The sequence below is a fragment of the Phocoena sinus genome, chromosome 11 (assembly GCF_008692025.1).
Source record: "Phocoena sinus isolate mPhoSin1 chromosome 11, mPhoSin1.pri, whole genome shotgun sequence".
Lineage (NCBI taxonomy): Eukaryota > Metazoa > Chordata > Mammalia > Artiodactyla > Phocoenidae > Phocoena > Phocoena sinus.
The window spans coordinates 63,861,019-63,930,166 of NC_045773.1; the positions used below are offsets into that span (position 1 = coordinate 63,861,019).

At 54.2% G+C, this 69,148-nt stretch overlaps 2 protein-coding genes and 1 non-coding gene across 7 annotated transcripts; 1 reads left to right on the forward strand and 2 right to left on the reverse strand.

Moving 5' to 3' along the window:
• Positions 1-15,440: 15,440 nt before the first annotated feature.
• On the reverse strand, positions 15,441-33,924 carry LEMD2 (LEM domain nuclear envelope protein 2). 4 transcript variants are annotated; one of them, XM_032648406.1, is made up of 9 exons: positions 32,972-33,129; positions 30,476-30,516; positions 27,178-27,253; positions 23,993-24,069; positions 23,013-23,092; positions 21,201-21,346; positions 20,118-20,219; positions 19,938-20,040; positions 15,441-16,780 (listed from the first exon to the last, which is right to left on the reverse strand). In XM_032648406.1, exons 4-9 carry the CDS (start codon positions 24,014-24,016, stop codon positions 16,630-16,632), a joined length of 606 nt encoding a protein of 201 aa, XP_032504297.1. In that variant the 5' UTR covers positions 24,017-24,069; positions 27,178-27,253; positions 30,476-30,516; positions 32,972-33,129; the 3' UTR covers positions 15,441-16,629. The 4 variants fall into 4 exon arrangements, with proteins under 4 accessions (XP_032504297.1, XP_032504293.1, XP_032504294.1 ...); XM_032648402.1 differs by having other exon boundaries at positions 15,446-16,780; positions 32,215-33,180; XM_032648403.1 differs by having other exon boundaries at positions 16,642-16,780; positions 19,938-20,057; positions 32,215-33,635.
• A 5,518-nt stretch (positions 33,925-39,442) lies between these two features.
• MLN (motilin) lies at positions 39,443-45,756 on the reverse strand. Of its 2 annotated transcripts, none has more exons than XM_032649522.1 (4): positions 45,640-45,756; positions 43,551-43,667; positions 40,394-40,502; positions 39,443-39,608 (listed from the first exon to the last, which is right to left on the reverse strand). In XM_032649522.1, the coding sequence occupies exons 1-4, from the start codon at positions 45,754-45,756 to the stop codon at positions 39,601-39,603; spliced, it is 351 nt and encodes a 116-aa protein (XP_032505413.1). In that variant the 3' UTR covers positions 39,443-39,600. The 2 variants fall into 2 exon arrangements, with proteins under 2 accessions (XP_032505413.1, XP_032505411.1); XM_032649520.1 differs by lacking the exon at positions 39,443-39,608 and adding an exon at positions 40,074-40,087.
• Positions 44,699-44,771, forward strand: TRNAE-CUC. Its single transcript has one exon. It is a non-coding gene; the product is annotated as a tRNA-Glu (tRNA).
• Positions 45,757-69,148: the final 23,392 nt, after the last annotated feature.

A 69,148-nucleotide genomic window follows, 5' to 3' on the forward strand; every position in this document is an offset into this window, starting at 1 on the left:
CAGGCAGCCCCACAATCACACACCCGTGGTGCAGGAACTCACTCCCTGTCGGTAGGGGGATGCCTGGGGTGATCCCCCCACTTCCCCAGCCAAGCCCAGAGCCAGGTCTGGACTGGGGAAGTGGAAGGAGAGAGGTGTCATCCGGTGCCCACATGGGGACACAGGGAGGGGACTTGGCACAGGGCTGGTTACGTACCCCGCTCACATCTGGCTGGGGCTCAGTGAGGACGCCTTCCCCAGACAGAGCTCGGGGGGCAGATTCTTGTGGGCTGTTAATCCGAGCAAGAGACAATGGGTGGCACTGAGAACCCAGTTACATGTCAGGACTGCAGCATCTACCTCCTTGGCCCCTTAACTTTTATGAGGCCTCCCCGGTGGCTGATATCAAAGGCCGTCAGAGGGAGGACCCTGCCCTGCCCTGCCCTGCCCTGAAGCCCGGAGACTTTGCCACCGTTTCTAGGGCGGAGGACTGCCCTCCTGGAGGGCACAGGCTGCCACGTGCTTTCTGGGCATGAGGGGAGGGGCATGGGGGGACGGCCTTCCCCAGAGCAGCTCCCCAGGAGGTGAACCCACTATTCGTGCCTTTAGTTTTCACAACTTTGTTGGTTCCGCTGGTCAGAGCAATGCTTTATAGAAAGAAATGAACTCTCAGAACATCTGAGCTGGTGGGACCCTCAGAGGCCACCGGCTAACCTTTTCATTTTACAGGAGAGGAGAGAAAAAGGGAGGCTGCAGAGAGATGAAAGGACTTGCCTAGAGTCACACAGCGGCCAGTGGAGGATCCAGACTTGAACCCTCGGCCCATGCTGCATGCGATGGGGGGCTGGTGAAGAGTGTGGACTGAGATGTGGACACACCTTGGTTCGGAGTTCCAGCTCTGCCATTTCCCGGTGATGTGATCTTGGACAAGCATCTTAACCTCACCCAGCCTCAGTTTTCTCATCTGTGAAGTGGGGATAATTGTCTTAGGGTTATTGTGACATTGCAATGACGTAGTACAAGTAAAAAAATGTTTAGCACAGTGTTTGACAAAAGGCCCCCTCCAAAATGTTGACTATTATTATTATTATAAATGCCAGCAAGTCCTCGTGTGAACTGGGCCTCAGTTGGGGAGGGGAACCACAGTGGCCACACTTTCCAACCCTGAATTCAGACTCAGGCCCTGACATGGTTATATGGGGACAGTGGCCCAGAATAGTTGAATCTTAGGCTGTCCCCCCAATGCAGGACCCATGGGTACCACAGAGGCACATATGAGGTTCTGTGGGAGTGTAAGGAGGGAGAGATTAGTCGGCTTGCCATTGGGGGGTGCACTTCAAGGCATCCAAGCTGGACCTTGAAGGGTGCATAGGAGTCCCCAGGCAGAGAAGGGAATGAAGGAAACAGCAAGGGGACGCACATGCACGGAGGCTCAGAGGCCTAGAAGCACATGGCGTTCCCAGAAGCCTTCAGAGTGGCTGGAGTAGGGGCGGGGGCAGTGAAGAGAGGACCTTTCGTCTCTCCCCACTTTGAGGGGTGCTGCATTTTGACTGTGAAGCTAGGACCATAGTTCCTGGCAAGGGCAACCCTTCATAGCTCACACGAACTTTTTCTGTCATTTCGCAGATAAGGAGCCAGAGGCCCGCTGAGGGGAGTGGTCTACTGGGGACCCGCAGCTGGGTGGGTAGAGCCAGGTGGGAGCCCAGATCCACCCGCTCTCAGGCCAGGGATTGACTAGCAGACGTGGGCGGTGGGAGCTGGGGAGGATTTACTTGGAAAACTGGGATGCACAGGGCGATGGTGCGGGGCTTGCGGGGCCTGTAAGAGTGATGGGCAGGGGTGACAGCTGGGAGGCGACTGACACACATTATTTATGGCTGTTTCTCCGCGAGTCCTTCAGGGCCGCAAAGGTAATTGAATAAGTGAGCACGTGCAAACGCGGGCGATCATTTAATTGTGGCAGAAAATGAAGTTGGTTGCAGCTGGGGGCTGCCAGCCCATTGCCACCGGCCCTGGTTTCTGCTGAGCTGGGCAAGAGGGGCTGGAGCAGCCATCCATCCTTGGCCCGCCCCCATCTGTCCCTGGGCAGCCGACCCCATGCCAGCAGGGCCCAGGGAGGCTGGTGGTCAGGGAGTTTGTTCTTTGGGCAGCCGCTCCCCAGGCCTGCTTCTCTGCCCCAGGAAGGCCCTGGAGGCTGCTACAGACAGTGAGGGGCCTGGGAGGACCCAGGAGGGCAGGTTGAATGCCTGAGGCCTGGTGGCAAGAACAGGGATTCAAATCATGATATTTTTACAGCAATGTCAGCAGACATGTGAAAGGCCCTTGCTAAGTGCCTGGCACTGTTCAAACCACTAATTTTTATCAACTCCGGTTAATCCTCCCATCACCCTATGAGGGAAGTGATATTGTTATGCCCAGATTGCACAGGTAAGGAAACTGAAGCTCTGGCTCCTGACTCCTGGCCCTGGATTGAGAAGCTCTGAGATTCTGGCGGGCCCGATGGGGGTCTACAGCAGTGATCAGGTGAGATGTAGCAGGGGCCTGGCCACGAGGTTCCCACAGGGCCCCATAAGCTTTCCCTCCCTCACCTCTTGCCCTATTTCAGCCTGGCTGGCCACCCACTGGGCAAGACCAGGGCGGAAGACTGGATCCCAGGTTCTGAGGCAGGAGGAGGCCCTTGTAGTCCTGGGCCAGCTCATTCCTAAAGCTCTGGCCGTCTGGGCTTTGTTCCTCTGATGTCATTTCCAGCTCTTCTGAGGAAGCAGAGAAAATTAGGCCTGAAATGTGAGAAGCCAGTTCACCTTCCCCAGTGGCGGTGGCAGCGGGGCAGCCACAGTGGCCCCAGGGCGATGCCACGAAGGCCCAGCCCAGGTGACTGGGGGGCCAGAGCAGGGCTGGGGGCTGGGCTAGACCAGGCAGGTCCCTGCGCTTCCTGCGTTTTATCTGATGACCCTACCTGCTTCTGGCCCCAGTCTTCCCCTCCATTCCCCTCCACTCCTACGCTGGCACTGGCCCTCACGTCTCACGTGGAGGGCATCCCCATCCTCTCTGTGCACCCGGCCTTCTTGGGGCACAGCCATCCTCATGCCTCCACCCAGGCTGCGGAAGGGCAGAGCAGAGCAGTGGGGCAGGGCTGATTGTTCACCTTGCACTGGACCTCCCCGCCACCCTGCCTGTGCCTGGAGCTTGGCTGCCCAGATAGACTTGACCAGCCACTCCCTCCAGCCTCCTCTCATGCCTTCTCTGTCCTCCCTGCTGGTGCAGGTGGTGTGCTCGACGTGGCAGCCGAATTCCCATAGCCTGTTGGCTGCATGGCCACCTGCAGAATCCATCCCGTTCTGAGTTCTGCTGCAGGGATTTGTCTATCTGCTTTCCCCTCCCTCCAACCTGCATCCTCCACCCCATGGGGCTGTGAGGTTTTTGAGAGTAGAGGGTCGTGTCTCTCTGCCTTTCATTCATTCGTTTATCCAGGTGGCACCTGCTACATACCAGACATTGTGCTGGGTCTCAGGGGGTTTACAAAAATGAATCAAAGATGTCCTTGCAGTTGGTCCACACGGTGGAGTGAACACTAGGTCCACAATCCCTACTAAGTGATAGCAAAGGGGTCAAAAAGAAGGAGCCACAAGGACAGAGAGGATGAACCAGGAGAGGGCTGTAGGGGAGAGAATCAGTTTTGGGAGATGGAAAGAGACAAACGAGTGGTAACCAACTAATGTCCAGCTTTCTCCACTTTGGGGAAGGCCCGCAGTCAAGGGATTCAACAAGGAACAGGGCGGGGGGGCCTCTGAAACGAGGCAACTTATACACCTGATGCAGGAGGATGGGCTGAAAGCTGAGGAGTGGCAAGACCACATCCCCACCCCAGCGTGGCTCCAGGGGCTGGTGATGTCCTACTTCTAGATCCAGGCTCTGGACCAGGCCCTGCCTGCAGGGTCAAGGCTCCCACAGACAGAACAAGGGAGAGGGAATACAAGGAGGCCCCATGACTCAAAGCCAAGTCAGAAGAAGCAATCATCATTTTCCCATGCGTTCCAGTGACTAGCTCTTGTCCCGCGCCACTCAACTGTGAAGGAAGGCAAGAAACACAGTCCAGCCAGGTAGCCCCTCTGGCACGTGGAAGGAGGGAAAGCATATCCTGGTGGCTGCCAGCAGTCGGCCACAAAGGGGTCAAAAAATCGAATTCCCATGCAGCCTGAGTCAGAAAGCTCTTAAAAGATGACGTCCACCAAAATGAGGAGAGAAACCAAGAAAGAGAGCAACCCAGCACCTGGCAAGCAGGGAATCTAATGTTGGAAGGTGGTGGAGGGGAGGCCCAGGACCTCAAGGTTCTGCAGGCCTGGAGAGCCTTGCAGGTCAGATTACCAAAGGGATGTGACCACCCTGAGAGGAGATGTTTCTTCTGTTTGTGTGTTTTGTTTTGTTTTGTTTTTTTCTGTGCTGCATGGCTTTGAGGATCTTAGTTCCCTGACCAGGAATTGAACCCAGGCCCCGGCAGTGAAAGCGCTGAGTCCTAACCACTGGACCGCCAGGGAGTTCCCCTGAGAGGAGCTTTAAAGTCTGGTCAGAGAGTCTGACATAGATTGATGACAGTTGCACAGAAATCTCAAGGAGCAAACAAACAGAAAGCCTCAAAAGGCAACTTATTAACTTCAGGAAACAAAAAGTTTCCCAGGAGAGAAAATGTAATCCTGAGGCACTATAGGACTCAGATTCAATCATATTTACATGTTGTGACAGGAATGTAAACAGGAGATGCTGATTTAATAAAAATGGTAATAGAGGTATGAGGCAAGAGGGGGAGGGGAAATGGCAATAGATTAGTTAAATCTTAATAGGAAGTAAAACTCTAATCTACAGTAAGAAATCAATAGAGGGACTTCCCTGGTGGCACAGTGGTTAAGAATCCGCCTGCCAATGCAGGGGACACGGGTTCGAGCCCTGGTCCGGGAAGATCCCACATGCCGCGGAGCAACTAAGCCCGTGCGCCACAACTACTGAGCCTGTGCTCTAGAGCCCATGAGCCACAACTACTGAAGCCCACGAGCCTAGAACCCATGCTCCACAACAAGAGAAGCCACTGAAATAAGAAGCCCGCGCACCACAATGAAGAGTAGCCGCCGCTCGCTGCAACCAGACAAAGCCCGCATGCAGCAACGAGGACCCAACGCAGCCAGAAGTAAAATAAATAAATAAATAAATAAAAAAGAAAAGTCACAAATTTGTAGTATCTGCACATTGTGTAGAAATGAGACAGAAGCAGAAGAAAATGGCCAACAAAGGTGAAAGTAAGCCTGGGGGCGGGGCAGGGGCAGCTTTCTTCATCAGCCATGAAATACTATTTGATTTTTACAATTATGTCCATGTGTTACTTTGATAAAAGTTAAATTTACTTAAAAAGGAGGGGAGGGTGTTTTGCCACAATAAAAAAAAAAGAAAAGGGAGGGAAAGGAAGAGGCCCCCCGGCATAACGACCTAATGCACCAAGGTGGACCCCCTTGCTCAGCTGAAGCCCGCAGGTGGATCTGGGCAGGTGGGCGGGGCTGTGGTTGCAGAGGGCAAGGATGAGGGAGGTCCCAGGCTGATGTCAACGTGAGAAGCTAATCCTAGCTAATGGGTTAATCGCTTCCGCCTCTCAGATGTCACAAGGGCCTTCAGCAGCTTCCTGCATATGCTCCAAAAATATTCACTGGCTGCAGTCAGTAACTCTAAATCAGAAAGCAACTCCTGGGGGATGCAGCTCAGGGCAGCTACCCTGGAGAGGTGTTGGGAGGGGACGGTAGAGACCATTCTATCCTTGCCTTCCCTGGAGGGTCATCTGGGCCCAGAGCCTTCTCTGTTCTGTATTCCGTGTCACGCACAGGAGCTGGAGGGTGAGATTTGGGGGTGGGAGCATGTCCGCACATGTTGTTTCTCATACACGCACAGGTGTGCACAAGAGCCCACGGATGTGCGGACGTGCGCACATGTGAATGGTGTCTGGTTGGAGGGCTGCGAGTCGGTTCTGTCTGTTCTCACTCCCTGAACCCAGGAGCAGTACTGGGAGGCTTAGCTTCCGTCCCCTGCAGGTGTCTTTAGAGCTGGCCCTCACCCAATGCTGTGTAGGCAGGGAAGTAAATCCTGAGAAACCCACTCCCCTGCTCTCTCCCTTGGCCTCCTCACATTTTTTCTTCTCCAGGATGCTATACGTTCTTTCTCTTCTTTCCTTTGACAAACCTACTCTTAGGTGAGGCTCTGATGGGTTTGCATTTTTTAAAAGGACAAAGTGTTAAGCTAAAGGAATGAATTTTTAATGGTGGAATTTTAGGTCTTTTCCTCGTAGGAGAGGTTTTATTTGTTTTGGCTTTGGTTTGGTTTTGCCGGGGAAGCTTCCCTGTGTCCCTGGAGCCACCCTGAAGCCCCAGGCTCCCTCTTGGATGCTGCTGGACAGGTCATTCTCCCCACGAGTTACCAGAGCATTCCCTGGGGTGGGGGTCATTAGCTTCCTCTGGCTCCAAATGGGCCCCCAGCCGGGGAGGGTCTGCTCTCTGATCCTCTGCTCCACCTTCAGCCTGCCCCTTTCCCTCCTGCTCTGCCCTGGTACACCCTCCCCAGAGGGAGGTGAGGGGGGCTCTGGGGGCCAGGAGTGACCTGCACGCCCTCCCGAGGGGCAGGGGCTGGGCAGAGGACACCCCAGCCACCTCTGAGTCTGGCTGACGGCTGTGACACCTGGGCCTGGCTTCCCTACCTCAGTCTGGGGCGGCAGCTGCCTTCTCTAAGCGGGGAGCCCTCAGCAGAGCCAGTGAACGAAGGAATCCCTCACACACCCTCAGCCCCCAGCAGCCCACCCGGGGGCTCTGTGCACCAGAGCGGGCTGCAGGGCATGTACTGGGCTCCCCCTCCCTGCCCACTCTCGGAGCAGCCTAATCGCGGGCTGGAGGTCAGGAAGGGAGATGTGCCATCTTTGGGTACGTGGCTGAGTCCCTGCTCCTCCCTGGACCTGGTCCCCTCATCCTCATTCTCCTGGCCCTGGGAGGCCCCCAGTGGAGCTGAGGGAGGGCTCAACACAGGGCGGGCATGATGGATCCTGGCAGCCCCCACTGTGGAGATCAGAACAGATGGCCTAGTCAGCTACCCGAGTGACCCTTCTGGTGGCTGTACCCAGAGCTTCGTCTCCTGGGGTGCCAGCATCACTGTTCTGGTCTCCCCAGTCTGCCCAGAGCCCCCTAAGGTCCACTGTGTGTTCAGCCACGGGGCTCCTTATGGGAAACCTTAGAGCCCTCCTTTTCCCATCACCCCTGCCCAGACCACTGGGTGTCAGGACTCTGACCTGACCTGCCGGACAAGCCTCAGCCTGGGCCAGAAGCAAGGCCGCCCGGCTCGGGTATCACCGCTGTCCCCACAGCTAGTGGGGAGGTTGGTGGTGACCTCCCTTATTCCTGCTGTGCTGCTGACCCCTGCTTGCCATCCTCACACACCTGGGAGGCCTCCCCTCCCTGCACAGGCAACAAGCGCAGAGTTTGAATACTTCCTGGGACGGGGGGCTCATCACCCCAGGCAGCAGCCTGCTCCAGGCAGAGATGCTTCTGCTTCTTGGACAAGTTCTTTGTAATGAGCTGAAGTCTGAATACTGGTTAATTCCATCTGTTTATACATTTTCATCTTCCTCATCATTATCGATACTGTCTATGCACCAGGCACATTGCAAAATGTCATTTAATCCTTTCAACACCTGTGAAGTTGGTGTCTATGTCATCCCATTATATAGATGGGAAACCTGAGGTCCAGAGGAAGTGTGTCACCTAAGTATGTCACACAGCCAGGAAGTCACAGAACCTGGGCTTCCAATCCAGAGCCCAGACCCTTGCCAGCTAGGGACGTGCCCATCCCACCCCCACTGTCCGCTTGGCCCCTCTCTCCAGCTGTTCTTACTTCTCTGCCAGGCGCTGCTACCCCACATAAACTCACACCTTCTCCCCCAGACCCTGCAGCTGGATTAACAGCTCTTCCACGAAGCCCTCCCGAGACAGACAAAGGGTATGGAGGGAGCCCTCTTCCCCAGGTATCTTCTAACAGTGAGAGGAGGAGAGGTGTCACATTCAGGAGGATTCCCATGGATCAGAAACCTTGGTTAAGGGCTTCCCTGGTGGCGCAGTGGTTGAGAGTCCGCCTGCCGATGCAGGGGACGCGGGTTCATGCCCCGGTCCAGGAGGATACCACATGCCACGGAGCGGCTGGGCCCGTGAGCCATGGCCGCTGAGCCTGCGCGTCCGGAGCCTGTGCTCTGCAACGGGAGAGGCCACAACAGTGAGAGGCCCGCGTACCGCAAAAAAGAAAACCCACCTTGGTTAAGCTTTAACCAAGAGCTTCCCTAGTGTCATGCCATCTCATGTAGGGCAAGACCTTCAAGCTCATCTAGTTCCATCCATCTATTCCATGCTAGCACCTCTGTTGAATGCCCATGCAGCCTCTGCTTACATACCTCCGGTGATGGGGGGGCTTATTACCTATCAAGGTAGCCCAAGGCTCAAAATAGCAAGGGCCTTCCTTCTCCTACAGAGCCGAGGTTTGTCTCCTTGAGGCTTCTGCTCACAAGGCCCAGCCCTGCCCCTCAGGGGTCATCAGAACTAGCCTAACCCTTCCCTTATGATGTTTGGAGCAAGGGACCATCTTCCTGCTGAATCTTCTCCCAGTCACAGCCAAGAGAGGGGGCCAGTAAGAGACCCCTCAGAGAAACTGGGAGGTGCTGGCCAGACAGGAGAAAGACATGTCACTCCCAATCCTCAGCTGAGCTGCCAAAACTCTGAGCCTGGCCCTGTCAGCTTTGGGGTGCAGGATGGAGAGAGTTCTTGGAAGAAGTGACCTGAGTCTGCCCCCACCCCTACTTTGCACTTTGACTTTGAGAAGTCCCAGGCCTGTCTCTTGCTGAGACGAGTTTGAAGGGAGAGGCTGCCTGGGGAGGCCCTGGCCATAGGAAGGAGAGACGGGCATGGGGACCTGATTACCAGGTGGATAGCATGGAGGGCAGTTGGGCTTGAGCTGGCTGAAAGGTACCTGCCCAACGGGACGGCCTGACCACACGGAGCTTCAGACTCAGGTGCTCTGACTCACGGTCCCCGCTAATCTCCTCAATCCTGGGTGCTATACCTTTATTGATGCAGCCACAGACCGACCTCCCCATTGCTTCCCATAGAACTGACCATGATCCCTAAGCCCCCAGTCCCCTGCTGGAGCTCAGCCCCGGCCCCTTCCCCACCCCCAGGTCTGTGGCCCTGAGTGCAGGCATTTCATTTCCTTCCTCCTGTGAGCCACTATTCCTCCCCCATTCCTTCATGCATGGAGGCAGGGCACAAATACATAAATAAAACAAAATAAACATGCTTGTCCCGGTTAAGTTTCATCTCGTTAGATCCACCCCATCGCTCCGGCCTGTCAGCTTCCCTTTAGATCCCAGCTCTGTCATCTGACCTACTTGCCATCGTCCCCCACAGCTGTGTGGCATCTGCAAATTTGATAAAGTACATGGAGCGTGTTTGTCTCAGATGAAGCCTCCTCCCCGCATTGGGTGGCTGGAGCACAGCCGTGCATACATGCCTGTCCACACACACACACACACACACACACACACACACGCACACACACACTTCCCTCTGTCTGGGTCCTGTCAGCCCTGTCCAGCCACCTTCAAGATCCTGGTGGGGACACTGGGCGCCTGTGCACTCATTGTGCACGTGTCCCTGTGGGGGATGGGCCACTCTGGGGACATCCGCACCTTCTCACTCCACTGGCCACTGTTTAAACAGCCTCTGAGCTGGCCACGCCCTATCAGCCTCTTCCACCAAGCTTGGGGCAAGGCTGGCCAGCTAGCCTGGGTCTCGGCTCTCCGGGGCGGCTGCGTGGTCCTCCCTCCCCTGCTAATCAGATAGCACATCCTTCTCCAGGTTGTGGCTGTCAGTGTAGAGCCAGCCCGACTGCCTGGGGTGAGGACTCCTTCTCCCATGTGCCTGCTGTGCACGTCTTTCTGATCCTTCTCTTCAGGGGACCCCAGACCTTGTCTTTGGAGTAATTGCATAGCTGGGGTAGGCAGCTTGGAAAGATCCAGATCCTCACTACAGAGCCTGCCAGACACTGCTTTAGCCGAACGAAAATAATCCCAGGGCCTAAACTGATCTTCCAGAATCTTCTAGTCCATTCCCAGCCTCCAGGCTGTAGAGGACTCAGGCAGGTTCCTCCTCCTCCCCTACTGCAATACCAGCCGTTCGTTCTTCCCTCTGGGCAGGTGGCAAAAGTTAGTCGCCTGTATCTGTCAGCTGATGTTAGTAACAAACACCCCCAGATTCTGGGTGGCTTATGCCAACATACGGTGATTTCTCACACTACGGCACTGTGGGTCCGCTGGGGATTCCGGTCCAAGACGTCGTTGCTCCAGGACCCAGGCTGCAGAGGCAGCCCCAGCTGCGGCACCACCGCCGAGGAAATGAGGCAGATCGGTACCAGCTCTCGAAGCCTCTGCCTCCTAAGGCCATTGCCACTTCCATTTCATTGGCTAAAGCAAGTCACATGGCCATGCCCAATTTTCAAGAGAGTAGGGGAGTGTGATCTTTTCTTGTGGCAGGAATTTTGGCAAATGGCTTCAGTGACACCTCTGCATACTAGCCGTTCCTGTCCCTCAGTCACTGGAGTTCCCACCGTACCACTTGGACGCCAGTTCTCTGAGCCCAGCATGGAGTGCTCTTACACCTCCCTCTCTATGGTCTGTGTGCCCAGGATTTGGCCCATGTCTCTCACGTTTCTGCTCTACAGTGCGTGTATTTTCTCTCCTCTTCCGGTCTCAGTGTCCCACCCCTTCCTTTGAGAGGCCCTCCTCCCATCTCCTACCTTCAGCACAGGATGTGCCCTGGCCCAGGGGAGGCCCAGGTTCAGTTCTGAGCAGCCTCTGGTTCCATCCCCAGTGACTGGCTGGGAGGCGGGGCCCGCACTCATGTCTGTCTGAGCCCTTCCCATCTCTCCTTCCTTTCGATGTCCTCAGAGCAGTAGTAGCCAGGTGGAGGAGACCTCTGAGAACATGTGGCCACACCCAGGCCCTGATGCTCCCCCTGCACCTGGATGGAGCTGCTCTGAGACCCGCCCACCCCTGCCTCTCAGGGGACTGGCTTACCTGAACCAATGCTTGCACCTTGTGTTGAAGTTTGTCTGTGTTTCTGTCACTTCTAACTGTAACACACACTCCTGGAGATCTTGTCCATACCTGTATCTGTTCTATCACAAGCAACAAACCACCCGAAACTTAGTGATTTTGTGTGATAAAATTTCATAGAAACACACACGAAGCGCATGTCAAACTGGTGAGACCTAAATAAGGTCTGTGCCTAAGTTAATAGTATTGTATCAAGATCAGTTTCCTGGATTTGACAATGTACCACGGTTCTGTGGGGTCATTGGAGGAACTGGGTGAAGGGTACAGGAGAAATCTCTGTACTATTCAAGCATCTTTTCTTGAGTCAAAATATTTCAAATGAAGAAGTTACAATAATCATACAGACTTAGTAGCTTAAGACAACACCAGGCGTTTACCCCTGATCCACTGATGTGCCAGAAGCTTCTGGATTTGCCCCTGGGGTCTGGTCCAACCTCCTTACTTGGGATGCGGGGATGGAGGCTGGAGAGGGTCATGGGTTTAGGGGCAGAGCTGGACTCCCAACCCAGGGCTCACCCCACCTTACCCCAGGGAAGCCCCAACCTCACGCAGGGCCACTTTACCAGTCTGGCATCGCTGCTTGGGATTCTGCTTTGCACATGTTGGTGTTTGCAATCAGAAAGTTCAGCGGCCCTTCCAGTGTGCTTAAATTAGTCCCCATGAAAACCAAATCATTTCATTTGCAGAGAAGGGCTTAATTGCAAGGGGAATGAGGCAAAGGGAATTCTGTTGCCTGTTTTCATTGAAGAAAATTACTGTACTTTCCCCTGTCTCCTTACTAAACAGAAGCAGCTTAGAAATCGGGCTGTAATCACCAGTGATACCTCTGCTACCCTTTCTTCTCAGAGCCTGCTCAGTAATTCCCCTCTCCTGAGACCCTGCTCTGAGCTGTTCTTGCCTGTCTGCCTGGCTTGAGCAGCCGGTTCCAGCCCTGGTGCTGGGTAGCACCTCCCTGGTTTGGCTGGAGTCTCACCTCAGCCCTGCGATGTTGAGAGGATCGCCCGAGATGTCACAGGGGCCTCAGCCAGGGATTGGCCCACACTCTTGGCAGGAAGAAACATCTCATCACTTTCTTTCGAAAACACATGAAATCTGCTCCAAGCCCCCACTCACCAGGGCTGCAGAGAAGTCACATTTCGGACGAAGGGCATCCCCAGTCAATATCTTATACAAATCCTGGGGCTCGTCTGCTTTGCTGCCTGGCAAAAGGTAGGGGACCTGGACCATCTTCACCACAGCTCCTTCTGTCCTAGGTTGCTGTGGACTGGCAGGTCCTCGGGGCTCTGTTGGGTGTCCCCCAGGAGGAACTCCAGCAAACAGACCCCCTCCTGTCTGGGGAGGCTGGTTCCCTCTCTGTTTCTCTGCCCAAGAACCCCACCCTGGCTCTGATAGTCCAGCCCGATTCCCACTGTGGCCAGTGTTTCGCTTGGGGAGGGGCTATGGACCCTTCAGGGAGCCAGGTGACAGGCTGGTAACCTGCAGGGGGCAGGAGCATGAAGAATTAAAATATGTAGCACGTCTCGTGTTAAGAGAGAAATCCAGGAGGACTGGTCCCTAGAGGGTGTGCAGGGTGGGAGGGCAGCTACAACTCCCCATGGGGATGGTGGTCTGGAGGAGGGAGTGAGCCACGCGTAGATTGGGGGTGGGAGGGATCAGCAGGGTGGGTGGAACAGCTAGCACAGAGGCTCAGAGGCTGGAGTGGGCCTGGTCAGGGCGAGGGCGGCAAGGTGTGTGGCCGGAGTCGGGGGAGAGCGAGAGGGCAGGTCAGAGGAGCCTCCCAGAGCCTCTGTGAGGTCCTGGCTGTTTGTCTGGAATGAAATGGTTTTATTCTGTTCCGGCAAACCCACAGCAGCACAACAGATCTGAGAGCGGCTTCCTCTTCCTTTCTTTGGAGAAGGGAAGAGACCTGGGCTGTCTGGGTTCAAACCCCGGCTCCTTTACCTTCCTGACCTCGCCACGCCCTCAGTTCCCCCCCCCGCCCCCACAACCAGGGAGGGTAACAACAGCACCTGCGGCATGGGGCCATCCTGAGGCTTCAGTGTGCTACGGTGAGCACGCTATAATGCTATCCTGTGTTGAATAATTTTATCATGTCTTTTAAAAAATTTTTTTTCTTTTAAATTTTTTGGTTGTGCCACGCAGCACGTGAAATCCTAATTCCCTGACCAGGGATCGAACCTGCGCTCCCTGCATTGGAAGCACAAAGTTCCAACCATTGGACCGCCAGGGAAGTCCCTATCATGCCCTTCTTAGTAACTTCCCCTGCTACAGGGATAAGTTGACTGGCCCGAGGTCCCTGCCAATAAAGGGCAGAGTTGGTCCTGAGAATGCCGTGTCCCCACCCCCACTCCCCTGGAAACACGGCAGCACCAGGCAGCATCGTGCCCCCCGCTCACCCCTTTGCCTTTCTTTTCCTGGGCGCATCATGGGACCCGCTGTCCAGATTCTCTTCTTCTCTCTTGAGCTTTCTCTGGGGATGGGGGTGCAGAAGCTCGCCTGGCTGCCCAAGGAGGGCTGTTTTGGAGCAGTTGGGTCGACTTCCTGCATAACTGCTCCCCTGATCCCTCCTTTTGGGGGCGGCTGATAGGATAATGGATTTGAGTCCACACACCTGCCTCACCGAAAGGTTTTTTTTTTTTTTTTTTGAGGCTCAAAGTCAACGGTGTATTAATTAAGGGGGAACAGCTGCTACAGCAGTTCTTATGATAAGTCAGTGACAAATGGCCGTGTTTACCTTTTTCCCAAGCAGAGTCTCCGGAAGGTGGCCTGGAGCTCCTGGGTGGACGTCCACGGGCGAGATTTGTGGGGTATACCTCTCCCTCCCTCAGCCCTCAAGCTTCTTTATTGGTGCCCCCCGAGTCTGAGAGGGCCGTTTGTCACCGAGGAAGACAGGGCTGCAGCTTGCGGAGCCTTGTAAGGGACTGCGCGGAGCAGCAGAAACTTCTCAACAATGGCCCCCACCCAGTGATGCCCTCAGACCCCTTCCTCGGGCAAATCCCGCCACCCCACGCTGTTCCTTCTGAAATCAGAGTCGCTGAAAAGGGGGCTTGGCCCTTCAAAGCTGAGAAAGGGTGCAGAGTTGAGCCGAGACGCCTCGCTCGGGGCTTTTGTGCCAGGCGCTCTCTACCATAAAGGAAGAGGCTGGACATTGGGGGCCTTTTGTTATTTCTTTATTTTGATCTCCCTCCTGCTGTCCAAACAGCATCACAGAAATAGAGCCTTGCGTTAACTCCCTTCTCAGCTTAAAATGAAACACGGCAGCGCGAAAATCTTGTACTGAAAACCAGAAAAAGGAAAGATGGGCTCATTTTTTTCTGAGTTGTGTTTCTGGGTCCTTGACTATCAATTTACCCACCGAGTTTCCAGCTAATGGGAGGATAGCAGGATGGCGCTCACGTACCAGTAGGACCTGTGTAGACGGGCCGGCAGGGTGGTGGAGCAGCCTTCCTCCCAGGCTGAGAAAACGAAGGCCCCACCGCAAGGGGTGAGGACCCCCAATGCCAGCAGCTCACCCGCTGTGCCGCCAGGGTAGAGGCAGTGCTGGTGGAGAGCGGCAGGACCCCCAAAGCACTCCCAGCAAACCCCTGCCTCCACTGCAGGTGGGGGACCCCCACGTGTCCCCCGGACTGTGCTGTTCTCCCCAGTGACCGGCCCAGAGGAGACAAGTCTGCCATCTATGTCAACCTCCTGCCTCCCAGGAGACACCATCAGCTGCCAAGAGGCCTCGTCCAACCTCACCCGCCTCTTCCTTCCTCCCCCCTCCCAGGGCTGGTGCTGAGCACCTCCAGAAGCCTCTGGGGTCTCGAGGAAGGCAGAAATGGGGCAGGAGGAAAGAGGCTCTATTAGCCCCCACTCCTTGCCATCCACAGGAACCAGGCATATATCTTGCGAGTTCACCCTGCAGGGTAGGTCGTCACACCGTGTTATAAACGTGGAAACCAAGGCTCCGAGGTATGTGGTTTGCCCGAGAACCCGTCACAGAGAGGCTGCTCCCACCTTCTCTTCCAGCTGACCTCTCCCGGGCCAGCGCTTAATGACTCAGGATGTTGCCTCTCCTCACACATTGCTTTGAGGGGAGAGGAAGAGAACCACGGACGAGAAACACATCCATTTTTAATAAATAGTTTATTTATCCAACAGTTTCAGCCCTGACAGTGAAGCCTGTCGCAGTCTCTTCTTCTGGTTGGAGCCTGATTATGAGACTGTTGCGTTGCCACGGAGCCGGCGCTCGGACTCCGGCCCCGCCGATCACCCAGACATCAGTGGAAATGAGAGAGAATATTGCTCAAATGAGAGAGACTGGCGCTTTATTAAGGAAACAAAAAATACCAATAAGACCAGAGAGAGGTGCTTAATGCCTTTTGGAGGCAGCTGTTCCGTCTCCTCGGCTCACCCCCTCTCCCGCCGGTCGCGGACGAGAACTTGTGGAGATGCTGCTCTGATGGAGAAGCTCCCGGCCCTTAACTAATAAGGTCCCCGCGGAGGTTTCCGGAGGTCGCTCCGCCTGTTGGGGAGGCTCTGGCGGGCGGGCGAAGGTCCGCACAGCGGGGTCGCTCCCGGTGGCCAACAGAGGGAGGAGATGCGGCCGCACCAAGCATACTGAAACCACTGGCTGAAGTTCCCGCCAAAGTGCGCGGGGTGGGGAGGCGTGGTCGCCGTAAACGAGGCAATCTTCGCCCATAGGAAGTGCGAGGATCCCCAGGTCCTGGAGCGCGATCCAGTGATGCGCCGCGGCTGCAGGCCTGGACTGGGGAGGCCGCCTCCGGTGGGGCTGCCCAGATGGGGGCTGGCGGCGGCTCGACCCTCCTCTCCGCTCTGGGGGGCGCATTGTCGCCGACTCCAGGCTCCTCCTGGGGCAACCCTAGCTGCTCATTCCTCCCGACCTGAGGCCCCGTGTGCCCGGGGCCGCGTGTCTAGACAGTTCTACAATACTTGTTCTAATTTCTAGCACCTTACCCCTCCGGGATAAGAGGCCCAATCCAGCTAGAGGACAGGCTTTCTCCCCTCACCCTTGAGCTCCACGTAACACCCCCCGAAGGCACATGACCAAGCTGCTCCCCAACCCCTGCCGTCCCAGCCACCACCCCGACCCACCTCCCACGGGCGCAGGGCCCACCTCCCTGCCGCGTGCTCCACACACCCAGCTGCACACTTGCTCTGCAGGGGCTCATGGCTGCTGAGCTTTTATCTTTCCATGAAAAACCCTTCTCCCCTTTCTGCCAGCAAAATGGGGCAGAGAGGATCGGACCAACGCAGAGGGCAGCTGCCCACCTGGCCTTTCGAGGAAGCCCACGCTTTCCTTCTGAAAGCTCGTCTCTGAAGAGTCTCACAGAGACACCTTTGGAACCAGGGTCAGGAGGAGGGTGATAGTCAAGGCAAGTGTGAACTCAGCACCAGCAGGATGGTGGCCCTCTCACGCCCCTGGAGGGGACTGGCCGGGGACAGGCTGATTGGGAACAGGCCCCGCCCAGGGTTTATCGCTCTGAGTCAGAGAAGGAAGAGGGCTTAGTCCATCTCCACACCAGCATGTCTTCTCCGGCCACGCGGTGGGACTCTGTCTGGATCCGGGATTCGTTGGAGGCCAGGAACTCCACGGCCCGGTCCCAGACCCGCTTCATGCGTCTCCTGCAACGAGGGATGGGGGTGCAGGCTCAGCAGGCAGGCGGCGCCCTTGGCCGCTGTGCCCAGCGCTGCCGAGAGAAGCAGGCTGGTCTCTGGATGCCCTCTGTACAAAAGAGGGCACAAAGCTCCAAGATCCCACACAGAATTTATCTGCGGGAAGAAGAGCGGTCAGGTACTAACTGGACTCCTGCAGAGGAGAGAAATTTCTTGGGTCCCCGAGAAATGATTCCTCAACATTCTCTGCTCCAAAAGCGTTCAATTAAAGTGAGCTGAAAGGGGCTGGAGCACCCCCCCCCCCCAAGGTGTCCAAGTGCGAAGACTCTTGCTGGGACCCATTACTGCTACAGCCCAGCCGGGCGGCACCCCCCTCCAGTGCAGGCTGCATTTTAATGCCTCATGTGGGCTAATTAAAGAGTGGCCACTGGGCTGTGGAGTCCAGACTCCACAGCACTTCAGGGGATGGGGATGAACTAGGCATCCAACCGGGGAGGCCAAGACGCTGGAGCTGCTTTGGAACCTGAGCCACCAGGTAGGGCCCCTTCACAGACACCAGAGTTCCTGCTCTGCCAGATCCCTGGGGCCTTGCTCCCCCTCGGACAGCCCCCTATTTCCTCATTCCCCCTCCAAACTAGACAGCAAGATTCCAGGGCAGTGGGGGAGGGCTGCTTTGACACCTACACTTCGATGAGCCCCGGCTTCCTGTCTGACTGCAGACCACTCCCCAGCGCCCCACACGTGCAGAGCGAATATGGGTACGTGTGGAAGCAGGGGGTTCAGCTGGCAGTGCGCAAATGGAGGGAAACTCCCAGGGTGGCTCATGTGTCAGGAGGCAGAGTGGGGCGGTGGGGCTTTCTTCCCGGGGGGTGAGGTCCTGCTGCCAACCAAACCCCACGGCTGTTCAGCAGCCCCCACCTGGCTGGTCTGGCCCTGGCCACCCAGGTCCTGGGGGCTGAGCCCCTCACACCGGGTCCCTGAGGTGGGGGGCACTGGCACTGTGTGGGGGCCGCGGCCTCATCCCCAGCCCCCTTCCCAGGCTGCCCGTTACCAGGTGATTACAAGCCACCCCCGTGTGCCTCCCTGGACAAGCTCTTCCCATCTCCCCCAACCTCCCACAAGCGGGCCCTCATCCACAGGGCAGTATGCCCACGCAGGGCCCACAGGAGCCGATGTGTCCTTACGAGTCAAGAGCTTGGCTACACTGACCGGGAGGCTGAGCCTCCTGGCTTCACGCACAGGGGTCCAGACTCTGCGGGCAGCTGCCCGCCTGCAGTCCCTGCTGATGCACAGGAGCCGAGGTGTGGTGGCTCAAGCCCCCGATAAGCTGCAGTGCCACTTCCTGCTCTTATTAAAATGACTGTGCGTGCTGCCCTTTGATGAGGGCTCAAGTGCTCTGTGCTGCCTCGGTGAGGTGGGAGGCCACCTCTCTGACACCCTGCTCCCCTTTCCTTAAGACCTGCCACTACCTAGTGGCAACACATCTTCCTTATGCATCTTGTCTTCTTTCTCCCCAGAACCAATGCTCCAGCAGGGCAGGGATTTTTGCTTCTTCCTCTCCCTGTCTCCGCATGACCCAGTAGAGTGTGGCATGCAGTAGGTGCTCAATAAACATTTGTTGAGAAAATGAATGAATGATGGCCTCTCTTGAACACAGCCCCTCTGCAGGGCAGTGGGATTATCTGTGTTACAGCTCAAACAGGGCATTGCCCATGGTCACATGATGATGAACTCTGATGGGTCCAGGAATCAGGGGGGAGTCTGGATCTACCAGTGGCCTCCCCTGAGAGCTGGAGGGCTGTGTGGCAGACTCATGCTGGGGACCAACAGTTAGCACAAGCCCCACACCATGGTTGGTCTGCTCTACGCTTCCTGCCTGCCACTGTCCCGGGGGTGGGGTGGGCATGAGAGTTATTAAGCATTTTCACGTTTAAAAGGGGCCCTTAAATGCTCTACTCTTCCAGCTCCTCTTGGGTTGAGAACGGGGTGACCTCGACCACAGAGCCTGGCACTGGGAACACAGAAGTGGCACCAGCCCTGGGTCTCTGAGCAGGTTCTTAACCTCCCGGTGCCTCAGTGTCCTCATCTGTAAAGTGGTGTCCTCAATGTACTCCCTCCAAGGGCCATGCTGAGGGTGGAGCGAGTGAGCTGCACCTGTGCAGGGCTCAGAGCAGTGCCCAGCTCACAGTGAGCACCCAGCAAGGGTGAGTGCTTAGCACCATCCGGAGAGGATGGCATTTGGCCAGAGACTGTGGCAAAGTCTGAGGTGACCCCGCAGTGGGCCCTACTGGCTGCCTCCTGGGACTCTGTCCCCCAACTCTACCCTACTCCTGGTTTTGTCAGGGATCTACCCAGCAACCGCAGCCCATTTGGAAGGTGGTCCTGGAGTTGTGCATGACAACGGCCTGCCACCCCCTCCCATGAGCTGTGCACCCTGGAAGCTGACCCCATTCACTGCTGTGAAACCATGTTTCCAACTATGTGAGTGTACCTTTGTGCATGGGAACCAGACCATGATACCTTAGATAAGATGTGTTTCTGACTGTACACCATGGTTAAAAATGTTTGAAAAACAATCTCTTCCCCCTTGCCAGTGACTGATTCAAGAATAGACAAGTAACCAATTCTGGCCAGCGGAGCCTCAAAGAGGTGTGTCCCCGGTGGCTTCTGGGAATGTTTTCCCTTGCTCATGAGAGCAACAGGTAGCCCATCTCTCCCCTGGTGGTTGTTGCAAGGCAGGTGTTGCTCCGGCTAGCTGCTGGCCACCATCCTGTGACCACCAGGAACTCCAGCCAGCCAACAACATCCAGAGAGCAGGACCATGAGAATCACAGAGCAATGGAATCAGAGCCCTTAATGTTCTGTGCCTGGACTTCCATTCATGGAAACCCATCAGGTCCTTCCCTGCAAAGCCCCGTGGGGAGGGGAGGGGTCGGGTCCTAGGGTTGCTCCCCAAAGCACCCCAAAGCGCCATCTCTACAGAGGAGCGGGACCGTGCTTCTGTACCTCTTGTCTGCACTCTGCCTTAATAAGCTGATGGCAAGAGGTGTGGATGGCGCCCCACCTCTCGCGATCCTGGGGCTGAACTGCCCCCCTCCCCACATGACTGACTCGAGGCTCTGGGCCTCCTTCCGCGGCACTCAGTGGGGTCCGACCCGGGTCTCACCGGCTCTGTGGCGGGATCAGGGTGTCACGCACGTGTAGGATGCCCACGTATGGGTAGCGCTCCATGTCCTGCTCCCAATCCACGTAGTGGTCCTGGACCACATCTGCAGGACAGAGGGCACTATTTAGGGTGAGGACCCTCTAGCAGGAGCCAGCAGCCCTTTCACTGGGGGCCACGCACCTATAATCTTCTTCACCATCTCATACATGGCCTGCTCTTCCTCTTCCAACTTCCGCCACCGGTATTTCAGGAGGATCAGGAGCCCCCACAGAAAGGCCAAGCCTGGGAGGGAACACAGCACTGTTAATTGTGCACACCACCTTCTCCGGCCAGGCGCCCACTGGCTGTCTCACTAGGGCAGGTCACTGCGCTGGGGGCTGAGGAGGTTTGAGTACCTACTGTGTGTCAGACCCAGGGCTAGCAAGCAGGAAACGAAGGACTGGGAAAAGCAGAGGGAGGACAGGCTATTAAGTGATCATCTTCCTCCTGCCGGCTGTCTCCACAGAGGCCTCCCGAGCCGTCTGGATCTCGGCTCCTCCCAACCTCATTCTGGGCTTTCATCTCCTCCCTTGTGAACCAGAACACGGCGTTTCATACATATATACATGCCGGGCCCTTTGTATTCCAGACGCTGCTGCCGATAATGACGTCTGTGCCTGCCGGCGTGGCGGAGGGAGCCGCGTGCACGCCCAGACGGCCTGTGATTTGTAACCCAGCTCTCTCTGCAGAGCTGGTGGTTTCTGTGTCACGGCCTTTGGCCTTCAGAGACACCCCGAGGCCTCTGCTCAAAGGCAGCCCCTAGTGTCGGGAGACTCTGCTTTGCCGCTCAGCACCCTGGGCCTGCCTGCTTTCACTGGGCGTCTGTAGCTCCTGAGGAGGTGCTTACATTGTTCAGGGAGTAAAATTAGGCCAAGCTCCTGCTGGGTCTCCCCCTCGGAGTGACCTGCGGTCTGGGGTGCCGGAAAGGACAATGCCCACCTCCAGCCCAAGCCAGCACCCTCTCGGGGATGCTGATGGCTCCCGGCCCCAAATCCAGGATGTCTTCTAGTTATCTTCCTGCTCCAGCCACCCAGTCTCCAAAGGGAAAGACGACCCGGGGCAGAGGCTGACTGGTTCACCTCCTCAGTTTCGTTAGACAGACCTCAGGTTCACTAGACAGAAACGAACTCCGAGAGACCGCATCACCCATGCCCAGAGTGTGGCTGAGCTGGGCTCCCGGGAGGCGCAGTGGGAGGGGCAGGGTGACACAGTGATGGGACTTACACCAGAAGAAAATGAGCACATTGGTGACAGCCGTGAGCAGGGCGCGGCTCAGGCGGCAGCCGACACCCATGCGGGGGCGGGCGGACTCCAGGCAGACCACCTTGTCCACCGTGGTCACCAGCTCGGACGGGTCTTCCCCTTTCAACCTGAAACAGGGCACAGGGCTGTAGACACGTTCAACAGCTCTGAGGAGCCGCTGTATAAGCCTCACCATCAGCAGCAGGAGGAGGAAGGCGGGGCTTTGAGGTCTCCGCTTGCTTATAAAAAGGACTCGCTATCCTGGATGCACTCTTTCCAGAAATTTCCCACGTTAGCTACTTAGAAAGAATAAAACTTTAAAGACGGCAGCAGGCTTGAACCCCTGCCGCTGAAGTGACGCCTCCCTCTGTTCGGCAGAAGATTAAAGTGTAAACTGGATGCCCCCCTCCCAGCACAGAGAAATGGAAATGTTTACGGAATCACCGGCTTTGTGCAGCACGGCAAGAATGGAAACAGAGTCTGGGAGGGGGTGCCTTTCCTCGGTGATGAGGAGGCACATAAGCTGTTTACGTGCAGAGACCATGGGGTGCCGCGAGACTCAGGAGCATGAACACCGCCAGGCTCCTGGAGGCCAGACCCCAGCCCCAGAGAGGAGGCGTCAGGAGGCGCGGGGACGCTGCCGACACTCCGCCTTCTGCCGGCGAGGCAACAAGCTCCCGGCCTGGATTGCACAGCTGAATGGCTGGTGCCCAAACTGTCCGGATTTCTCATGACCCACTTTTTTTTTTTTTTTAAATTTAAGTATAGTTGATTTACAACGTTGTGTTAATTTCTGCTGTACAGCAAAGTCTCACGACCCACTTCTAACACTGGTCGTGGGCTGAGCCAGGCTCAGCTCCCCACAGGCCACCCTCCTCAATGTGAAAAGGCAGTGTCATCATTCCTCTGCGTTAGCAGCTTCAGTGCACGCTGCCAAGGATAAAATCCGTGTTTTCTGCCTTTCCAACACACAGGAAAATCGCTCAGCCACTCAGGGAAGCTTCATTTTTTTTTTTTAAGCCAAAGAATTTTAATCGTGCCATGCATCCAGTTATCAAGTTTTAGGCTGAGCTGCCCGAGGGGCTTCTGCTGGATGCACTGCTGATGGAATCAGTAATTTGCGTAGATTAGAGAGGAAGAGAACAAAACCCTAGAGTGTGCTTTAACATCAGCAGCTGTAACCTGAACAGAGACCCCGACAAACCCTGAAGGGTGGGAGGGGGCGATGAAGCCAGTGTCTCTCCAGCAGGGGACTCCCGTATCAGGCAGTGGCTGGTACCCACCCACCCCTGGGCCGAGCAGCCAGACAGGGCCTTTCAGGAGGGTGAAGGGCACGCTGTCTCTGCTAACCGTGCTCACCAGAGACAGAAACAGGTGGAACTGCCCAGCTGGAGTAAGACCCAGTCTTTCCTTTTGCAATTCCCATACTGAGTGAAACCAACATTCAGAATCATTTCATCTACAAATGAAAACTAGCACCAAGGAAAGGAAGTGCAAAAAAATGCCATCTCCAGCAAACCGTGCGGGGCCCGTGAAGGAAAGGGGCACAGACTGAGTTACCTGAAACAGGTTTAGCTGGACTGCCAGGCGATCACCCTGACACCTGGATTTTTGTGTCTCATTTTGAAACTGCTCCTTACACTGCATTCCTAATGCCTCTCCTTCCGCTGCCCAGCTTCAGGCCTGGCCCAAGATGACTTGGCTGGGAGACCTGCCCTCTACCTCCCGGCCTGAGACACCTTGATGGGCGATGACAGGGCCTCAGGTGCTTCCGGACGCCCCGCCCACACTCACCAGATGCCCACGTCCTTGTTACTGTTCAGTATCCAGGTCAGTGCGGCTTCAAACTTGGCGGAGGAGCTGCCGGTCACATTCTGTGGGAGGGGGCGGGAGATTAGTCCTCCATCTGCGCGGAGCAGTTGGAGCGATATTATTCTGCTGCTAGATTAAGGAAGCCCTCTCCATGTCCTCCGCCTGCCCCAAAGCCCTGTTCTGTTAAATGCCCAGCAAGCTGGCAGGAAGGAAGTCTGTAGCTGACGATACCAGGGAAGAGGCTATAACCAGAGCAGGTGATGTGGAAGCACACACAGGAAAACAATGCAGGTCTGAGACAGCAGAAGCATGTAATTTTCTCAAGGACTGAAGCACCAGGCCAGAGAGCTGGCAGCTCATCTGCAGTGAGATGAAAGAGTGTCGGGGTGGGGGCCCTGCAGCCAGTCCCGGCTGTGTGGCCTTCGGCAAGTCCCTCCCCTCTCTAGGCCCCAGGTTCCTCATCTGTGAAATGAAAATTGGACGAGGTGACCCCTTAGGTTTCTGCCAGTTCCAAAAATCTGTAATTCTGTCATCCTGAGGCCACACCGAAAATCAAATGGACTCAGAGCAACCCAGACGGTAATCCTGAGGGGAGAGAACGACAGGTTAAATGTCTTAAGGCTGCTGAGAAGGGGGGAAAAATGAGGCAAAGGAAGGGCAAGTCACAGGGCCACTTAAAGAAGGGGCAGCGGCAGCAGCCCACACCGCTGGTCAGGGAGCAGCAGGTCAGGAACGAGCTGCGGCAGGCCTGGCTCTGGTTCACCGCTCACCTTGGGCCCAGTCACCCCATCATTGCCTTAACTTAAGGTAGCCTAACACTCAACTGAGTTAAAACAATTTTTTTTTAAAAAAAGAGAAAGCAAACACAAAACAAAACAGGAAAAAAAAAAACGCAGGTCTTGAGGGATCAATACAAAAGCACCAGGACCTCCCGGGAACGGAGCGCACTGCAGCCTACTTACTGCTATATATTCCTGGGCTTCCATTACAGGAATGCATTTGCTTTTTAGCTTCTCTGGATTTCCACATTCAAAATTACCTAGGAGGGAAAAAACACACATTCAAATACAAAGAAGAGGTGAAGAAGATTTACCCTGAAACCAACTAAAAACTGCAGCAAAAAAATCAAGCCATCAGCTCTGATGTGGAACATGTGGCCCGGCGGCTCCAGCTTCTGTGGGGCATCTTCAGTCTGCAGCAAGATCAAAAGCCACTTAGCTTGGATCGATTCCAGATCATTAAAGCCTGACCTGCTAAGCAGTGCAGTGATTTGCATTAAATGACTAAAAAGCTGCCCAATAACAAGGTCTGTTTGCAACTGATCCCTAAAAGGATCAGACAGGCAGCTTCGGAAGGCACTGGGATGGCACTATAAATAAACGCAGCCTAGGAAAAAAGCAAGGCAGGGAGGCTGTTGCATTGCAAGGATTTTGACCCATGACACAGGCAGGTGACCTAGAATGCCAGGTTTTGAGGGGCCCTAGGGAGGGATGTCCAAAATGCTCCATGGAAGAAGGGGTGTCTATGTGCTGGGGCCCCGATATGGTGCTCCAAAGCTCTCTTCTGAGCACCCTGGGTGGCTGGCTCCCACCTAGGATGGAGCTGGGAGCCTCCCCCTTAGTCCTGCCCAGGCTCCCAGGCCTGGCCCAAGGCCCAGCCCCTCTGAAAAGCCCCCAGCCCTAGGAGCCTCTTGTTTAGCCAAATCGGCTGGACTTGGGGCCCTGCCACAGCCCTCGGCTCTTGGTTACCCACGGTGGCTCACCCACCAGGTGCTGCTTCACCACTAGACCCCTTGGAAGCAGGGACAGTGCAGGGCTGGGGCCGTACAAGATCCTTCACCCCCATACACGGCCTGACTGCCCTTGACCTGGCACAGCCTGGGGGCTGCGATGGCCAGTCTGTGTGTGTGCTGGGGAGGGAGTGGCTGAAGGTAATATTTAAAAAATCTTGAAATGAACTGAAGCCTGCCCCTCACCCCCTAACACAGCCAAATCCTCCTATTTCAAAGTTGATCTCGTCCTTCTGGGTCCCCTGAGAATCAGCTGGCTTCTCCCGTGCTCCTGCCCCACCCAGATCACCCTGCCCTGCTTAGGCCTTCCAGGACCACTGCCAAGGTCTCCTGGTTTCCTCCTCTCCCCTTTCTCATCCATGTTTGGTCAACAAAGCTTTAAAATGATTCTGCTTGAATTGCCACTGCTCCACTCAGACTGCTGGCACAGCTGCCTCCCTGGCACCTGGCTCTCCGTCCATCACCCCCTGCTCAGAAGCCTTCCCGGCCCTCACTGCCTTCAGAAGAGACTCCCAGTGGCCTGGCAACCATGGCCAGCCAGGGTGGGACTCAACTGGCCTTTCCAAACTCCATTCCCTCTGTTTCTCCTTCCTCGTGAAGCGGCTTCCATCTCTGACCCTATAATTTCCTGCCTCTCTGGCCCCACCTTTCCCCCACAAATACGTAACTAATTCCACCCGGGCTTCAAGGCCTGGCACAGATGCCACCTCCCCTGTGACGCTTTCCTGACTACTCTAGCTAAAAGGCATTGTGCCTCCCAGAAGTTCTGGCCTCTTGGTTCTCATCCAATGGTGTTTTATACCACTCAGTGGTCAGGGGGGTAGGTAGCCTATCTCTTCTACTAGACCACAGGCAGCCTGTGGGCAGGATTCTGGGCTGAATCGCCTTGTGTCCTGCAAAGGCCAGCCAGTGCCCTGTCCATAGCTGACCTCCAGCAGGAGGTAGGGGGAGGGAGTATGGCTGAGTACAGAGCCTGCACGGCCCTGCGGCCTGTCTCACTGAGACACATACCCTCAGGGCTGCCCCTGCCTGGCTTGTGGGAAGACAGTGGGTACTAGGCCCCTTGATGGCATGAGCCAGGACCACACAAGGAGGGTGGGATGGAGGAGAACTGTCTACTAGGATCCACGGTTTAAGAGCAGAGCTTCTCGACTTTATATCCTGGGGGACTTAGTAAAATTCAGACTTTGATTCAATAGGTTTGAGATGGGACTAAGATTCTGCATTTCCAGTAAGCTCTCAGGTGACACTGATGTTGCTGGACCTCGGACCACAATTGAGTCACAAAGGTTTCAAACACCCCCTCAGGCCAGAATTTATATGCCAAGCATCTGGGCCACAGATGACGGTGATGCTCTGAGCCCCAACTCCTACCTCTCCTCCGAGGAGCTCTCAGAAGCCTCCCTGACCACCCCAGTCTCCCAGCAGTCAGGAGGGAGGAGGTGGCAGAGCTGAGGCCCACAAGACTGGCCCTGAGGACTGAGGGCCCAGTACAAGTCCACTCAACCTTGACTTCCCGGCGACAGCCTTAGACAAGGGTTGGCCCTACAGGTGAGAGGCGCCCCTTGAACCTCCCACAGACTGACGTCTGGTTCTCGAGTCGAGTACACTTAACACAGGCACAAGCCCTGAGCCGTCACCCACGTCATCAGTGATGTGGAGAGCCTCCTGGATGCCAGGTGTCAGGCAGGACACAGCATAATGCAGGTGCCATCTCTGGCCTCAAGGAACATGTTTACCAAAGAAAACAGTGGGGGAGCCTTCTGGATGGAGGAGATTTCAGGGGGGGCATCTAGAGAACAGCACTTGGCTTTCATTTGGTTAAGAAAAGACAGACCCAAGATCATTCAGTCAGATGGGGAGACGGAGGCCCTGAGATGTCAGGGACTTGTCCGGTGTCCCACAGCCAGATGGGGACATGGGACACCAGGGCCCAGGAGGGCGGGCCGGGCCTGAAGGTGCTTGGCCCACCGCTCAGACCGCTCCACCTGCAGAGGCCTCTACACCGAGCTGGGCCGACCACCTGGTACAGGGAGGCCCTCCAGGTTGGGGGACCCAGACTCTGAGAATACCTGAGGCCTGGGCCCTTCCAGTGCAACACGGACCCCCAGAACATTAGGTGGGGGCCATCCCAGAGAAGGGGGCACATCTGCTAAAAGGCCTATGCACGTGCCAGGACCCTTGGGATCCTTCAGGAACCTATGCGTTTTGTCCAGATGCAAGGCTTAAACAAGATGCGTCTGTGGGGAGGCGGGGAAGGGGAGACTGGGCTTCTGAGCGTGTCTTCTGGGAGATGACACGGCATCTCAGCCCACAACCCACTCTTGGGGACTCTTGGGCCTCGGGAGACCTACTCACCCGCTTGGATGGCCAGGAAGTTGTACAGCTCGTGCAGCACCTCCAGCAAGGCCGCCTTCTGCTTGGCCTGACAGAACTGGAAGGGCACGGGACAAGCAGTCAGCAAGGAGGGGTGGGGGAGGGGGGCCTGTCTGTCTGATTTTACCTGTTCAGCTACACCGTCAAGGACTCAACAGCAAGGTACACCTCATACTTTAAAACAACGACAACAAATTCTGCAAAGGGGTGGGCCCAGGGATAGGGCCGATAAATACTGGGTTAACTGACTGAAAAGAACACCATAAAAGCAGAGGCAGATGGACAGCAGACACGGTAACTAAGGGTCCACCATCCTGGAGGCTCCTGGGCCTCTGCCCCGTGGTCCCTGTTGGAATAAAGGCCATTGGTGGGGCCGTGGAGCAGGGGCGGTGTGGTTGTGGGGAAATGCAGGAGCCCAGCCTCCTCAGAGGGAAGAGCCAACGCTGCACGATGCAGTCTGGTCTCCCCCGTGGGCCATTCCTGTCCGTTTCTGGAGAGCCAAGTGTCTACAATCTGCCTGTGCATTGTCTACTTTATGGATTATCTGATGCAAATGTTTAATCTTAGACTGCGTTTCCCTGGAAATGGAAAATTTCGAGCAATCTTGCAACTGTAGGGAGAAAATAAATGTCACCTGTCTGAGAAAATCAGAATATCTGCACATTTACTCCTTCAGCACCTGTAACAGTGGGGACACCGTTTTGCTAGACTTACTGGATGTGGAACATTTAAAAAAGACCGCTCTTCCTTGAGAGTGGACGACAGACCGGGTGCCATGCCGAGTGGTCTATATGTGAGGGAGCACTGCATCCTTGCTGCACTCCTCACTGTACCCCAATTTCTCAGGCGAGGGGTCCAGGGTTTAGAGACCTTAAGTGGGCCACCAAGAACCCACAGTTCATAGTAGATGGTGGAGCCACTTGGAGTGTGGCCAGTCGACTCCAAGCCCCCACCCCTCGAACTCCAGGCCCCTTCTGGGTTGTCACTGGGCAGAGCCTGCACTGGAAGTGGAAGGTCTGGGTTCTGGACCTGGCTCTGCAGCTACAGAAGGAACCAGGGTCGTCTTCCTTCTCGGGGCTCATTTGTTGCCCTGATCTAATTTGGTTTCTAACAGTCTCAGAGGCCAAGATTTGTCCCTTCACATGGCCTAAAGACCCTAAATGCCTTTACAAGGTATGAAATGATGCGACCAAGATTTATGCACATGGCTATAAATGTCCAGAAACAACTGACGTGCCTCCTAGTAGAGTTAGAAACCCCAACTACTTTTTAAATGCTATTTAACAATATGGGAAAAGTTGATAAATAAGTGTCAAATGTAACTAAATACACAGAGATCCCAATTCTACAGACACACATACACAGAGAGATAAGGTGAGAAGGAAATGCTCCCAAAACGTTAATGGTGATTATCTCTAGGTCTCAGAATCACGAGCGATTTTTGTCACATTTTTCAAATTTTCTAAATATCTATTATTGTCGCAACCAGGAAAAAAAAAAAAAAAGCAGTAGCAATTAATACTGTTCCAAACTCACAGACATTTAGGCAAAGCAGGGCTGATATCACCTAAAGGACAGAAGGTACCAGACAACGAGACAGCCTGATTAAGACAACACACCCACTCCCAGCCCATCCCCAGGGTTTCAGCAGGACAAAGGCAGAAAGAAAAACAGAGTCACAGTCAGCTGAGAAGGGAAAGAATACGTGTATCTGAAACCCAAATGCCCCTCTGGGTTCTGGGTGAGCTTGAGCCACACAAGGGATGAGACTCAGCAAGAAACTCACCCAAGCTGAGAAGCACCTCCCAACCCGCCTGTTCCTGTGTCCACCCACCATGAAGGCCAAGGGTACCCAATAACATCTCAGCTCAACAGAGCCCAACACTGCAACCGAAGGGAGCCTGTGATGTCGTGGCGCAGGCCCTGCCTGTCTGTGCTCGCTGAGCAAGTCTTTAGCGAGGACCTGGATGGTGCCCGACTGGCTCACTCAGGTGGGGCCGGCTGCGTCCAGCGCAGAGGAGCACCCCGGAGCTTATCTGTCATTCCGTCTTGGGCCTGATACACTCAGAGGTGTGAAGGACCAAGAGACAGAAACCAGGGAACCCGTTTCTAAATAAAAGACAAATGAAACTAACATCACCAGAGAAGTCTTACGGAAAAAGTATTTTTGGTCCCCGTTTTTGTTTTCAGCCTTCAAAATTCTAGTTTCCCCTTCTGGCCATTTTCTGGGCCACTTCCTTCAATCATCAACTGCAGTTTTTATGATAGAAGGCAGATTATAATTATTATGAGTCTGTTTTTACAAAACAATAGGGAAGCAAAGACATCTGGTGGATGAAAGCAATAAATACGTGTAATAAAAACACGCCCCAAATATGACACAGCAGAAGCCAAAGGGAAATAAAACCGGTTGTCTGCGTCAGGATGCCCCTTCGTTAACACAGGTAAGAGAGTCAACGCAGGGGCCTGGAAATGACCGTGGGTGGTTACTTTCCCAGCCCGCAAGCTGCCAGAGATGTGCACTCAGGGCTCAGGGAGGCCAGGCGTTGCACACTTAATAATTAGACTACTGAGTCATGCCCTCTGGCAGCACGAGGCCCCTCCTGGCAGGATTTATGACCTGAAAATGTACTGCCTCGTATCTTCCCCAGACTACCACCTGCACCAGAGCACCCCAGCTCCTCGGTAATGCTGCTTTCATGACTCGTAAATGGATGGGGCTGCTCACCTTCCCCAAATATTATTTGTAGGGAACATTAAAGCTTCATAAAACAAATCTATAGACTAAGAGGGCTAACTCCACTTCAGATGTGTTTAAAACAACTCCCTGATGACGTTTCAGATCAGAACAGCATTTTCAGAGCCACAGACGTCCAACTGGAGAATGTGGAACTGAGAACCTGGCCTCCTGATGCTTAAAAAGCTGCCAGCCCTTCCTCCTGAAGCGAGGGGAGCTTGTGAGGTCCCTCGACCACAACCTATTGCATCCCCCCAGATCGACTTAGGCAGAAGATTAAAGTCCTTAATGCTGCGATTGATGGGAGAGTTCCCGTGACAAGCCGGGGGTTGGATCTTGGAAGGTCAATTCTGTTTCAAGTACTCCTTCACTGCCACAATTGAGTCTGACACATACATCAGGGAACACTATATGACTCTGATACATTACAGGAAGCACTCCTGAAAGCGCTCCTATCATGATCTTTTTGTGGGCAAGTTTACCTCCTGATAGAGGCCAACATCCTTGGGAGGAAGAACAAAAGCTAGAGAAACTCAAACTCACCTCATCTGTTTTTGTCTCACAGTCCACTGGCAATAATTTCACTGAGACCAAGAAAAGAAACAGAGGAAATTAAAAGTGCGGGTTGTGGGAAAGGGTACAAAAAGGGATCACTCTCAAAATTCAGGGTAAGTAAAACATTACCAACATAAGGGGGGGGATTAGAAAGATGTCATCTAAATGAGGCATTTTAAAAATGCGGACAGTAAAAAACGTCAGGGGTTCTCGGTCTTGGATTAGGGACTAGTACAGCTGTGTTCTAATCCCAGGGGAAAACGATTAGCCACCGGATAGTAGATAACTATTCACTTAACCACTCTGAACCTGTTTCTTCATCGTAACATGGTGTCACTAAAGCCTTCCTTGCTTAACTCAGACTTAGTCTCAAACAAGACAACACATATGATGGTTTTATAAATTGTACACGTTATGTTAAACAGGGATTAATACTATCATGGGAGGGGAATTCCAGGTAAATCCCAGTATCTATCCAGGAGCTATTGTCTTAAAGCATCTCAGCAGTGAATACGACAGTATACCGTTTTTTGATGTCACCAATGTAAATAGTTATAGTTAGTACCAGTACAGTACCATGACACTCCCGGGACTGCTTAATTTCTCTAGCAGGTGGGTTAAACTGCTCTCATAGTCAAGAAATTATTTGGGTGTGTGCACGAGCCTGGGATCCTCGTGCCCACAGACTTGTTCATACACCCAAATATCCATACGCTGCAACAGCTAAGACATGATTTAGCCTTTCCCTGCATTTTGGCTGTTCCTGCTAGGCGTGGAAAGATGTGGCCTGGGCTAGAGGCTGGGAATAGTATTAATCACAATCATTCTTTGCAAAGAATATTAAAAGTCAGTGAACTAGAGTCATTTTATACTTAAATTTATAAAGAAATGGTCTTTGTGCTGTTTCCTATTAGCCTAGAGCCCAGAATTATGGAAGAAGCAAATTTTGCTTTTAGGAAACACGAACCCTTAACTATTCGTTAACATACTGTATCCTGCAGACTTCTTGTTGGCATGTCTTATCACGGAACTATCTGCGGACAGAAGCATGGCTGGGACCATCCTTGAGTCACGGGACCCTCTCTTTTAACACACTCCAAGAAGGTGCTGCAGTGATAAATGCCATCACTTACATCAGTTTAAACTCTTTAAAAGGCTCTTCCACACCTGTCTCAGAGGCAGGGCTAGTATAATCCTTTGACAAATGAGGGTCCTGTGGTCCAAAGAAGTGGAGTATGTGGCCTTTTTGGTGCTGCGAAGTTGGGACCCCAACCAGAGCCTATCTGTGAGCCGTGACACCTGGGGTGCCTTCAAACGGGCACTAATGTGTGAAAGAGCAAGAAATCAAAAGGGAAGAAAGAACTCAAAAGCAATGGGGGTGGAACTTTAGAGGAGTGTGTCAGAGGGCTTTCTTTGGAGAGGGAGAATAAAAGTGACCACAGAAAGACTGCTTCCAGCACGTGGTTGAAAGGGAGATTAGTAGGGAGGGCTAGGGCAGAAAATGAAAATAGGACAAAATGAAGGAATCCCAGCCCTCTCCTCCCATAACTGGAGGAAGAAAAGTCAAAGTCTGGAAGGAAGAAGACGGCCAGAGACATCTGACAAGGCCCGGGAGTGTTCAGCCTGGTGCTGAGAGGACCGGGGCGGAGGGGTGGGGTGGGGGGGCGGATTATCCGGGTGGACACACGCGCGCTCAAGGCCCTCCCCTGCGCCGGCCCGGGACGTACTGTTGTCCTCCGCCTCCTGCGGCGCCGAGGGCTTGCCCATCTTCACCCAGAGGATGCCCAGGAAGACGAGCAGCAGCCCCAGGCTGGCCCAGAGCAGGAGCCGGGAGAGGTAGCGCTCCAGCCGCCGCCCCACCTCGGGCCGGGCCCGCGCCGCGCCCGCCTGGCCCGCTCTCGTCGCCCGCAGGCCCGGGCGCGGGTCGGGACCGAGGAGGGCGGAGGACGGCCGCACCGGGGCCGGGGACGAGGCCCACCACCGACGGACTCCGTGGCCGGGGCCCGGCGCGGCCCTGTCGAGTGGCCGGCAGTCCTCGTCCTCCTCGGAGCTGCCCCGGACCGAGGCGCGGCGTCTGAGCGGCGCGGGGCGGGGTGGGTAGGCGAGGCCGCGGCCCCTGGACCAGGAAGCGGCGGAGGCCCCGATGTCGCCGTAAGCCCCAGAGGTCGCGTAGGCCGGGCCCGAGGCCGGCGGGGAGAGCCAGGGCTCCGACCGCGGGGAGGACGCGGCGGGCCGGGGGCGAAGCGGAGCCTCCTCGCGCAGCCGGGCCTCCTCGCGCAGCCGGGCCTCCTCCCGCAGCCGGGCCTCCTCCCGCAGCCGCTCCTCGCCCCTTGCCCGGGCCTCCTCCCGCAGCCGCTCCTCGCCCCTTGCCCGGGCCTCCTCCCGCAGCCGCTCCTCGCCCCTTGCCCGGGCCTCCTCCCGCAGCCGCTCCTCGCCCCTTGCCCGGGCCTCCTCCCGCAGCCGCTCCTCGCCGCGCTGCCGGACCTCGCCCCGCAGGCGGCGCAGCTTATTGCGGTAGACGTTCCGGGTGGTGTCGGTGATGGGTCCTGGCTGGAAGCCCAGGGCCTGCAGCTCCCGCCGCAGCTCCAGGTCCGAGAGGCCGGCCATGGCCAGGACGCCACCCCCGCCTGCCCCCGGCGCACACCGGACCCGGAACTGTTCCCGCCGACAGCCGCGGCGGAGCAGGCGGGGCCCGCGGCGGAGCAGGCGGGGCCCGCGCCATGTTGAGAAGGTCGTTCTTAATCGCCATGTTGAGAAGGTCTGAACCGCCGTATGGGCGGCCATGATGAGGAGGTCAGAATCAGCCTCCAAGCCTGCCATGTTGGGGAGGTCTGAGGGTTTTTGGCTTTTTGTTTTTGTTTTCCTTTTTTATTTCCCACCTTGCTCAGTCCTTCTCGTCTGTAAGAGCAAGTGGTGTTTACCTCTGAATCTTCCTCCCCTTGCACAGTCCCTGGCACGTGGGAGGCACTCGATAAAGTCATGTTGATTTAATGGATGAATTACTTAATGGTAAGAAAATATTGCCTGCCATATCAGTAAACTAGGGATCTAGCCACCACGTTACAGCCACCCCCAATGATGAGCCCCGAGGGAACTCAAGAAGGAAACAAGGGATGCCCGCCATCTAGCAGCCACTTCCCACAGTGCAGCTTGAGGAAACTGGTTGAGAAAACAGAGGATACTGGCCCCAGATAGCTGAGGTGCATGTGAAAGAATGGTTTAAGTGAGTTCTTCCCATAAGTGCATCTTATGTGCACATCTTAAGTGCATCTTCCCATACATAGAAAAGTGCTAAATTCCTTAACTTGAGTTATCTGGTTTTCTTTTATTGACAGTTATCTTTTGTTCCAACTACCTGGTGTTATTGCAAAAACTCCTATATATCCCGACTGCCCCTCTTCCCCTTCGGAACCGTTTTCTCATTTTCTCAGTGTTATCTGAGAGGCTGTCTCCCGGGCTTGAAGTCCTAAGAATGTCTGCTGAATAAAACATAACTCTCAACTTTTAAGTTGTGCGATTTAGTCGACAATGGTGAAAGACAGGCACTGCCGAGAGTGGGGAGATGGAATCCTTTGCCTCTCTCTGCACTTGGGGACCAATGCGTTCAGGGAAGGGCTTTGTTTGGGTTGTGGCGTAGACCCCAGGCATGCTCTGGGACCTGGTCTGAACTAAGGTCATGGTCGGCAGGCCTCTGTGTTTTCCTGGCTGTTCACTCACTGACATTGAGCCCCAAGGGGCTGCAGGCCCTGCCCTTGGCCAGGTGCTGGCAGGAAAGGAGCTCCCGCCAGAGGAGGACACTGCATCCCATCGTGGGGGCAGAAGAGGCAAATGCCCTTGGGCTCTTAGGGGCAGTTTGAGCCCGTGCGGGGAGGCCGTGTGGCCGGATGGTGGGATTTTCATAAGGAGAGATAGGTAGGAGAAGACCCCAAGATGTAATCTTGTGTCACCTGTGGATTTAGGTAGGGGGTTCTTGAATCCAGACTCCACCACTATTAGACGTGCGATCATATCCAATTAACATTTCTAGCCTGTTGGCCAGTAAACCTCATAGGATTGCTGTGAGGATTAGAAGAGGTAATTTGTATAAGGTGCTCAGGACACATGCTCCATAGTGTTTGCACTTAACCCATTTGTGTGCAGCATCAGTGCTGTGTCGAACCTCCCACCCGACAGAGAAACCCCTAAGGAAAGCATGGGGAGTGGTGACAAATGGAAGTAACACTGTGGTCTTCCTTCTGCCTCCCACTCCCTCTTTGTATTCCTTCCACATGGATCATCAACTGCCTTTCCCAGACACTTACTGCTGGTCTCATAAGTTCCATTCTCTTTCTAACCCTCCAATTCGGTTCTCGCCTTCCCCCAATCTCGCCTCCTCCCCTATGGTCCCGTTGCCCACCCCCACCTTGTCTCCCCACCCTGGGTCCCTGGACAAGGCACCTCTGCCAGCGTTTGCATTTGTGCCACTTGCTCTATCACGGAGCATTTATCACTGGCCACATTGCGGGGGAAATGACAACCTCCGCTTGGTCAGGCTTCCGAGTTAGCCTCGCCATCTCCCCCGACTTAGCTGCTCCCACGTGGTGCGATTTCTCTCACCAAGTGTTGTTTTCCTTTCCTCTGCCTGTGTTTGCACGGAATACCATGAATTTGATATAGTGATTGCCTAACACATATACCACATAATAGTATTTTCTTTCTTTCTGAAGCACTGTTTGCATGACAAATGAGTTGGTAACATTTGTGCTTCTCCTTGCAGCTGTGCAGTTCAATATATAAAGAATGAGCCTTTCAGCATCAATACTGGCCCCATGTATTCTAAGAGGGCTTGAAACTGATGCTTAAACAAAGTTAATGTTACAGAGTTTCGCAGAGTTACAGTCTATTTCCACACAGTGGATCTCGGGGCGATTTAAAAAAATACCCAAATGGGGCCACCCCTGGGGTGGTCCCCAGTGTGGGCTTTGTCAGCTTTCCTTGTGTTTGGGGTCCCGGCTGCTGCTACATACACCCAGGGCCAAATGACCCCCAGCCCTCCCCCAGCCCCACCCGAACCCTGTTGTCTTCCCTTCAGCCTCGAACCCATCATGTTTGCAGCAGTGCCCTCCCTCCCCCCATCCCCCAGCGCTCCATCTCTGCCTCGCTGGGTCTAGCAGGCCTTTGGGGTAATGTGCCACCACTTACAGCATATTTGACAATCATGCTTCCCTTCCCCATCCCTCCAAGAAGAAGCCTCACAATCTGTTTGGAAAATTCAGTCCGAAAAAACCTCATGAGGTACCTCCCTGGCCGTCAGGTGGTTAAGATTCCACGCTTCCACTGCAGGGGGCGCGGGTTTGATCCCTGATCAGGTAACTAAGATTCCTCATGCCGCGCCGCAGCCAAAAAATTTTAAAAATTAAAAATAAGAAAATTAGAAAAAAGGAAAATTTAAAAGAAGAAAAGAAGAAAACCTCATTAAGAAAAAGAATAAAGAATAAAACCTCATGAGTCAATCATTCCTCCCAGGTCTCGGGCCTCTACATTTTCCTCCTGAACTCCCCGATCCAGTCCACCCCTTCCCTGGATTGATAACCCTTCAGGGTCCTCCATCAATATTCTCCACCCTCAAAGCACTTTTACCAGCTTCAGTGAAGTCAGTTTGTTGCCCATCAGCTTTTATCCACGTGACTGTCCCCACACTTCTGACACTGACCCTTAGGTCTTCCCCTCCGAAGGGCTCCATTTTAGTGCTTCTTTGCCACCACTGCCCGTGTCGTGTTGGGAGCTGCCCACGAGGCCCCTTTGGGCCTTCTCAGGTCTGCCTTTCTGTGTCTCTTCTAGTTCTGCCGCTGGGCCTATCGAGTATGGGAACACACATTTCCAGGAAGAGGGCAATATTGCAAAGTCAACGGCTGTCCTGTGTGCCCTCCTTTCTCATCACTTTGTTGTGGTTTTTTTTTTTAAGGTGAGCACCTCAGGCTGCGGTTGGTCTTCCTGATTTCTTAAAGTCAAAAGAGGGAAAACAAGCTCCAATATCTAAATCTACTTCGTAACCACATCCACACATTTAGTAGAGATGAGGGGCCACTTGGAGGATGCTCTGGATTCCCAAGGGGCTGCCGTGCTGCCTGCTGTCCTGCCGACCTCTCTCTGTCTCGGCAGAGCCTTATGATAATAACAGCCATAAATCTTTTAGTGGGTTCCTTTCTCATTCTCTTCCTGCGAAAAGCCCTGCACACATTTATCAGGTCCTTTAAAGATGCTCCAGACCATGGACTTGCCCTTGATCCACCTTGTCCCCAGCCTCATGCATCCCTCTTGGCTATTCTGGGCTTCCTTCGAACCATAGCATGGGTGGCGTCACACCGTGATGGGGGCACTGGGAGAGTATGGTTGGAAAGGGGGACGATGTAGGGCAATTTTTGGCTCAGATTTGGACTGGAACGGCCCCAGCTCTGCCCAGCGTCTTGCTGCCTCATCTCAGTACCCTGACCTATCTCTCTAGGTCAATGAAGGGGCAAACAGAGTCACAGAAAAGTGTCAGAATGGGTTTAATGAGCAGCTATGTTACCTGCTTTTCATCAGCAGCTGAAAATTAAACAAAACTCTCACTCTTTTGGCTACTTTCACACCTTGAAATCTGTGGGTAAGAGATCCTTTAGAGGCATGGAATACATTCCCCAATGTCAATAATGAATTGTGTATGAAGAAAAATGTAATGCTTTCAGAACATTTTCTTTTGGGCTTTGTCCATGATTAGATTACACTAAATTATAGAGTACAGATATCAGGCAATTACTCTTTGCTTTTAAGTATTCAATTTCATGGCAAATCCACGTAGCTCAGTAATTTTAAAATCACACCAACGTGGTTACCAAGAAAATACCTCATCATCTCCATCTTGTGAAACTAGGCTCAGGTCGCCCTATAATTACCCGTGGTCCTAAGTGTAAAAGTACATTCCAGATGAAAACGGGTAATCTGTAACTCTCTGTAATTGCCAGGTATCTGGAAAGACTCGTAGATTTTGCTGGATAAATCTCAGCCAGATGTTGAGAAGCTGCATCCTCGCCCTACTGGTTCCTCTGGGCACTTTCCCTGTCTCTGATGCTGGCTGGGTCCTGGTCTAGGCATCCTCTAGCTTTAATCAAGAGTGTGTCTCTCTTTACTTCTGTTTTGTGAAAACATGGTCATTTTCTCCTTGGCTCAGTTCAGAACCTCCCCAAGCTATCCCTCGCCCCTGACCCAGTTTTAATTTCTTCCAGGGCTGTGCATGTCCTGTAAGTAGTCGAGTCCACTGTCCTGGAAATGGAGGCGCTTATTGGAGAAAAAGAATTATTTGAGCCGATGATGAGAAATCGAACCAGTGGCAGGAGGAGGAGGAAAACGAGAGAAGAAAGGGGCCAACATATCTAAACAGGCGGCCAGGGCGCTGTGCATAAAGAAGCAGGTGGTGGCTGGGTCCCCGTTGTGGCTCATTACTGGGAAGCACTTCAGAGGCCACCGGGTGAGGGTGGGGGACAAGTCGGCTGCAGCGCTGAGCTTTGAACCGGCCTGTTCTGCGGAACTGACAGCATCCTCACGCTTCCTAGGAGCTGTGCTTGCTGAAGCAATTCCCATTGAAAAAGATGCAGACCATCCGCGGTGAAATCTCCTAGGTGTCTCATTTCCCTCCATAGCACCCATTTCAACCCTCAGGAGCTTCAGGAAAATTCCCCAGAGGATGCTGGGACACCCCCACCCCCCGCCCCAGAAACGGGCGCCCCCTGCTGGGGGTGGGGGAAGGCGGTCTCACTGTAGGGGCAGATCTCAGCAGAGGGCGAGGAAAAGACGCGAAATCTGTGTTTTCCACAAGGAAAGAGACAGGGAACATTTTATGTTTTTGCTTCTTGGAGAGCGTTACTGATAACGGAGGAACTTGGTGGAACTCGGAAGGGCGAGGAGGAGTTCTGGATCCAGTTCCTCCAATCGTACGCTTTATAGATAGATTCCTGTGGCTTTTCCTCCCTTCACGTGCCCTGCTGCAGCCCTCTCTCCCCGTTTATTAGCGGGTGTCTGGGCAGCATCTCCCGGGATCCGGCAGCTGTGCTTGGGTTGATCAGTACGTGCACTGGAAACTGTGTGAACGTGCTGTGTGCAGGCTCTGGGTCCCATGTAAGCTTCCTCGCGGGGCATTCAGAGCACCCCAAGCGAGGGTCTTTTTTAAGGGCTGGAGTCATCTTGTTCTGACTGTTATCCACGGCTAAGCCCTTGAAGTGGCTGAGGCGGGTGGAGATATGGAATGGGCAGTGTTGTCTAATCGCTGGTAACCTATGGATGGAGCTTGGGTTCCTATATGGCCCCAGTTTATAAATAAATGAACATTCATTAGCGTAAAATTAAATTAGAATGAAATTTCCCATCCAGTTTTGTTTAGAAGGCAGAAATGAAATGGGTTGGCTGTGTAATTTTGCCATAGATGCTGGCGTATGTAGTCACAGGGTGATAATAATAATAGTAATGTGCTTTTTGCTGGTGCCTCCGTCCCCAGATCTCAAGGCAGATATTACCACCTTGCTTTTGCAAAGGCTCATTGAGGTTAAAGGGCTAGCTGGAAGTTACCCAGCAAGGGGTTGTGCGCAGAGGCCTTAAAACGCTCTGGTCCATTAGACCTCGAGTCAGTAAACAGAAAATGGACCAGGATTCAGGAGGCCTGAGTTACTGTGCTTGCTCTGCCACTGACTCAGAACATGGGCAAAAGATGCCGTCTCTCCGGGACTCAGCTTCCTTACCTAGAACGGAAGGGCCGGCGCAAATCTTCCGATTCCGTGGGTCTCAATTAATATTTGCACACAGAACTTACAAAAGGCACGTGCTTTGCTAATATATGCACCATTTATGGCCAAACTCTCTCTGAGCTTTATTATTTCCCTCTTTATGGCATGACCTGACTCTGACTTTTGGAAATTAAAATATTAAATAAAAGAGTCATTTCTGTATATTTCATGATTTATTTGCTGGAGGGGGATTTGCTTGGGAGAGGGTGTTTTCCTTCCAAGCCCAGCAGATGGGCCGTGCAGATGGGCTCCCGGGGCCTCTCTGGATGGGGGGTGGGGGGATCTGAGTTCCATCCAGCTTCTCCCCCAGGTGACCTGTCACTTGGCTGCTGGAGAAAAGCAAAGGAAATTTGCAGCTCAGAAGTGTCATCAGGTCCATCTGTGAAACCGCCTTCTAAACCTGCCTGCAGGTCTGAGGAAGGAGGGGAGGTCTGGCCAGACTCTCCCTCTAGCTTTCTCCATAGCCTGGGGCTAGTAATTTAACTTCTCAGTTCCTCCGCCCCAAACGTTTTCCCCTGGCCTTTCTCCTTTCCTCCTAGGGACTAGGAGAAGAAATTGGTGGCTGTTTGTCACATAGGACCTAGCTTTGCACAAGTAACTCAGGCCGACCTTGACCCGGGGAAGGCCAAATGGGGCTCAGGACTTTGATTTGCAGAATGGATGGGGGTGGGGGTGGGGTGGGGTGGGGGGGGTGGGGGGAGAAATGCAGGCTTTTGTGGCCAGACTAAACCTCAGTGACGTTTGGGGAGGGGAGGAACAGATCTGTGCAGGGGGAGGGGGAAGGGTTGCTGTCATTTGTGGTCCTCTGCCAGAAAGGCGTTAGGGAAAGGGGTCTGAGCCCTGGAGGCAGGGCCTGGAGATGCCCCTGGCTGGGGAATTGGGCCTCCCCAACCACCGGCAGCCATCCGAGGCCCGCCCCCTCGCCCCCTCCCCGTACCCCCACCAAATCTGTGATTAGGCTCCCCTCGGAGGTGGGGTGGGGTGTGGGAGATTGCAGTAGAAGGCAGCTTCAGGTTCTCAAGAGCAAAGCAGAAAAACAAATCACAGCCCCCAAACCCTACTTGGCTACACCGCAGGAATATGAACCCGGAGGCGCCCTGGCTCAGCTTACCGTTCTGGCTGGACAGCAGCACTTCACACATCAGACCTTTCAGGGTGGCCCGGTACTTTTCTAGCTGCCTGGAGTTCATCCTCATGCCAATTTCCACGGGAGCAGTCAGCTGTGAAATAAGGCAGAGTTAACAGAAGACAGAGTACGCCGTTGACCCCTGGGTGCCCTACAGGTGGTTGGAGGGACCGTTGGGGAGCCGTGCCACTCTTCCAGATCCTCTGCGGTCCTCTGGGAACTCTGGCCCCTCTCCCTAATTCTCACCTCGGGGCTGGATCCCGGAAGTTGCTGAGACCAGCAGGGAGGGAGGAGGATCAACCAGCCTCACCCCGGTGGGGGAAGCTGGGATCAGAGGAGGGAAGTCCCCTCCCCTTCTCCTGAATGATAATAGCTAACACGTGGGAGTGTACCAGGTGCCAGGTGTCACTCTAAATGCTTTCCGTAGGTTAAGCCTCTCAGATGTAGAGACACTACTGGGGATTAATGTCCCCATTTTGCAGATGAGGCAACTGAGGACAAAGAGGTCAGGTAACTTGCTCAAGGCCACACAGGTACTAAATAGCAGAGGGAGAAGTACACCCAGAGGGCCTGGCTCCAGGGTCCGTTCCTGGGACCTCCAGGCTACGCTTTCTCTAGCACCTTGGGGAAACATGTAAGACCCTGGAGGAGTTGTCTGGAGGCTCTCCACCAAGAGAGGTTGTTGGGGCAGAGCAAGGGGCTCCCTCAGAGCTTCCTGGTTCAATGGTCTTGCTGCACAAGCCAAGACCCCCTAACTCTCCAGAGACCCACGATGGAGGAGTCCCAGGCCAGCTCCCCCACCTCCCACCCGACACACCGGGGGTGGGAAGTGGACTCAGGAGGCCTGAAGGACAACCTTTGGGGTGGCTCTGCAGGCTGGCGGTTCCAGCCCTGCCTGTGCTGTTCCCTTGCTGTGGGAATGGTTTCCTTACTTTTAAAATGAAGAGGCTGGACTGGATGACCCAGAAAGGACCTCCTGGCCTGCATGTCATGGTTCTAAGGATAAGGAGAGGGGACAAGAGGTACCCACCCCAAGCCTCCTGAGATGTTACATCGGATATAGCCTGTACCGTGGGAACCTCAGGGTCAGTGCCATAAACTCTGTCTCAGGTGCATTTTGAGGGCAGTTCTGAGCAAGCTCCCCCTTTGCCCAAAGGCGGAGGACTCACTCCCGGCTCCCTCCTCTAGAGCCCAGGGAGCATTCGGGAAGGAAAAGAGTGCCCCCCCTTCTTCCACTGCAGTGACAGCACCGAGGTCACTCTCTGTGCCATATGTGTGACCTCACTGTCTGTGGACAGCCTGCTGTGGGGACCCAAGGGGGTGCAAAGATCACTGGCCAGTGTTCACTGGGAGACAGGAGGTGTGATGTCCAGCTCTGTTCTGCCTTGACCACTGCGTGACCTTGGCAAGGCCCCCACTCTCTCTAGATATCAGTCTGCCAGTCTGCCCCACCCCCTTCCAGACCCCTTTACAGGAAAGTGTTCCACACTCAGTCCTGGGACTTCTTCTTTCTCCATCCACCTGCCCCGCCCTGCCAAGGATCTCGCCTTGTCCTGGCCTGAAATTTTATATAATCGCTGATGACTCCCACATTTATGTCTCCAGCCCCAACCTTTCCTAAAGTCCAGACTTGCATATCTACCTGCCAGTGCAACATCTCCACCTGGGTGCCCAACAGGCATCTCACAGTTCACAGGTCCAGTCTGACCTCCTGATCTTCTTCCTGCCAACCCGAGCCAACCACAGGCTTCACCAGCTCAGTGAGTGGAAAATCCTTCCTTCTAGGTGTTTCAGCCAAAAACCTTGAAGTCAGTTTTTACTTTTCTCTTTTTTCACATCCTATATCCATTCTTTCAGCAAATCCTGTGGGCTTGTACCTCCAAAATATTTCCAGAATCTGACCACTTTGCTCTGCCTCCCCCATGACCACCCTGGGCTGAAGTGCTCTCTCTCTCTCTCTCTCTCTCTCCCCTTCCCCCTCTCCTCTCCCTTCCTCCCTCTCCCCCTCTCCTCTGGGCCCACTCCTGCCTCAGGGCCTTTGCACTGGCTGTCTCTTCTGCCTGGAAAGCTCTTCCCTCAGATATCCTTATGGTTCACTCCCTCCCTCTCTTCAGGTCTTTGCACAAACACCAATCTACTCATGACACCTGCTCTGATCATCCTATTTAAAATTACCACCCACCCCATCTCCTTTCCCTGTTTTCTTTTCCTCCACATCACCTATCCCCACATGACCTACTGTAAAGTTTGCTTATTTACCCTGCTTGCGTTCTGTTGCTGATGCTTCCAGTACCTTGTTTCTGTTCTCCCCGGGAGTACGAGCTCCATGAGGGCAGAGGATTTATCTGTTTTGTCACTCTGTCCCCAGTGCCCAGAAGCGTGCCTTGCACGTAACGGAGGCTTAGTAAGTGTTCTCCGTCTGAATAAATGAGTCCGTGAAATTAAAGAGTCCTACTAGACAAACTCAAGGCTCTCTCCAGCCCTGACAATCTGTGCATCCTCACTGGGCGCTCAAGGCCCTGGACGCTGGGTCCGGACGCAGTAGCTGTCTCCCGGCTCAAGTCTAGGGCAGGAAACGGCACCCCCGTCGTCTCTCCCTGAGGACCACAGCTGCCTTCTGACCGGCCTCCTGCCTCCACTCCTGCCGCCTCCGTTCTTTCTGAGTCGGAGCAGATGACCTCCCTGCTCTGAACCCCCAACAGCCTCCCAGGCGTCTTGCCTGGCCCACCAGGCCCTGCTGGCCTCTTGCCCTCCCTCAGCACCCGCTGGGCCTCGAGGGCCTCTGACCCGCCAGGGGCTTCCTGAGCCGGGCCTTTGCACTCCCTGCTCCTTCTTCTGGGATGTTCCTTCTCAGCTCTTTGCATGGGTGGCTCTTCCTGATGCTTCAGGTTTCACATCAAATGTCACCTCCTCTGAGAGGCCTTCCCTCCGCTCCCCCAGCCAAAGCAGTGCCCCCAGCCCCACCGTCACTCTCTACCTCCTTATTTGGTGCCTAAAATGGTTTATTGTCTCATCTTTCGTATCTGTTTCTCCCTCCTAGGATGGAACTTGTTGCCTCAGTGTCTGGTTCACAGAACATTCTGTGGTGGCCGGGGACCATCCCCCTACTGGGTTTCTCTGCATTGCCCCCCTGTCTGCTCGCCTTGGTAACTTCCTTCACTTCTTCCTCCGAGGGTTCCGCCGAGTCCAGAGGGCCCGCCTCCTCGGACCTCTGCTGTACACTCAGGGATTTCTTTTGTCCTTCGTACCGCTCCTTTTCCTAGGGGTCGAGCACAAAACTGTACAAAACTCACTCTCCATCAACCACCCATACGGCCCCTTGGAGTCTCTACCCAGAGTGCTAAGTGGCCTGAGCTCCCGCTCAGGCCAAAAGAACCCCTTTTCCCAGGCACGTCTCACAGGGTGTCTCAGACACCCAGCGGCTTGACAATGGCCCTCGATTTGCCCGGCAACAAGTCAACTCGAAGAGGAATCCATTCCTTTGTAGTTCAAACATTACACCCAGGTTGTTACTGTTAATTAAGTTAAAATGCTGAAAATAATGGCCGCCCTTCCTGTGTATTAAGTGTGAAAATGTGTTTTTCTTAGCAAAGAGCCTATAAAAAAGATGGTGAGGGCGCCGTGGGGTGGCCCCGAAACTGGAGTCCCTGGGAGGTGATTTATGAGGCAAGAAAGGGAGATGAATTATGGAGGAAGGAGTTTGCAGCTTCTTCATAAAAATGCCGGTGCCTGGCAATGATGAGGAGGAAAACCACAGAGCAGATTAACGCCAAGCGTCCTTAGGTTGCCATTTTGCCAGCTCGTGTAACACTGAGTTTGACTCTTTCTGTCCAGCCCCACATTTGCCGGGCATCCTGCTTGCTAGGTCCCTGAGCACTGAGATCAGATACACCCCCATTCCTTTGGTTTCTCTGAGGACACTCTGGGGGTTCAGCTCTGGGCCTGCCCTGGGACATGGTGATTCTGGAACAGCTGGTCATCTTTCCTGCAGAGGGAGCCAAGTGGTGGACGAAGGTAGGTTTAGGGGATCCTCTGTATCTCCTCCATCACTTTGCATGTCCACCCCTGAAGAAGGGGAGCTGGGTCCAGCCTGGCCTCTGTAAAGGATGCTGTTCACTGGGTGTGTGGAAACCTACCCCGGGACAAACTGCGTTGCTAGAGGCTCTGCCTCAGGGCCACGTGACCTCCCAGAGAACTGACTCAGTTGTGGATCCCCGTTGGAGCCTTGGTCTCAGACACATGGGACATGAACGTCCATTACTTCATCCCATTTAAAGAGAAACAGGGAAGTCCCTGGTGGTCCAGTGGTTAGGACTCTGCACTCTCACTGCTGAGGGCCCGGGTTTGATCCCCGGTTGGGGACCTAAAATCCCACAAGACGTGTAGCGCGGCCAAAAAGAGAAAGAGAGAAACAAAGGTGGCGAGACACTCAGAACCCCTTGATGTGTAAAGTAAAAGGCCCAGGGAGGCAGGTCCAGCAGCCCAGTTTTCCTTAGGCTCCGCTGCCTGAGTTCCATTAAGCCTGCCCTGTTTTCTTCTGGGCTCTAAAGAGAAGGAGGCTTTGGCCACCACTCCCCGGAAAGGCACCTTCTTTCCCGCTCGGACATTTGCGCCCACCTGTCCCCCATCCTTCTCTCTCGAGGCCCTCAGCTCAGGTTCCCCTCTTCCGCACCAGCCCACCATGTTTTCTCCTGCCCTGAACTCAGCGCATACCAGCAGCATTACTTACTGGACAATTAGTCACATCCTGCCTTGTGACATCTCCATTTTGTTTTCTGTTATTAGTGAATCTTTCGTATGTTTGTGTCTTGGCTCCCGCGAGCCAGCTGCCTGAAGACGGGAGGTTCTGAGATTTCCTTGCGTGTCTGGCCTCTCACCCGGGGTGGCCCTTTGTGCTGCAGAGATGCTCCACAAATATTTATTGGCTTGTTAATTGAAAACTTCCCCTGAAGGATGGGCAGGGGTGGGAAAAGATGTCGCCCGTGGGAGCCACTGATACCTTTGTGGCACTAGTGAAAGAGTGGAAGTGGCCGGGGGTACGGCTGGGGTCTGGGGTTATCTGGGGTCCTGGTTTTGCATATTCGCCTCAGTGTCCCTGGCATAGCTGATTAAACGTGGGTTTACCGAAGGGACACTTATGCCTCAGAGAAACTAATATGATTTCAGTGCTGAGCAGGGCTGTGGGTCAACTCGGCCACACTGGGGAGGCGGGCAGCCTGGGAATATCTTACCTGCATCCTCTGGACTTCGCCGTAGGTGAAGATGGGGATGTAGGCTTCCGTCTGGGAAGCCAGCATGGTGGCTGCATGCACCACCAGCAGAAAGGCCACGGCCTCGCGGGACAGCATCCTGGAGCTGGACGAAAACAGGGAGCTCCTGTCACCAATGTAGGGTACAGGGACAGGCTGCTGCGTTGGAGGCAGGAGCCCTCAGCTCTGGTCCATGGCCCACCTGGAGCTGTGTGATCCTGAGCAAGCCACTTACCCTGTCTGGACTTGGGTTTGGTGTGGGGCTGTACCAGAGGAACTCAGAGCCCCCTCTCTGCCCTAAGCACCCAGGAGAGGCTGCCCTGCCCACTACACACACCGGGGAAGAATCATTCCACTTCGCCCTTCCCTTTGTTACTGACGAGGTCTCCTGGGGTCAGCTGGGCTAATGAAGTAGGAGGGACCCCATGTTGCAGATTAAAAAACTCTTAGATTGTCAGCAGAACCAAGCCCCAAGATCCAGAGGACCCTGCCTGCTCCCTGAGCCGATACTAGGATGATAAAAGGGATGGACCCAGGCCCAGCTGATTCCAGCTCTGCCTGGGAGCACTGGGCCAAGACCCCAGGTCTAGAGAGGAAGGGCGGAGACCCTCTGCCCATGCGGAGGCAGAGCCAGATTGGAAGACTTCAGCTTGGAGCAGCATCTAAGAGCAGAGCAGGGTTCCCATCCCTCTGGGCCAGCACCGGCTCTGGAACAAACCCTTTCCCAGCTCCGGCGAGTCCAGCTGCCTGCTGGCCGCCATCCAGAAACAACTTCCTCCCTGTAACAACTCGCACCAATGCCACCAGTGCTGGCGAGGTGCCAGCGTGAGCATGTGTGAGGCCCTCCCACATCCTGGAAGTGGGTGTGTCAGGAATGGCTGGCGGGAAGGAGGGCTGCCAAGACACCAGGGAGCAGGCGGGCGTGAGGACCTCAGGAGTGCAGGGACTTGAGAGAGGGGCCGGGGCAGGATGGTCCTGTGGAGGGGGGCGTGGCCTGCTGGGCGCTGGCCTTGGTTGATTCCTTACCATTCCAAGCCCTCTCCCGCACACTCCTCATGCCCACCTGGGAGCAGGTGTGATCTAGGGAGTGGAGGAGGCCTGGGGAGGTGAAGAGACCCATATGAAGGCAGTGGGGGCTGGAGGCCTGGCCTTCTGAGGCCCGGCGCTCGTCCTAATACCCTCTCCATGTGGCCTCTGCCCACAGAAAGGGGAGAAGGGCACCACAGGGGGCAGGCCCCTGGAGCAGGGAAGGGAGACCGGAGCAGCCTCTGCAGCGGCGGTGGGGGGATTACAGGGTTCAGATAAAGAGCTTCTGGGGGTCACCTCAGGGTCCCACAGCCCTTGGGCGGGCTGGATTCCATTGGGAGGAGAGGGTCCTGCCCCAGACTGGCCTCCAAGCTTTCCTGCAGGTCCAACTTTGACTCTCCCTTTGGAGAGAATCTTCCAAGGCTGTGGGTTTGTGTCCTGCCTCTCTGCTAGGACCCGTCTCCTTGGTTGTGTGAAGGCCCCTCTGTCTTCTTGTTCTCCCACTGCCCTGTCCTACTTGGTCTCTCCATGTCGCTAAAACTCCACGAGAAAGAACATGACAGCTCAGACAGCCAAAGCCCCCCATGCCGGCTGCATACAAATTCCCAGGAGGGTGGGACGGACCACCCACCCACTGAAGACCACGTCTCAGAAACTGAGGCCCTGTGCTCTGTTGAGGTGACAGAGCACGGGTGAGGGTGGGGTGCTCTGAATCACTGTTCCTCCTTTCCTTTCCCTGTGGAGTCTCTGGGGCCCCAGCTCCCTTTCAGAGGACACAGCTGTGTCACATTAATGGTGTCCCATTTCCTTCACGGAGATGCCATGGATCCCTTCTCATTCTGGTGTTCACATTTAATTCACTCCATAAGAATCAATAAAAACTTTAAATTAAAAAAAGGCAAAAATCCAATTGCTGCTCATTTTCGTGCTCCAACTGGCAGCCGGCATGTCACCTACATTCATTTGCGTTCCGGGGAGCTCAGAATAGGAGCGAGGGCTTTTCATATGACGAGCTGCTGATTTTCCTTTTCCGTCACCGGGAGTGGGGGCTCCAGGCTTCCGGCGCTCGGCTCTGGCTGAGGGGGCACCTGTCTCTTCTCTCTCTCTCCTTTAGGAACCCTGGGCCCCACTAGTCTTGCCCAGCCATGTCGTCTCCCTAGGGACCCAGCCTCTTCCCCTTAACTTCCCAGGGCCAAGACCCCATGCCAAGTGGGATGGCCCTGCACCCAGGCTGGGCTCTGGTTTGGGTTCCCAGCCTGCAGTCGATGGCACCGCCGACCCCAGACAGCTTCACTTTTGCCAGGATTTGCACCCCCTGCTCCTCCCTCCAGCCTGCATGCCTCCGGGCAGCCCTGCGCTTGCCCACTGTGTGCAGCTTTAACCCGTACGCTGGAAACCAGCTCGGGGTACTCAGTCTGAAGCCCAGGTGGGTATTTGAAGGTGGCAGAGGGCCACAGGAGCGGGTCAGCTCACCCCGGAGAGCTCTGGACGGGGCGGGCTCGGCTCACATCCCATCCTCAGGCTACTGATGATACCTCCCCCGCCCACCTTCTCTGGCTACTCACAGTGTGAGTGTGGTCTGAGTGGGCCAGGCGGAGCCTCTCTCTGCTTGTCCGCTGGTGTCTGACTGGTCTGATGGGCCCTTATATACCTCCTGCCCTCCCTTTGGAGCCCATTAACCTTTGGCCATACCTTTGGGGGCTCTGGGTGGGGAGCCTGGATTCTTGAAGCTCGTGGAAACAATGGGCAGGGCCTGCCACGCTGTGGATGTCGGGCCTTTCCTGGAAGGCCTTTTGCTCGAGTGACAGTCAGGTTTGGTGGAGGCCAGCCCCCGCCCAGATGGCACTCTCCTGTCCACTTAGAGCTCGACTGCCGCTCGGAGGGTCATTTTAACAAAAGCCCTTTCTTTTTGTTACTTAAATATATAATGTTGACCGTCTCCAGGCCACTCTATTGATCAGATTCTCTGTTGGCCTGTCAAAGTGCTGTACTAGGAAGATAACTTGTCTTTGGCCTTTCCTCTGAAGCTCCTCATGAAAGAAAGGACACTAGAGTGTGTGGCAGCATTTCAATAGATTAGGGAAAAGCAAATGGCAGTCCAGACCCAGGGCCGTGGAGGCCCAGAGTCTCCGTGGAGGGCCAGGGAAGGCGTGATGCTTTCAGTACAAAAGGTTTGCAGCCTAAATGGGGAGAAGGGACACCTACCCTGGAAATCTTTTGTGGTAATTGTGTCATTCAAATGGTAACTTTAAAAATATTCAAAGAGGGAAGAGGTGAACCTATTCTGCAGTCAGACAGGGCTGGCTGCTGCTGGCTGGTGCCCTTTCCAAATACAGTGGCGACCCTGGCACCACTCAGGGGATGCTCGGCACACGTGTTCTCATTAAATCTCAGCAACCCCATGAGGTTGGTGCTCCTATTTTCCCCATTTTACAGATAAGGAAACTGAAGCACAATTAAATCCCTCTTCTGTGACCCTACTGCAAGATCTCTTCATATAAAGGTCAAGGCTGGATGTGACCGGGTGTGGCAGAGGGTGGGAGCGGAGGCTTCTGGGATGTAGGACACACACAGGTGCAGAGGATGGTGGTGTCCTGGGAGGTCCACTGTGTGGTTGAAAAAGGGTCAGTCTGGGAGCCTTAGAAACCAAGTAGAAGGATTTAGATTTGATGGGGGAGGAAGCCGGGGGTCCTCACGGTGTCTTGAAGGGGATACAACAAACGTGTCGTGGTGGAAGATCACTCAGCGTCTGGGTGTAGGCGTAGGAGCAGGGAGAGGCGGGGCTGGGAGACCAGTGGGGAAGTGGCTGGGCAGATTGGTGTGAGGTCCCGAGAGTCTGGTGGGCAGAGGCCTTTCCCCAGGTGAACCTTGCTGGCCATCAGTGTCTTCCAGAGAGGCTGCCCCGAACATTCAGAAGCCCTGCTCCTCATCCAGGAATGCCTATCCTGTCGTCCTTCCATCAGCTCTGGCTTTTGCCCTCTGAAAGAAGTAAATGTTTGCAGTGCTTCAAACCCAATCCAGATAACCTCTAAATTCCCTGCTCAGCAGGGCTTCCCACCAGCTGGGGCTCTGTGTTCTATTCCAGATGCAAGGTTAGACCTCTTCCGGTGTGCTGGATTGGTGACACACTTGTGCATTGGGTCTCTGGAGTCTGAAATTTATCTTAGAGGAATTAGAGCTCAAAATGCCAGGGCTTGGAACTGAATTGCCATTTCTTAACCCTGGCCTGATCAGAGTCTCAGTGTCCCCGTTTCGAAAGAGACTTTTGACCCAAGGTCAGAGAGCTTGGTGGGGGCATAGTAGCCTGAGGGCTGTGAAGGAGCCCTTCCCAGGCTCAGGGAAGCTCGTGGGCTCCTACGGCAGGACATGTCAGGATCTGCATCTCCAGCGTCTCGACCAGGGGTCAGTCAATATGGGTCAAATCCAGCTCGCCCTCTATTTTTTTTTTTTTTTTTTTGCGGTACGCGGGCCTCTCACTGTTGCGGCCCCTCCCATCGCGGAGCATAGGCTCCGGACACGCAGGCTCAGCGGCCATGGCTCACGGGCCCAGCCGCTCCGCGGCATGTGGGATCTTCCCGGACCGGGGCACGAACCCGTGTCCCCTGCATCAGCAGGCAGACTCTCAACCACTGCGCCACCAGGGAAGCCCTTGCCCTCTATTTTTATATAGACTTTGAGCTAAGAGTAATTTTTACATTTTTAATAATTAAAAAAATCAAAAGAAGAATAATATTTAGTGACAGGTGAATTGATATGAAATTCACATTTCCGTGTCTATAAATAAAGTTTTATTGGAACACAGCCATGCTCATTCTTTGCTTATTGTCTATGGCTGCTTTGGGGCTATAGCAGCAGGGTTGAATAGTTGAGACATTAATGCCCACAAGGCCAAAAATATTTATTATCTGGACCTTATAGGAAAAGTTTGCTGACCCCTGACCTCGACAGTGTCTGGAGTGTGAAAGCTGTTTGATATGTAATAAATATCAGCCAGACATCACATGTATCAGTTTTAGAAAAATCTCACAACAACCCTATGAGGCTGGTGTGGCTACTATCCCATTTTATAGGTGGGAAAACTGAGCTGAAACAGCTGGCCTAACGTCACACAGCTATTAAAATGGCAGGACCAGGTTCAAACTCAGGAGTCTGGCTTTAGAATCCAGTGTGCTTTTTTGCCTCTCAGTATCTGATGAGTGAGCACATGAATGTTTACAGCTGGGGAAGGCCCATAACAGAGGCCAGGTGCAAATTCTCCAAACCTGTGGCTCTCTCCCTAAGCCATCTGCCTGGCAAGGCATCTGACTGTGACGCAGTCCCAGCTGACCAACTGGGACACGCATAGACGGTTCTCGTATGTTCTTAGGTTTGGAGAGACCAGATCTGGACCCAAGAAGGACTGCAGCTGGCAGGGGGTGGGGGGGGGCGTGGCAAGCCTGTCTGCCAAGCACGGGGGAGATGCGAAGCTATTCCTGCCCCCCGCCCCTTCACACTCTGCTGGGCCAGTCTGGGCTCTGGTCCAGAGACACCTTCAAGACACTCTGTCTGGGCTTCCCTGGTGGCGCAGTGGTTGGGAGTCCGCCTGCCGATGCAGGGGACACAGATTCGTGCCCCGGTCCGGGAGGATCCCACATGCCGCGGAGCGGCTGGGCCCGTGAGCCATGGCCGCTGAGCCTGCGCATCCGGACGGAGCCTGTGCTCCGCAGTGGGAGAGGCCACGGCAGCGAGAGGCCCGCGTACCGCAAAAAAAAAAAAAAAAAAAAAAAAAAAAAAAAAAAGGCACTCTGTCTGAGAAATGATTAGGAGCCTGGAAACCGGAGACAGGTCTGCAATGAGGGATGGGGAGAAGGGAAGTGTTGGAAACAGTAAATAACCTGGGATCAATTTTCTGGGCGTAAATAGCATTATCCTGAATTGCTTCTGTGATTCAGTACTTCTGATCCAAGCAATTTGCAGTGCTACGCTATGATATCTGCAGTTTGGTGTGGAAGGAAGGCAAATCGGGGTTCATAAAGGGCTACTCCTCGTAAGGCAGAGAGGGATGTAGACTATGGGGGAGGGGGCGGGGGAGGCTCAAGGTCTGCTATGGGGTCACAAACAGGGTTAGCGGCACCAGCCACAAGGACATGTCCCTCTTGGCGGCAGATCTTGTGGGTCGGCCCTTTAGGAACCGACTCAGCGAGAACAGGCCTGTTTTCCCCTAGCTGTCAGGTGCCTTGGCCTCAAAGTGTATTTTCCACTGTCACGGTTACTGCTTCAGGAATGGAGAGGTGGCCGGATAGCAAGCCTGATAACGACAACTTTGTCTTTATCATGTACACCGTCTCTCCCTCCAAATGCTCAATTAGTGGCTGTTTCTCCTGCTAGAAACTGGACAAAAATAAGACGAAGGCATAATCTGATGTTCTTCATTCTCCAAATGGGAATTGCCCCGGATGTGCAGCGGCTGAAGCTGAGGGGAGGCATAAAAACCTAACGCAAGTCAAGAGAAAGGAAGTTCCCAAAACCCAGAGGAAATGACTCAAACCACATGTGGGCACTTGATTGCCTCTTTCCCCCTTGTTGGGCAGAGGTATTAGCAGCTTAGCTCTCCTCTCCTCATGACCTTGAAAATATCATTTGCGGGGTACCGCGGTAACATCTTCATTAATGGCCTGGAACAGGGAGGCAACGGCATGTTAATTACATTTGCAGCTGAGACTAAATTGGGAGATGTAGCCAGCGTCAGGATGGACAGAGACCTAATGCAAGAAGACGTCAGGAGGTTAGAACTGTGAGCTGGAAACAGGCAGGTGAGTTGCTGGACATATGTCATCGAGGCCCCGAGGACAGAGCACGGAGGATGTGGGTGACAGGCAGGGGTCGGCAGAGAAGGAAAGCTGCGACTGGGGGCTCCTGGGGGGAGGTGTGGCGGCTCGAACACTGTTTCCCCTCAAAGAGGCAGAGGGCGTCTAGAGGATGACGGAGTTCAGATGAACAAAAATAGCCCGGGATTGCTGGGAGTGCCAAAGCTTACGGCATCAAAATGAAAAATGAAAGGTTTCCAAAGGTCAGCTTGCCCAGAACTCTGGGAAGAATTAAACGTGCACTGCTCACCTTATGCCAAGGCCAAGGAGAGGCAAGGAACCCGCTTCTCAAGTGCGGGAGCTGTGGGGGAGGGGGAGGGATAGCTGTTGCTTCCCCTTCGGTTCCAAGCCCTTGATGCCCCCCACAGAGCCGGGGGTGTGCGACTGGGCTCACGGGCAAAACTCCTAGCCCATGGGGACGGCATTTAAAACTGGGGCAGGCAAAGCACCGAGAGATGTATTTTAGGCAATGACTGTGCCCTGGCCCAGGGGACACAGGCTTCGGTGACCTGTCGGGTATTTTTGTTCTTTTCCTTCTATGGCTCAGGGTCCTTTTTCAGAACACACAAATGATTCATTGAGAAATGATACACAGCAGACACCACTGTAGCCCAAGAACCCCTGGTAGAGAAGCAGTGCCAGTGGCGAGGAGAACATATACATGCAGAGGGTCCACCCAGAATTAACTTCCAATTTGTTGAGCTTCTTGTTTGTGTGTTACATCTGCTACTTCAATGAACATTCCTGTGTCTCCGGTTTCCTGTAGAGTCCATCCCACACTCGACCACAACCTGGACCCAAAACAATCTGATAAGATCTATTCGGAAAAAAAAAAAAAAAAAAGATCTATTCGGTTCAGCCGCCTGGACTGTTGACAGTGGGCACAGAACTTCGGGACTTGGCTGAGTCTCACAATAGCGTTCCTGCCGACCTCCCGGTCAACACATCCCTGGGTGGTTAATATACTCCTAGAAATGTCGCAGTCACCAACTTGCTTCTGGGTTCCCTTTCTATTTATGGGGGTTTATCACGAAAGCTGCTGCTATAAAACTTTAAGAAGAAGAGGTCCCATAACTTTTCTTCCAGGGACAGGACGCGGGTGCTAAGAGCTGGGTCTATGGCCCGGACTTCGGTGAGATCTGTTCCTTCTGTGAATTGAACTGATAACACTGGGTCTCCTTTTCATTGAATTTTAGCTATATGTATTTATTTTTATGGAGATGATAGATGTGTGTGAAGAGAAAGCAGATGGCTTTGCAAGTGACGAATTAATTTTAAGGAAAGTTTGGCCTCTCATAAGCTGAAGCACTTCCTTTCTCTTCAACCCCTTTCGGGGCAGGCGGCTCGCAGCTCCCTGATCCCAGGGCACGAGGTGCTAGAACAAGGAGGCAGAGACAGCTGACACGTTTTCATAAATGATCAGGGAAGTTGGTGCTTGAGAAAAGTTCGTGCTTTCATGTTTAAGAAGGAGAGAAGTCTTGGTAGAGGTTTTATGCTGTGTGGATGGGAGCCAAAGTCATTTCAAATGTCAGCCTAATCCAGGGTAGATTCAGGTAAAAGGTGTTAGCTGTCCCAACTTCTTCTCTTCCATTGCATCACTGAACCTCAGTCGCTGACCTTCCCACATTTGCTGGGCTGACGCTTTTTGGATCTGGGGGGCTGCCAACGGCTACTAACGGGAGCAGCGGGCCACATGCAGCCTCCGCCGTTGACAGCTGTGGCAGTCACGCAGGCTCCTTCACACCAGCCCACTCTGGAGGCGAGTGGCAGGGAAAGGGGGAGGATTCTGTTTCCTCTGTGGTCCAGCGCTAGGGTTGGGTGGCCAGGTGGGGTCTGGGCAAGCGTGGTGGGCAATGGAGGAGGGTGAGTTTGCCCAGGAATTCAGGGGGCATTGTTTGCTGCTAAAGGGGCCATTCACAGCTCCGGCCTCTTCATGAATGTCTGGCTGAGCAGAGACCTGGTCTCCCACGACAGTAAGCGTGGTCCTCAGGTCCTGAACCATTGTGGTCTATCGTGCAGCACATCTAAGTGAAGGAGGTGCCAAATGGGAAGGTCCTAAAATCCCAGCTGGGATAGCACGGCAAGACAGAGGCATGATCTCGTGCTCACACCATAGGATCCAGGACATCAGCAGGACGAATTTGGAGAGAGCAGTTTAGATAGTGGCAAGCCTTGACTACTCTACCCTAGACTTAACACAAGGAAGAGCTGCCCAGAGCAGCCCTGAAGACAAGGGCATTAGAGCTCACCCTCACCGCCCCTGGGAGCACTCAGAGCACTGTCTGTTTCCTTTTCCACTTCTTAGAATATGATTTTTCTTGAAAGTGCAACCAAGTTATTGGGAAACTGCAGCCCCAAACACTGCAGGACTTTGAGGGAACACCCCCCAGTCTCAGGCAAGACCCAATCACAGAGATAATTCGTTTAATCATTATTCACCCAGGGCCCATGGCATGAATGTTTGACTGTCAGAACTGAATTCCACCCCAAAGAAAAGCTATCCTCAGAGAAGATTTGCAGTTGCTCTTTGTAAAAAGGAGAGAAAAAAGAGGGAATTTATTTAAAATAGACACGAGTAAGCTCCCAAGGGACAGGAGACATAAATTGCAAGAACAGCTCCTATCAGACTTGAATCCTCCCGGTTTAGGGTTCTACTGAGGAGGAGGGAAAATGAAAGGGAACCGAGTATCCCCACTCACTTCCAAGTGACATCAAGGCAGTCAGCTTGTGACAGGAAGATTACCTGCAGGAGGGCTTTATTTGATGTGAAAAGGGTTAACTTTATTTTAGTAGATTAGAAATTCTCTGGGTCTCTTAGGGGTGAAAAGCAAATTCAGAGCTTTTACATGAAGGGATGTGCATGAGGCCTTTCTAGATACTGGCAACAAAAGCGGGGGAAATGGCCAGACTTGCTTTGTGTTTTAACACACAGGCTCGTGAGGATCATGGTTTTTTATTATTCTCAATTTAGGGATGGACTTGCTGGGTTGTGGGGAGGTGATAGGGTGCAAGGGTGGGACTATGTTAAAAGCTTCAGCCAAAGACACTGGGTGTGGACCGATAAAGTAATCACAGTCCATATCCACAGAAGCACATGCTGTGGTGGACAAGGAAGACGAATAGCCAGGAATCAATGCTGAATACCAGGAGAGGGGAGTAAGCTCTAGAGGACTCCAGAGGAGAGGACTTCCTTAAGGCCAGTCATCAGGGAGGGCTTCCAAGGCAGGGTGGGATGGGAGTGGGGTGCGCAGACTTTGGCTATGTGGTGGGAAGGCATGTGAGACTCAGAAACCTCCATTCCCATGCCACCATTTTCTCCCTTTCCGGCTCTTTCTCTTTCCTCGTCGCCGCATTCCTGTGTCCTCAGCACCTCCCCCCACGCCACCTCCACCCTCCCCAGAGACTGAGGACACATTTCAGGCCAGCCGTGTTATTGGATTTTAAATGATGCTATGGCTTTTTAATTCTTGCTTTAATTGCCTTTCCATGCAGGGCACCGAGAATGGTTGATTACAGGGCATCTGGGCCTGGCGATGACATTCCTTATCCGATGTCCCTTCAAGCTGCAGTGAAAAGGACGAACTCTCAGGGCCTTGAGAATGGGGTGTTCTTAGGCCTCGCACCGCCACCCCCCCTCCCCCATCCTCCAACCTGCAGGCACCGGGTGGTGGCTCGGGACTGAGGTGCTGTCCGTGGTGCTGACGGCCCAGGCCACCCCAGTCAACCAGGCTCTCTGGCCAGCCCAGGGCACACCTTCAAGCAGCTTTGGAACTTGGAGGGTCGAATAATTTAAACGAATGGACTTGGACATACTTCCCTTTTCCCCTAAGGGCAGAAAAACATTCCCTGTTGCGTCTCTGGAATGACTACCCCTCATTCAAGGGTACTCAGCGGCAGAGTGGGGTTGAGTGGCACTGCCGGGAGCTGGGAGAACAAGAGATTTGGAAGGATGGGGAGAGGAGTGTGGGCAGGCTCTGCTACAACCTTCCTGCTGTGCGTGGGGGCCCAAGGGAGAGGAGCCTTGAAAATAAGACCCAGCCTGGCAGCCATGCCCAGCTCCTTCCCTCAGCCTCTGGCCTGGTCAGGCCCATATGGGGGGTCCTATTTGTCCCCTCATCATTTTCCCTCAATGCTCGTCACAACAGGCTCAGCACTGTGCCAAAGAGAAGGCTCCCACTTTGTCCTAAACGACTCACAGCTGCTTAGTGAGGCCAGGCTCCCACGGATGCACACGGGCAGATGCTGCGTGGGGATGAGACAGCTCATTAGAGGATTAAACATTCTGGGTGTGGTGGTAACTGCGTGGGGTGGGCAGCAGGCCTTTCCTCAAACTCACAAGCTGCTGCCCAGAGGTCCTGCATGACAGCTTCCGGCCTGGGCCCAGCTCGCGTTCAAGGGAGGGGTACCCTGGAGGTACCTAGGGAGGGGTACTGTTCCATCTCACTGGCTGCTGCTCTGGGTTTCTGCTCTCTTCTCCAAGCATTCTCTGTTTTCTCCCTCACACCCTGTCTCACAGCCTAGCGGTGAGTAGCTGCATCTGATGGGTCCCCCTCCATAGATGTCACACATCTCTTTCTCTACTTTTCTTTCCTCTGAGAACTTAATCCACTTGGAATCCTCCTGTGTCCAGTAGATCCATGGTCATAGTCAATGCCCAGGGGGCTATGTGTCCAGTGCTCTGTAAACAGGGATGCAGTCCACTTCCTGAGGGCTGAACACTCTCTGGGACGGAGGAGGGCAGGAGGACCACTTCCCATCCAGGGGGCTCCTGAAAGGGGTGATTTCTAGAAAGCCAAGGAGGCCACAATTTCTTGCTAAGTCCACCTTGGCACCACCTGTATTTTTTTCCAACACCAGCAAACAATTCCATGTCTAAGGATACAGATGAACAGCCAGATGAAGAGATAAGCAGGGTGAGGTCTGGGAGGGTCCTGAGTGCGGGAGCTTCTGTCCCAGGGAACTGGGGTGCACCGCCCTCTCAGTGTATGAATGCATTCACCAACCCAGAAGCTCTCCGAACCCTGTCCTTTTGATTTTTTTATGGAGGCTTCATTACATAGGTATGATCGGTCATATCATTGGCCCCTGGCAATTGATCTCCATCTCCAGCCCTTCTCTCCTCCCTGGAGTCGGGGCAGGGAGCGGCTGAAATTTCCAACCCTCTAATCACGTGGCTGGCTCCCCTGGCAACCAGCCCCCAGGCTTTAGGGGTTTTCCAAAAGTCACTTCATTAACATAAACTCAGGTTGGTCGAAAGTGGCTTGTTAGGAATAACATAGTACAGATGAACCTATTTGCAGGGCAGGAATAGAGACAGAGACATAGACATAGAGAACGGACATGTGGACATGGGGGGAAGGGGAGGGTGGGACGAACTGGGACATCAAGATTGACATATATACACTACCACGTGTAAAATACATAGCTAGTGGGAACATGCTATAAAGCACAGGGAGCTCAGCTAGGTGCTCTGTGACGATCTAGATGAGTGGGATGGGTGGGGGGAGGGAGGTCCAAGAGGGAGGGGATATAGGTATACGTATAGCTGATTCACTTCATTGTACAGCAGAAACTAACACAACCTTGTAAAGCAATTGTACTCCAGGAAAAAAAAAGAAAAGAAAAGACTCTCCCTTCACCTTCCTGGCTCGGGCGGGGGCTGTTTAGGAACAGAGGACAAAAGGCCAAATACAACAAACGATGCTCTCCTTTCTCTTATCACTTAGGAAATTTCAAGGGTTCTTGGAGATCTGCGCCAGAAATGGTGGGTGGGTGGGGAACCAAATACGTATTATCATAAATCTATATCACACCCCCATTAGGGAGCACTCTCCTAAATGACGAGGGGTGTAGGGGGCTTAAACACGGCGCGCGGTGGTGGGAGGGGCTGACAAGAGAGCTCCTCCAACCCATCCTGTGTGAGCTGGAGGGCGCGACGAGGAGGGGGAGCCACAGGGGAGGGAGCTCAGGAGACTGCAGAATGGGGGCGCTGACGTCAAGCCTCACAGCCTGGCTCTGCCTGCGTCCCCCACCATCACCACGCTGTCACTGTCAGCACGGGTGTGACAGGCTCCACCCAGCAGTCCCACGTTCATCTCCGGCATTTCAATTCGCTGATTTAACATTTCCCCAGAACGCAGGGCTGGTTACTACCGCCCCCCCCACTTGATTTCCGAGGGTTTGTCTCTTCGTTGTTTTTCTTCTTAAAAGAATAAAGCCAAAGACGAGCACCTGTCTTTTATGCTCTCGGCTGAAATTTTGCAGCTGTTGGTGGTGAAGAGGTGGGGGGAGGCGGAAGGAGGCACGTTTGGGGAGAAGGGACTCAGAGGGACCGGATTTCTGTGCCCACTGAGGATGGGCCCTGCCTCTGGGAGAAAATTCTGGGCCTGGAGGAGGGTGCGGCTGGCACCTGAGGGTGCTCCCTTACAGGGGGGAGGCCCTGACAACATCCCTGTCTCAGAAAATGTGCTGCCCCAGAGGCTGGATTAGGGTTACTCACCACAGCTGACTGCAGCATGGCCTGGGCACCTACCGGACACAGGATTAGCTCCTTCACCCCTCACACCCCTCCAGCAGGGAAAGTGGGGGGTGCAGGAGGGCTGCAGGGCAGCCTCAGGGGTCATGGGGCACCGCTCCTCTGTGAGGGGCAGCCCTGTTAGAGAATATAGAGACAAGAAAGAGCTTGACTATGTTTTAGAAACTGACAGGTCAGCATGGTGTGGAGTGAACCCCAGAGGGGAGGTGGTGAAGGGTGGATGAGCTGGGGATGAGGAGGAAGCAGGAGCTGGATCATGTAGTGCCTGAAGTCCACCTGTGGATATGTATCATGCTTTGCTTTGGCTGCCCAGCATTCATCCTCCCTCTCTTTTGGGACTGAGAGAGGGAAGCCAGAGCCATGTTCTCTCTTGGCTAGGACATGGCACTTGAGCAGGTTTGTATGACACCTCCCTCCTGCCCTGGACTTTGAGTCTCAAGTAGCCAAAGATGGGAAAAAGTCAGGCTCCTTCTGGGCAGTGATGGGGGATGTGGGGCCTAGCAGCCTTGGGCATGTTCTGTCCTGGTTGTTTCTGCCAAAAGATGCTTCTTGCCTGTTTTCCAAACCTAGAGTCTCCTGCCATCAATTCTGAGGGCCCAGATATCTTTCAGCAGAGCCTTTTTTTCTTAAGCCATCCAGAAACAGGTGATATTACATATGAATGGACACATCCTGATTGAGCCTGGACAGGAGTCTGGATTCAAATGGGATTCATTGAGAAGTTTTAGACAGGGGACAGTTGTGGGGGTGGGGGACAGGATCTGAGTTTTGTTTTTAAAAGGCCATTCAGGGTGCTAGGTGGAGAAAAGATTGTGAGGAGGCAAGAAAAGAAGCCTGGACACCAGTTGGGAGGCTCCAGGCCAGGTGAGAGATTATGACAGTGACGGAAACCAGGGATTCAAGATACATACTTGCAAAAGGATTTGGTGATAGACTGGATATATGGAAAAAAGAATCAAGGATGGTGTTTAGTTTTCTGACTTGGGTGCTGTGTGGACAGTAGTGGTATTTACAGAGCTGGAGAAGACTGAGGAAGGAAGAGATAAGTGTCGGGGGAGGTGGAATTAATAGTTCCATGTTGAACATTTTAAGTGTGAGTTGCTGTGTCAGTCAGGGTCCAGGCAGGAAAAGAGAACTTTCACCAGATAGTTTCAACAGAGGGATTATAATATACAGAACAAGTTACAGAGGCGTTGGAAGAGCTAAAACAGGAGATGGGGAAACAACCCAGAGACTGTCGATGGCAGGAATCTGCCCCAGCCTAGGATGGAGGTACAAGGGAAAGAGGGGACAGTACCAGCCCAGTATCTGGGGCTGCTTGGTGGGAGCTGGGATGTGGGGAAGGGGTTGCACAAGGGGCCTCCCAGGCTGGAACTGGAACTGTGAAGGACACAGCAGAGATGTGGCCAGTGCCAGAAAAGCAGCCACAGGCAGAGACCACAATCAGAGAGAGGGAAGAAATACCCTGGCGTCTCCTCATCTCCCTCCCACCAGTCTCCAACCAGAGGCTTCCACTGGCCGAACCTGACAGGAAGCCAGCAGGTAAGGAGCCTGGGAAATGTAGTTTTCTGGGGGCAGCTGCTGTGATACAGAGCAGAGCAGGAGAGGGCAGGCAAAGCAGGCAGGGATGAACACACGTGCCTACTGGAAATCACAGGGGCAGTTTAGTCTCCCTCCAGGAATACTTGTATTTTTAACATGCCCTTTTCAAAGGGCTAAATCTCTAAGGAGGGAATTCAGGCATCAGGGACAGGTGAGTTGTGGGCCATGGGGTCGTGAATGTCTCTCCTAGTTTCCCTGCCGAGAGACTGGATGTGACCTTCTATTCCATCTTGGACAGCTCTACCTTGGAAGTCACACCCGGCCTTGTCACATTCTAAGAAAGCCACCCCACACCCCTGCAACCCCCAGTCTCCCTCTCCAACGGCCTCCTGCCTTTCTGTGCAGGGAAATGGAAAGAGCAGACCTGTCAGAAAGCTGCGTCCAGGATAAAGAGAAGGAGAAATGTGATTAGGAGGACCGTGAAGTGGTGATGACAGCAGCTGCTTAATATGGAAAAAGGGATCCTAATTATTGCTTGGACAAGTGGGGAAGTAAAAAATCAATCAGAGCTGAGGGAGAAGGCAGACACGTGTCCGGGCAGGCTGCACCCCGCTAGGAACCAGGGATCCCCTCACCAGGTGGAGGAGCCTCTGACTGAGAGGCAAGGAGGGAGGGACCCAAGGGAACTTGGCCAACCGCTCACTTGGCCCAGTGGGAGACCTGATTCCAATGAGGAACAGGGAGGGCTGAGCTGCCTTCTCATTTGAGCCAGGAAAGCAGGGGTTTTGAGGAGCCTTGTAGTAACCAGATGCCTCCTGCTCCTGTGGGGAATCTACAGGGACTGGGCTTCCTTCAACACCCACACAATACTCTGAGCCCCTTCCCCTGTGTACAGGAAGCCCGATCTTTCCCAGGTTCCCCTCCAAAGTGTCCTGCACGTCCCCCAAATCCACGGCGGCAGGTCCCCCAGCAACTTACCGGATGGTTCTCTGCCCGCCACCTCCCCACTGTGGGCATTTTCAGGCCAATTCCTTCCTTCCCAAATCGTGCCCCTCCAGGCTAGAACGGGGGTCCTAATTCCTATGGTTCGCAAAACCTGGCTAAGATTAAGCTCCGGAGTTTAAGCAAGCTTTCCTTGAGGCTTAGTCAGCGGTAGAGTAAAATGGGTTAGCAGGTGCCCCGATTCTGGGGTCTGAAGGCCCCATGCCTCCATGGGCACCTCTCCAAGCCCTCTCCCTCTGAGCGGCTCTCACCTTTGCTTGGACTTGATGCCCTGGGGTCTGCTCATACCCTTAATGAGAGTGTCTTTGGCCATAGCCCTGTTATCCAGAGCCCAGGCCCTGACCTCTGCTGGGCTGGTGGGGAGAGAGAGGGAGGGGGAGAGAGAGAGAGAGGGAGGGAGAAAGGCCATATTGCTTCCAAAATCATGTGCATCTCATCAGCTCTATCCTCTCTAGTCAAGAAGAGAAGTTTGGCTGCACTTTTACACCAAAAACCTGCTAAATTATTTCCCACAGAACAAAAGAGCTCTCTTTCCACAACATGGATGGGAGAATTGGTGACAACTTTGACATAGAAGTTTGTTCCCACTTCTGGCCATTGAGATGGCAGAAATACTGGGGCTCAGCTTGGTTAAAATGCCTTTTCATGTGAATGATAGGGATCATAAGGTCTGCCTTGCTGGGCGTTGTATTAATTAGATGATGGATGTAAAGAGTCTGATGTATATGGAAGGTGCTCAATGAAGGCTGAGGCATTTCCCTATCTTGGCTCAGTTACTTCAACTGTAATATAAGGAGCTGGGGGAAAAGAAGACCATACAGCAGGGTTTTGGATGCCCCTCCCAACTCTCTGATACCAGAGACAGGAAGGAGGAAGCCTTTTCCAAGTGATGACAGGGGGGCGTGGGAGGGGCCGGACCAAGCATGGTGGATGTGGAGCCAGGTCTCTGCTCAGTGTGGTCCCTGGAGGCCAATTGTGCTGGCTGCTGAAAATGCGTAGACACCTGGGTTTACGTCCAGGCTTTCTCCCTCCCTGCCTTGTTGTGTGCCCCTTGGTCAAGGCACAACCTCTCTGTTTCCCTTTCATCAGTCGACAGCTGGACCTGTTAACCCTATCAAACCCCACTTTACTCCTGGGTTGGCCTGAGATTTAATGAAATGTGGAAGTGAAAAGGTTTTCCCAATTTAACTGTCATCTCTTCCAGGATGGGCCTGAGTATCTGGCTTTGACTTTCCAGTGCCTAGATGTGTGGCAGATCCAGATCTTTTGGGGCTCGTGAACCTCCAAACGCGTGGAGGGTTTGGAGAAGCTGCCGGCAGTCGTGCCTACAGATGCGTGACATTATCCTCGACCCTGCACCCCGCTGACCTTGCCTCCTCCTCCTCTCTCTGAGCCCCAAGGGCTTGGCCCTGCACCAAGCACACAGTGGTGCTCGATTAGAGTTTGTGAAACAAACAGATTTCTGGGTGAGAAGCCTGGTTTAAAAAGCGAGAAAATGGGGCTTCCCTGGTGGTGCAGTGGTTGAGAGTCCACCTGCTGATGCAGGGGACACGGGTTCGTGCCCCGGTCCGGGAAGATCCCACATGCCGTGGAGCGGCTGGACCCGTGAGCCATGGCTGCTGAGCGGGGTGCCCACAGCTTGTCACTGCCCGCCAAGCTGTGTTCCAGCATAAAAGTGCAGCTCAATGCAATTGAACACATGTTTATGGAGCATCCACCGTGGAGCCCTCAGTGGTGGTCCTGACCCGCCTCTCCCCTGCGGGTTTGGGGGGAGAAGAGGATTTTGGCCTGGTTTCTGGCCTGAGGTTGTTGGGGGGTGGAGTGGGGTGGAGACTAAGGGGCATGCCCAGTTACAATCAAGTGACAGGATGACATGAAGGCTGTGGCAACCTGACTTGACAAGTATAGGATCCATGTTTGACATAAAAAACTTCCAACAGCTTTGAACGTGGACTAGGATACGAAAGAATTACCACTAATTTTGATGACGGTATTTTGACTTTGTTTAAAAATGAAGGGTCGGGGCTTCCCTGGTGGCGCAGTGGTTAAGAATCCGCCTGCCAATGCAGGGGACATGGGTTCGAGCCCTGGTCCGGGAAGATCCCACATGCTGCGGAGCAACTAAGCCCGTGCACCACAACTACTGGGCCCACGTGCCACAACTACTGAAGCCCGTGCGCCTGGAGCCCGTGCTCCGCAACAAGAGAAGCCACGCAATGAGAAGCCCGTGCACCCCAACGAAGAGTAGCCTCCACTCACGGCAACTAGAGAAAGCGCACCTGCAGCAACGAAGACCCAACGCAGCCATAAATAATTAATTAAAAAAAAAAAAGAAGGGTCCTCAGCTTCTAGGGATATACAGTGAAATACTGACAGATGATATGATACTATGGCTGGGATTCTCTTGAAAATAACTGGGGGTGTGTGGCTGGGGGGGGTGTAGATGCAAAGACTGAGTCGATGCTAGAGGATGGGTACATGGGCCTTCATCAGACTATTCTCTGCACTTTTGTGTATTTTTAAAAATTCTCCGTAACACAAAAGTTATAAAAGAAAGAAAAGAAAAACCAACAGCACCACTTAGTTTGAAAACAAAAACTTTCAACTGTACTTTCCAGCCACTGTGTAGGAAGTTCAAGATGATGAAATAATCCCCCACAGCTTCAGGAGCGCTTTGGATGCATCTGGGTTTTATTCATCACAATAGCATCAGAAGGGTAGTGCAAGCACGGGGGACATTAGGGGCACTGCAGGCTGTGCTTGCCTGGCGTGCCATGCAGAAAATCTCTGACATAATTTGACAGCTTCCTGGGGGCTTGGATGTGCAGGCTGAGGATGGGCCTTGGGGGACAGATAGCGGTGAGGGTGACGCGACCCAAGGCTCCCTAGGAGGAGGACGGAAACCCAGGGGCTCGGGCTCTCCCAGAGATGTGGTGGGAGGGGCACTGGGCCAGACCCTGCTGAGGACCTGCCACATGTGGCTACTATGTGTGGTGGGGGTGGGCAGTGGGGGCCACCTTTGCACCGTGTGACCTGACTCCACCTGCTGTATCGCATTAGGCAGGCGACAAGATTCCCCCAGGCCCAGGGACAGGGAGGAAGATGGCTCTCCCAGGTGCCTGCCCCAACCAGGACAGGGCTCTGGGCGCGCTTGCTGTGGGGTTGAGAGTTGGAGTCAGCCCAGTTCTCTCCCTGCCCACCCTGACTCTTCCCTGCGGGCTGGTGCTGACACTTTCTCGGCTTCCCAGCCTCCCCTTTCTCTGTCCGCTTCTCCTCTTGCCGTTGCAATTCACAAAGCAGGGTCCAAGGGGGTCAGTGGGAGTCCCCACTGAGAATGGGGGTGTTCTTCACCTGTCCACCCCTTTTGTGTTTTCACTTTCCTCCTTCCAGGACCTGCCTTGCCAAGGTCTCTTTCTGTCATCAACGGCAGTGGCTGATATTCCCTGAGAACATCCCCAGGGGTATTTAAAAGGAGGACAGAGGAGGAGGTCGAGGCTTAACCCACAGGAATAACCTCCGGGGAGGAGGAGGGAGGAGGAAGGCAAGGAGGGGAGAGAGGGGCAGGAGGGGGAGGGAGAAAGAAGGCAAAGACCCATGGGGGTGGGGAGTGGGGGTGGGAGCAGGGTTGGTGAGAGAAGGATGGAGTTGGAGCAGCGCGGGGGGTGTGCTTTGGGGAGAGAAGAGAGTTTGGTACAGAGGGAAGCAGAAAACAGAGCAGCTGGCAGCGCTTCCTGCTGCCACCCAGGCCTGGACCGGTCACCAGAGCGGGGTCACTCCCGATTTTGGGGAGACTCATCCGCATCCTACTTCTGCTGTCGCAGCACGCCTGTATCCACCTAATGGTGACGGATCGGCCTGCAGGTCTGGGCGCCTGGTGCCCGTCCTGCCGTTACTTCCACTCTGATCCCCGCCCACCGAGAGGTCTCGGGCCCTCTGCCAGCAGAGCTTCTGGCAGCGTGTGGCCGACGCTCTGGAGGGAGGGTTCAGAGAACCCCCAGGCCAGATGGGTGGTCACTAGAATGTGGGGTACAGAGGCAGGGCTGAGGTTCCTGAGGTCTCCTGACCTCAACCCCGGGCCCAGCCCCCTCGTCCGGCCTCCAGGGGCCTGCGGCTGGAGCTGAAGGGGTTTCTGGGCAGCCTTGCCTCAGGTCTGCACAGCCTCCCTGGGCTCTGCGCTCTGAGTCAGCATTTCTGGGCCAGTCCTTGGTGTCCCATACCGGCTGGAGATTTCACCACACGGTGGTGGTGCTGCTGGGCCAGATCTGACCACCTCCCCAGTGGAAAGAGGCCTGGATTTGAGGTCTTACAGGGCCACTAACTGAAAGTTTGACTTGAGGCCAACAGCTGCTCCCACTGGGCTCATTTCTTTAGCTGCAGGGAGGCCACACTCCTTACCAGACCTGCTCTCAGAGAGCCCAGGCCCCATGGGCAAAGGGGGCAGGGAAGCCAGAGCTCCTTCCCAGGTGTAGGACTGTACTGGGGCTCCTCTCCTGAGAGGGCTGGAGAGGGAGAGATGGCCTTTAAGGACCTGCCTGGCCCTGTGCTCCTGCCATGGCTTCTGCCCTTCCCTCTGCCCATCTAAATCCAACTCTCTCCTCCAGGAAGCCCTCCCTGATAGTGCCTGCCCTTTCTGCCCTCCTTTTCAATGAATACCATACTGAGGGCCCAGTCCAATGCTGGGACCAGGAGGGTGGCAGGGGTATCGGGGCTGAGCCCTTAATTATACATATTTTGCAAAGGAATATTCTGGAGTAGGTCTCCATCCCCCCAGGTGTTTCCCCCACCAACTGGATCATATGCCTGGATGTGGACCAAGTGGCTGTGGGGAAATAGGGCCGGGTCACAGGACACAGACCGTGGCGCCACTGCAGCCCTGTGTCCAAGCTGGAGCCTCAGAGCGTGTCTGCTCCTCCTTTTCGCTCTCCCTTCCCAAGGCCAGGCATCCACACCCACACTGTCCCCCAGCCCAGGGCCCCATTACCCCTCTCTGGTCTCCAGCCTCTCTTTTCTGCCTCCTCCCACCCAACCTACCCGCACAGCCTCTGAGACGTCCTTCTGAAAGAGCTGAGGGGCTCACCTTTCTACTTCAGCCCTTGGAGGGCTCGCTGTGAAGTCACAGCCACTTAGCTCCATAGACAGGGACTTCTGCCACCTCCCCCCCCGTCCCACTTTTTCTGGCTTGCCTCCAGTGCCTTCTACCCCGCCCCATCCTGGAGGCCTCCCGGCACCCCAGCCTTTTGGTCCAGTTCCCTAAAAACTCAGGTACCGGTTTCTTCAGGCTCTGCTCATGCTGGTCCCCTTGGCTGGGGTCCTTCAAGGCTGAGCAAAAATGCTACCTTCCCTCTGGCAGCGTCCCTGCTGCCTCAGGGGGGATTAATTACCACCTGCACGCCCACTGTGCCTGTCAATGCCTCAAGCGAGGTCCCTCCTTCTTTCCGTAGCGCTGTTCTGTCTGTCTCACTCCCCATCGTGACTCTTCTGTGTCCAGACAATGGGATTCTGGGTCTTAATCTTTAAGATTTTGCCAGGCACACAGTAAGCGCATAATAAATACTTGTTAAATTGAACAGATAAATGCCATTTGCACCATGCGTGAATCACTTCTTTTCCTTAAAAACTTAAAAAAGTTATTACAAAAATCATCCCTACGGGCTTTTTTTTTTCTTTCTTTTTTTGGCCATGCCATGTGGCATGCGGGATCTTCCCCAGCCAGGGATTGAACCCGTGCCCCCTGCATTGGGAGCGCAGACTCATAACCACTGGACCACCAGGGAAGTCCCCTATGGGCTTTTTTTTTTTTTTGCGGTACACGGGCCTCTCACCGCTGTGGCCTCTCCCGTTGTGGAGCACAGGCTCCGGACGCGCAGGCTCAGCGGCCATGGCTCACGGGCCCAGCTGCTCCGCGGCATGTGGGATCTTCCCGGACCGGGGCACGAACCCTGTCCCCTGCATCGGCAGGCGGACTCTCAACCACTGCGCCACCAGGGAAGCCCCCCGCCCCCGCCATGGGCTTTTAAATGTCCATGACTGTACCGAAGTGGATAAACAAAAAGCAGAAATCCCTCATCCTTCTCTCCCTAGCTCGAGATCTAAACCCCTAGCTCGAGCCTGTGAACGGAGGGGAGAGTTTTTGCCTGGCTGGTAGTTCTCAGAGCTGGTGCCCCTTCCAGCTGCGTGGGCCTTTGTTGGAAGTGCAGATTTGGGGCCCTGCACTCTATCTGTACAAGAGAAGTACTGGAATCCCAACCTGAGAACAAGCTCCATGAGTCCTGGTCCAGGCAGGAGTGGAGGTGAGGCAGGTACAGACCCCATCACAGGAGTCTGGAGCAAAACCCCAAGTCAGCTAATTTCCTGTCTTTTGCCTCCTTTAGCCTCAGTAGGTGGCAGAAGAGAGCCAGTGGGCTGGTGGCCAGCGCCTTCCCCTGGGGGTCCAGGCTGGGGTCGGGGATGGGGCTCTGGCTGGGCCACTAACTTGATTCGGCAAATCATTGTACTCCCCTCATCTCAAAAAGGCAATGACTCTCTAGATATTCTCTCACGTGCCCAAGCAAATACATGAACGATAACAACAAAAATCTGTGCTTTGAGCTCTCTGAGTGCTTGCGGTCCAGATACAGGGAATTTTATGGGGAGATGCCACCAGTTTCCAGATTTTCAAGGGGAGGGGCAAGACCCGGAAGTGACACGAAAGGGCTTACTTCTCCCCTGCGCTGTCTCAGTGTGGACACACCCCGCCCGTCATAGCCCGTGTGCCCGTGTTCGTGGATCAAGGTAAAGAAAAACTCCGCCACATAAATTCACTCTTTGGAAAGAATAGGATGTAATAAACATTTCTTCAGCACCTACTATGTGCCAGGCACTAATGCAGATGCTATGGATACAGCAGTGAAAAAAAATGGGCAGAAATAGCTGTCCTGGGCTTCCCTGGTGGTGCAGTGGTTGAGAGTCCGCCTGCCGATGCAGGGGACCCGGGTTCGTGCCCTGGTCCGGGAAGATCCCACGTGCCACGGAGCGGCTGGGCCCGTGAGCCATGGCCGCTGAGCCTGCGCGTCTGGAGCCTGGGCTCTGCATCAGGAGAGGCCACAACAGTGAGAGGCCCGCGTCCCGGAAAAAAAAAAAAAAAAGCTGTCCTGATGGAGTTTACATTTTAGTCTGGAGAAACAGATAATAAACAAATAAAGAACTATGTAGAGAGAGGGGAGAAGGGTGGAGGAGGGGAAGAGAGTGGGCGGGGTGGGCTGGGTGGGAGCGGCTCTCGGAGCACAGAGCCAGCAGGCCAGGCCCCTCCTGTGCAACTGGAGGAGGAAATCTCCAAACGTCCCTCCCCTGAGCCATGGTGAGTGTCAGGCTCTGCCCTTGAGGTGCTTCTGGTGTATTTAGAGAAATACACTAGACTGGCCTCAGGGCCCTGTGGGATTCTCCCCTGGACAGGATTCCCTTCAGGAGCTGGCTTCAGACAGGTCGGTAAGGAGGGAGTCAGGAGGTTGGCGGCTTCAGAGTGGGCTTCCTAGAGGAGGTGGCATCTGGGCTGGGCCTTGAA

Bases quoted from the DNA above. Each gene is read 5' to 3' on its own strand.
- LEMD2 (XM_032648403.1), bottom strand. From the start codon at position 33,307: ATGGCAGGCTTGGAGGCTGATTCTGACCTCCTCATCATGGCCGCCCAT. The intron at 30,517-32,214 runs GTACGTCCCGGG...TCTTGGTCTCAG, and splicing joins GCAGGAGGCGGAGGACAACA to TGAAATTATTGCCAGTGGAC. The intron at 23,093-23,992 runs GTAAGTAGGCTG...CCCCTCCCACAG, and splicing joins AAGCCCAGGAATATATAGCA to AATGTGACCGGCAGCTCCTC.
- MLN (XM_032649520.1), bottom strand. From the start codon at position 45,756: ATGCTGTCCCGCGAGGCCGTGGCCTTTCTGCTGGTGGTGCATGCAGCC. The intron at 43,668-45,639 runs GTAAGATATTCC...CTCGACCCCTAG, and splicing joins GCGAAGTCCAGAGGATGCAG to GAAAAGGAGCGGTACGAAGG. The intron at 40,503-43,550 runs GCGAGCAGACAG...CTTATTTCACAG, and splicing joins AAGTGAAGGAAGTTACCAAG to CTGACTGCTCCCGTGGAAAT.